This window comes from Adiantum capillus-veneris, chromosome 9 (assembly GCF_014529385.1).
Source record: "Adiantum capillus-veneris isolate H3 chromosome 9, ASM1452938v2, whole genome shotgun sequence".
In the NCBI taxonomy this organism is placed as follows: domain Eukaryota; kingdom Viridiplantae; phylum Streptophyta; class Polypodiopsida; order Polypodiales; family Pteridaceae; genus Adiantum; species Adiantum capillus-veneris.
Window position 1 is genome coordinate 7,179,243 of NC_140939.1, and position 72,089 is coordinate 7,251,331.

General features: G+C 40.9%; 1 pseudogene; it reads left to right on the top strand.

Annotated features, from left to right (window-relative positions):
- The first annotated feature begins 19,246 nt into the window (after positions 1-19,246).
- On the top strand, positions 19,247-32,344 carry LOC147450090 (L-gulonolactone oxidase 3-like; annotated as a pseudogene).
- Positions 32,345-72,089: the final 39,745 nt, after the last annotated feature.

Here is a 72,089-nt window from a genome sequence, read left to right on the forward strand (position 1 = left end):
GCGGAATCGTGCAAACTTGGATCTTCATTGGAAAGGAAAGCTCCTTGGCTTCAAGAACCGCAAAGACAAGGGGACCATAGCCATTGTGCAACATGTTTTCTCAATGTCAACCATGCACTTGCAACAACCACCTCGATTTCCAACACATTGTAAGTACATGTTTTGAGAATACAAAGCTAGGTGTGAAATCACAGTGTAATGTTATTATGGATTCATACTTAACATTTGTCATGCATTTATAGTCATATTTCCATCCACATTGGTGGAGGAGCAGCCACTACATAGTCTCTCCGGCACATTCAATGCTATACATGCGGATATTGGAGCAATAATGTTCCCGCATCTTTGCCCAACCAAACTGGTTCAAAGAAGGATTTTCTTCTATTCTCACTCCTATATTGTCCCTACTTCTACACAAACATTTGGAACGCTTGAACCCATCAAAGTAACTTCCTTATTAAGTATGGAGTGGCCGGTCCTAGATTTGTGGTCGGTAGCATCTTTCAAGCAAAAGATGATAATGGATGTCCAAAACTCTTTGAAATACTCTAAAGCTTCTAGGTCTGTGGGCTTGAGCTGGTGTTTGCCTATTCATTGTTTTGTGCACATTTTTAAAGAGTTTGGATTTGTGGAGACTACCACAATGCTTGTATGTAAAGATGCGCATTACGAGGAATTAGGAAGGCTTTTAGAAGAGGACTGGGGTTTTGTGGAGGGCATGCACAACGGGGACCGGTACCGTTGTAAGGTTGGAGCTTCAGGTATTGGAATGCGCTATTTGAAATCCCGCACCTCCTTGTACATACGATTTCACTATGATCGTTGGATGTGCAAGCTTGGAGTGTGGACTCCCTTACAGAGTGTAGACGGCGCTATTGCAAGCTTTGACATTGCAGTGAAGATGCCCAACGATGCTTTGGAGGCAGTCCAAGTGAACAAGCATTGGACTCTTAGTAATGTTCGAGAACATTTGGTTATTATGGGTTTTGAGGCCCTTCAACAAGCACAATTTCGTTTACAAGGTCACAAGGTGAGAATCCTTCCACCACATTTTCAATACATCATGGTTTGTCGATCATTAGATGCTTATTGTAATGAATGTCCGCAGATTGGGAAGAGAATGGAAGACAAATTGAAGGTCGAGGAGGACTGGGGGATAGATGGAACTATGATATCGATCCTATAACTTTGTAACTCTTGCAATTTTCATATTGATCCCCGCTGTAATCAACATGATTTGCTTCGGCAAATCATGCCTTTGAATATAATTTTTTGCATTGGGATGAGAAATCATTTTTTGGTGAAAGTGCCTTTTTTTTTAATGTCTTAAAAAAAGGGTACATTATAAAAGGGGGGCCACCTAACTCATTCACTATTTTCACTTTTGCAACTCCTGAGCTCCTCCACTCTCTATCCACACCCGAGGCTAAACATGGATGCTGCCATAGCCTCTGCATCTGTACCCACATCCACCCCTTTGTCACGCTTCATCCTCTTCCTCGAGGACACCAAATACAAAGGGAAGTTGGACCTCCACACCTTTTTTACTCGTCTCCCTGACCTTGACGCCACAGTTGCCCTTCACATGGATGCATTTGAGGAGATTTCTGCGTTCATGGAGGAGCACATCATAAAATATTCTGTATCTATCCCCCCACATGCAGGGATCTGGGTGCCTTGCGATCTTTTGCGCTATATACACAAAGGTGATCACCCATTCTCCAAGCGGTTGCAACGATTCCAAGAAATTGCAACCAATGCAAGCCATTACTTGGACGAGCAAGCCCCTGGGGTGTCAGCGCTCAAGAAGCGCAAGTTGGGGGTGGAGTACCTTTCTCGGCTCGCAACATTTATCTTCTTGGTGAGCGAGGAACCTGATTTGGAGGAGCTCCGCTTACCACACCTTCAAGTTGGGTCCTTTATCAAGGACACCAAGGAGCAGCAGGTTATCCCCATGAACCCTGCAGCGGAAGGAAAAGCACACCAGCTCGAGTACCCTAGGGGTCTTGAGGAAGTGGTTGAGAAATCCATAGTTGCGGCTGGCCCTAGTGACACTCCAGTGCCACTACCACTGACGGATGTGGCTATCCCAGAGGTAGAAATTAGCCGCTTCTCCTCAGTGTTAGTGGATGGGGAGGAGTTTGTGTTCCTGCATGATTTGGAAAAAGCATTTGGCCTGCGTATGGATGAATGCTTGAGCGTGCTATGCAACAGCAGCAAATGTCCCTTAGACAATACGCCAGATGCCCTAGAAAGCAAGCTCTTGCCAGATGGGGACTCTGTTGCTGACACTATTGCAGTTGTATGTGCGGAGGTCCTGGCAGCAGAGCAGTTGCACGTGGTTGATGAAGATTTCCAAGCCACGCAAGCCAAGGTTGAGGCTGCTAGGATGCCTATGCGATTATGCAACCTCCCATCTGATGATCCAAAGCTTGTATCTGTGGTGCATGGGAGCATTGACTTGGATGCAAAGGGCAACAGGGAGGAGGACGACAAGGAGTAGGAGGTAAACTGTATCCTAATTTTCATGTTACTATTTTATCCTTCGTTGTCTTTTTTCTCAACCTTCATCGGTTTATGACAGGATGTTGTGGAGGTTGATGATTTTGCTGCAAGGACGGGTGGCAAGCGGACGGGCTTTGGACCTCAAGCTTCCCTTGTGCATTACCTCGGACAACTCCCCCCTAGCGATGTGGCCATTATCCATAATGAATTTACTCCCCAAGCCCATTTTATGACTTGGTCGTTAAAAGCTTTGAGCAAGTTTTTGTGTTTGAGTACCATTGCTCAAACTGCGCATCAAGTGTTCCTAGTGCGTAGATCCCTTGTATGCACAGCGTTTGGCACTGGCTTTCGTGGTAAAGTGCTTGCCCAGATAGGGATACATGCTTCCATTGGCTCAACTGACCCAAATGCCATAGCGCAATCCCTCTTGACTGGGGAGTTGCCTTACGCGCAAAATAGGCGCCAGGAAATGGTCAAAAAAATTCTGAACTCCTCAGATACATGATGTAAAATCACCGTGCTAGAAGGAATAAAAAATATTTGAAATTGTCTCTCTATATTGCAAATTCTTTTCAATCTGATTTGTCAATCTTGAAAATTGTTTCAATTGGTGATATGAATTGTTTTTTGACTTTGTTATTTCAAGGTATGTAATTGCAGTCAATTTGAGTATGATTGTGATTTTTAAGTACCCTAGGGGGTTAGATTAGCCTATAAGGGGCAAAAAATGCCTGGCCACAAGGGCGCGCAAATGGCCCATCCAAGTTTTGATAGGGTGGAAGGTAAAGGAGGTTCAAAGTGAAAGTTTTTTCTTGAGGATGTAGAGCTTGAAGTGCTAAAGGAGTAGGTCCAGATGGCTCATCAAACCAAGCCACGGTGTGCAAGGTACGATGCTTTGAAGTTGAATGTGTTTGCAAATATGAGATGGATAGGACAAGTGATGCCAAGTGGGTAGAGTGGGTTTCAGCATATGAATGTGTAGAGCTTGTATTAGCATGTCAGTCTTTTCAAATTTTCATTTGGATTCCCGGATGCTAAGCTATTGGTGCCAGTTGAGCTGGTTTGGAAAGCATGCCATCAAAGGTTTTTTGAAGCTTAATGAGGTTTACAAAGGTAGTATGCACTGTGTGGGGATGTTAGAAAGTTATTGATTGTCAATCAGGCATTGAGTTGGTCAAATACTGAAGTTTGAAAATGATGCAGTTGTCGATCAAGTGGCAACAGACGATTTTTCCAATTTTTGAGATGCATCGTTCGGGGCCGTCAAGATGTCAAAAGGCAGGCAAAATGGAGGGGATGATAGCCCGATGTGCAATCTTGGAGTAGAATTTTATGGCCCGGTGGTTGGGGTCTCAAGCAATGAGGAGCATGCAATTCAAACCAAGGGAAAAAATGTTTTTTGAGATTCTTTTTAAGTGACCTTATGAGGCTCATAGAGGGGATATCACCCAAAATTGTCACCTGGCACCCGTAAGATCCCACATGTGCTCAAAGGGTCTGGAGGCATAGTGTGAGTCCCTTAAGGCATCACAAGGAGGCTCTTTGGAGCTCTTGCGTAGAGAGCTATGGCCTCCGGTACACATGGGCCTGCTCTGGCGGCCTTTTGGAGCCCATGGGTAGTGAGCCAATGGTTTTGCGTAGGTGGTGGCTCGTGATGGTGGCAGATAGTGGTGGTGGGCATTCAAATGCTGATGCAATGGCATTTCCCAGCTAGGGGCTTATTCACACGACTTCAGGCCAAATACTTTTGAGAAGAGATTTGGGAGCATCGATGGCGCCGTCAGTGCCCCACCTTGGAGTTTGAGTACATGTACCTTGGCGATCAAGCCGTGGGCCAATATTGGCATATCTTCACGTGCAAGCAAGGATAAAAGCCCCCAAGGAAAGCTAAAAATAGAAGGTTGTGCCCACACAACCTATGGGGCCAATTTTTTATTATTTAGGGGAGGCTTCTTTGAGAGGAGACAGAGGCCACAAAGGGAGGCTCAAGCGGGATCTCTCAAGGACAACTCTTGGGCAATCTTTGGCACTCGGAGGAACCGTTTGGCGCCAAGGAGGGTGCCATTAGGAGGGATTCTTGCCACTCTCTCAGCAAGGAGAGCCGTACGGAGGAAAAGCCATTCATTGTTAGGGTTTTTTTTGTGCTCGTTGTGCTTGTGTCAATGGAGCCGATGCTACCAGGTTGTCATGGTGTTGTAGAAGGTGTTTTTTGTCGAAATTGAAGCAAACATATCAGAATTTGTTATCGTTTCTTCCTCCTCCTTCTCTTTTTTCTATTCCAATCATCTAGTGTTGGTGTTTGAGATGTGTGCCTCCCTAGGCCGTTGTGTGTGTGAGAGAGAAAGAGAGAGTGGTGTGTGTTGTGGCATGGTTGTAAATAGGTAAAATTTGGTGTGGCATGTTGTTAAATTATATGAGTTTAAAAGGTGAACTCTAGTGTATAGGGGTGTAGTGATTATCTTGGGCTATGGAGAGGCATATTGTTTGTGTGTTGGGTGTGTTCTCCTTTCCCCCTATCCAACAATACCACAAACTACGTTGAGAAGTAGACAACACTCCATGTCTAAAGCTCTACCCTGCTCCTTCACCCCATTACCTAAAGTGAAATCTCTCTCTCTCTCTCTCTCACACACACACACACACACACACACACACACACACACACACACACATGCACACACACAAGTGCACTGGGCAGCCATCTGCACAATGTTGGAAAGACTTGAAATGAAAATGGCTTAAGAATGGCATCACAACTTTAAAGGAAATGTAAAACTCAATGCACATTTATGTTGCATGACTACCAGCATACACAAGCTATAGTTGGGTCGCATTCTCTCTCTCTCTCTCTCTCTCTCTCTCTCTCTCTCTATCAAGCACACACACACACACACACACACAAAAATGTGGGCGCACACACAAGCAACTTCTACAACTTAGCCTACAAGATTCAACTGAGAACGTTGACCGTTGAGTTCACCAAGGTGTATTTACACGATGGACTTCGATTAGGAGATGCAACATCAAAATTGCAGACCAAGGTGAAGTTCGTTTAGTGCTACAAGAGATGACGCGTTGAGGCCCTCTCCTTCCTCCAAAATTTCAAGCTCCATTATGTGTAGTATAGATAGTAGAAGAAGATTAAGTCTTAAGTTTTTCATATGCACGTTTTTCAAGTTTCTAAGCACAAAGCATTGTGTATCTGAGTGGATATCTGATTGCTTGAAAAAAAAGTAGGTTTTATGCACTCCCACATACAAAATTTTGAAATTCACCTTTATATTCTAGTTTTGAAGATGAGAAAACCTACAAAGTTTAGGAGAAAGAACATTGAAACATAGTAAAGTTGCCGCAAATTTTCTCATACGTCGGTTTCTAAACTTAGGTTTACTGTAATCCTACTTATAGATTTTGAGGTTTAGCATTGTATTGTATGTTGCCGCAAATTTTCTCATATGTCGGTTTTTAAACTTAGGTTTGGTGTGATTCTACCTATAAATTTTGAGATTTAGCATTGTATTGTATGTTGCGGAAAATTTTCTCATATGTTGGTTGTTAAACTTAGGTTTAGTGGAATCCTACCTATAAGTTTTGAGATTTAGCATTGTATTGTATGCGAATGCTTGAAGAAAATTTAGGTTTATTGTAATCCTTCCTATTAATTTAGAGAATTTAGCTATAAATTCTAAATTGAAGGTGAGAAAAAAAACCCAAGTTTAGCGCAATCTCAGTTACAAATTTTGAGATTCACATCTAAATCCTAACTTGAAAGTGAGAACGCCACAAATCCTAGAGGAATTTAGTGTAAAAACCTTCAAATATCATCAAGATTTTTCTCCAACTCTTGCCTTTGCCAGCTTGAATTCTCTCATGCCACTTTGGATTTGCACATGCCACCTTGGGTTCACTTGCCCTCTACCTTGGGTTTGCTCCTCTCCAGCATTGGCCTTTCATTCGTTTTCCTCCGCCCCTTGCCTTGGATTCAATTCAATGCCCTTGTTGATGCCCTTGATTATCATGATTATGGAACCAACCTCTCTCTCTCTCTCTCTCTCTCTCTCTCTCTCTCTCTCACACACACACACACACACACACACACACACACACACACACACACACACACAATTATAGGCACTGCACTCCTGAAGATGAGGTTCCTAGAGAAGAGGATGGAGACACACACACACACACACACACACACACAATCCCATTGTCCCTGCTATTGTTAGGGCCCAAAGAGCGCATCAAATTTTGCCTCTCTCTCTCTCTCTCTCTCTCTCTCTCACACACACACACACACACACACACACGCAAAATCACTCAAAAGCAGGCAACTTATTTTCTCTCTCTCTCTCTCTCTCTCTCACACACACACACACACACACACACACACATTCACGCATAGGACACCTCACACACACATTCATAAATCACTAGTGGGTCATAGCGGTATAGAGGCCTCATCAATTCTCTCTCTCTCTCTCTCTCTCTCTCTCTCTCTCCAACCTCAAAAGAATTTGCCAACCTCAAGAGTCGAAACCTGTGTGATTGGTCGAGTTCATTTAGTATTTTTCTCCCTTTAACCACAAGTCAACGGGATTGAAGTATATATCTGACGTGCAAAAACCTTTTTTTTTCAAAGGTCAAAAATTGGAGAGAAATGATGGTTGATGTCAATGATGTGGCAACATGCATTCAAGTAATTTTTGGCTTTCTAGAAGAAGCCTTAGTGTTGAGTTGGGTTACGCATACTTCCAATGTTTTCAGTGCCAATGATGGAAACTTATCATAAATGTTATGATGGAGTTTGTCAAATGGGTACCTTCATTTTAGAGCTTTACATGGATTTTCAAGGCTTTACCTTGTTTATTCTTGGTTTTTTTTTTGTCCTTGCTCGTTTAATATTCTTTTCAACATGAACACACAATCTATATTTGTTCTATTTTCTTAGGATGGGACTGCATTGCTTTTATTTTGTGTGTCTTTCTATTTTTGAATGTTTTAAAGAGTAAAGAGCCTTTTTCACAAGGACAAGCGATTGTGACTCTCTCTCTCTCTCTCTCTCTCTCTCATGTTTTCAACAAGCCATCATCAGATTTGACCTAGTACTCGTTTGTGTTCTTTAAGTAAAAATATAATTATTGTACATCTTTTGTGTTTATCCCTTTTTTAGAAATGGTTTTGATTTAGCCACCTTTTGTGTTTCTTTCTCTTTTTGAATTATGCTTGTTCATTACTTGATTGTGTCTTTTATAAAGTCAAAATACAAATACTAATTTATATATTTTGTGTGTATTTTCTTCATATCTTGATTTCCTTTTGGGAAAGCCATAGTGAAATCTCACCTTGTTTCTTCCAAAGTGAAGGTCATCTTTAGTGCAGAGGTGAAAAGGCCAGCTTTCTTTTTTTAAACTTCAAAAGATTCAAAACTATAGAAGATTTTACTTAAAAGGTTAAAGATTGGAGAGAAAAGATGGTTGATTTCAATAATGTGATAGCAAGTGATTCTTCCTTCTAAGATGAAGGTAAGCTTAGCTTTAGTGCAGAGGTGCAAAAGTCAATTTTTTTTTTTAATTTCAAAAGATTCAAAACTTTAAAACCTTCAAAGCTCAAAGCTTCCAATGCATGACACATAGAGCCCCTCTCCTTCCTCCAAAATTTTAAGCCTCACTATATATAGTATAGATATAGATATAGAATAGATGTGCATTATATATAGTATAGATATAGAATAGATGTGTGTGTGTGTGTATGCATGCACGTTGGCCACATGTGTATACTCCTCCTTTTTTCTTTCCTTCCCTTTTCTTTTTCAAGGGGTATCTAAATGAGATGCCCTCTTATTAGGGGATATCTAAGAAGATATCCTCTAATTAAAACCAAGTTCAAAATCTTGCCAACCTATCTAATTAGCCGGAATCCACACAGATTTCCTTAGGTCTACGAAGCCAAAAGCACCCAGAGCGTGCAGCCCCCCTGGTCCCCCCCTTTCCATCGCCCGCCAACCCTACTCCTAGACCCGAGCGAAAGGTCTGTGCCGAGGCGATGCAGACCAAACCTCTCTCTCTGTCCCTCTCGTCGCTTGACGCAAACAAGCTCCCGCCTCACTCGTCTCCCCATTGGCCTTAATGGAATGCAGAAAAACTCACTCTCGCATCCCCCTCGTGATTGCCATCATCTTGCCTGGAAGCCCTCGGGCCTTCGATTCTTGCGCCTTGCTGCCTGTCTGCAATCCTGTGCTGCGGCTCCTTCTGTCGCTCTGCGCAATACATCATTGAGTCCTCAGATGACCAACAAGCTAAACACAACAAAAATATTTCTTTGAAAAAATCTATCCATCCCTCTCTCTCTCTTTTCCTCTCACTCCCCACGTGGCACTCCTCTCTTTTTTCCCCCTCAAAGGCTTGGGAGGATCTCATCAGATTGGGGACACCTATTAGGTCTACTTCAAAACCCCATTTCAAAATTGGGGACACCTATTAGGTCTACTTCTCTAATTTTTGGCTTTCTAAAAGAAGCTTTAGAGGACAAAAGAGTTAGGTGAATATTTGATATTTTATTTTTTCATGAGTGATTAGACCTACCTTTTTTTTATTTTTTTATAGAGCTTGTCAACTTTTAGATCTTTTAAATGACTTGCACGTTCTCATTTTATTCTTTTAAAATGTCAAAGTAAACCTTTGCCTGGTTTGTTCTCTCTCTCTCTCTCTCTCTCTCTCTCTCACACACACACACACACACACACACACACACTAGCATGAACACATCTCTTTTTGTGTATGTTTTTGCCTTCTAAGTTAAGAGGGGGATGAGAGTTATGGAAGTAAGTTTTAATAAATTCCCACAATCACATGGAATTTTTGTTGTGTTATAATGTTATATGGAATTATCAATTTTACATACATAATCATAAATGGTTCCCTCTGTGCACACTGCACATTAGCATCTTAAAACGAAATAACATCAAAATTTAAAAAATAAAACAATAAAGTAAAGAAATACATTGATAAACTAAAATAAAAAGATATTTTAATGTTATCATAAAATAGATAAATTTAATAAGCATAGGAAATAATTAAATAATTAAATGAATCGAATCTTGATAAAGTCCTTAAATGAAGGGGCTCTTTGCAAATTAAAATACTAAAAAAAGTTCATTGAGTCAATATAAATTCCTTAAATGAAGGGATTCTTTGCAAATCAAAATATTTTAGAAATAGTTCATTGAGCCATTACTTCACATCAAACTCCTATGAATGAATGCACTCTTTAATTAATTTTTCTCTAAAGTCTCTTTCATACATGAAAGAAGTGAATGCAGCTTTTGAAAAACAGCATTTAAAAGGACATCATATCTTTCTGGTCAAGAGTTTTAAGGTACCTTTGATTGACACATGTCTAACAACTAGAGATGAATGATCTTCACCCATATGGAATCATTATGGATACTAAGGCCTTTAGCACGCGAAAAAGCCTTTGTGAAGAATGGAATTAGCCATTTGTCGTACCAAGGTTAGAAAAAACCTAGGGTTCTGTGTATTTTAATCGGCTGAAATCCTTAAATCCCTGTTAGATTTTGAGCTTGCCTTGAAGAAAACCGAGAAATTTTCACAGGTTTTAGTGTAATTATCGACAAAAGCTGCAAATTTTGTCATAAAAACCAGGACTAATTCAAATTTTCCCTTATTCTCTTTGGTTAGGAAAAATTTATTTTTCTAGCTCTCATCTATACTTTTTATTAAAGAGCTAAGAAAATGTTGAGAGCTTAACGTGTCACATACTGGATTACTTTGAAAAAATAGAAATTTTTTCAAAACATTTAAAATGCAAAAGTGAAGAATAAGATTCTAAGAATTGAAAATCTTTACTCGTTATGAAAGAAAATGCTGAGAGCTCAACACTTCCACATGTCACACATTGGCTCGCTTAAAAAAATAGGAAAGATTTCAAAACACTTAAAATGTAAAAGTAAAGGGTAAGATTCTAAGAAATGAAAAGACTTTGACAATGGAAAGGCAAGACTGAAAAGGACCTTGCATTGCTGCAACCAAAGAAACATGGCTCTATTGTCATAGGATCGTCTTACTCTTTACACATTCTAATAAACACGAATATATTGCATTCTTTGGTTGCATTGCTGCAACCAAAGAAACATGGCTCTATTGTCATAGGATCGTCTTACTCTTTACACATTCTAATAAACACGAATATATGTAAGAGGCTACAAATCATTCGTTAACGGGAGCTTCTCATATACATTACTTTTCACGACCTGTTAGCCCTTGTCAACAAACTTAGGAGTTCTCTACTTCTATTTTGGGTGGGGTGGGAAGAGAGAGAGAGAGAGAGAGAGAGAGAGAGAGAGAGAGAGAGAGGGAGGGAGTCATCCTTTTGGTCTATCTTGGTCTAGCAATAATATCAAGCTTTATAAGGGTTTCCAACCCATTATATGGACTAAGGGAAGACTCGCCTTAAGAGTCAAGCTGCTTCCACCTCTACGGAGGTTGTCTATGTGTGTGTTGTAATTTCAAAGTTGTAGGTATATCTCCAAAAACAAAACCAAGCCTGATTATACATATCAAATAAGTTAGCATGGTGTGAAGATATGAAAGCTAAGAGAAGTCACTATAAACATAAAACTTTGCTGGAAAGTGGAGCTAGCTTGGTTGGTTGACTACTTGTCCTCCGTACACGATCATGGGTTCAAGTGTGACCAAGCGACCTCGGTAGTACTCACGGGTACCCTCTTGTATTACCACACACAAAAAAGTAAATTCTGCTCTCAAAAAAAACTTTGCTTGAAAATGAAGTGGGTGCTAGAATTGGTTTCAACAATGGAAACACAATTGGATTCAATTTTTTTGCTCTACTCTCTTCCTTGCTTCTATCCTGACTCCTTGTATATTTCTTGTGAGAAAAACATGGAATTAGTGCACATCATTCCCTTGGTCTACCTAGGATTTGCAGAAGTGCTACCAAGTCCAAAAGTACAAATTGGGTGGGTCAACTAGTTTTTTAAGATGAAGGCTCATAACTATTACATTGTGTAATCGTAAAACTTTTCATATCTAAGAGTAGAGTTGTGAAAATATTATGGTCCATAGTTTCCAATGTAGCATGTGAGGTCCCCACCATGTTACCATATCCATTTGGCAAAAGGAGGGTACCTGTTAGGTCACTGTACCCTAATCGATTCATAAAAGTATAGTCAGATAGACAAGATTTCTAATGGACAGACTCTCCTCACCAAGTCACTTGAGTTTGAGCCATTGAAAACGGTTCCTAGCCCTGTCTTGCAGGAAAACCATGAACTAACACAATAATCTAATGTTTCTAATTCTCACCTCCCAAAAGAGAGAAACCCCAAATGCCTTTTTTCCCATAATCTTCAGAGGCACGTACAAGTGGGACTTCTCAACCCTTAGCACAATGAGTTCCAAGTTTCGCTTCTTCTATCAATGAGGAGCAGAGAGTTTCTCAACTAATCGAGACCACCCATCCTTGACTGGCAACTTGAGCCCCAGTCCCTACTTTCCACCCGCACACTCACACTTTGTTTTGATTGTTTTCTATTTACTACAACATGATTGTTCATACACAAAGTTCCTTTTTATGGTTTCCATCACAAGTTTGTTAAGATAGTCCTTCAACCTTTATCAAATTGGCACCAAGACAATCTTTCCTAGAAGAAAAACAACATATGACTCCTCGCCATTAAAATATCCAAACCCCAAGAGTTCACTCCTCTTGGCGAGATTTTTCTATTTACTACAGCATGATTGTTCATACACAAAGTTACTTTTTATGGTTTCCATCACAAGTTTGTTAAGATAGTCCTTCAACCTTTATCAAATTGGCATCAAGACAATCTTTCCTAGAAGAAAAACAACATCTGACTCCTCGTCATTAAAATATCCAAACCCCAAGAGTTCACTCCTCTTGACGAGAGTTTATTTCTCCCGGTGTCTTTAGTTTTCCATACAACTAAATTGTCCTGCAACATGGGTACAAACCCGCAATGAGTAACTTGCAAGTATCATCTTGCATTTTGGGCACCAGCCCGCAAGATGTGTGCAACCATATATGCATTGCTTTAGCGTTCACTCCACTAAGATCTCCTCCCTGGATATCAAAGGGATTTTTGACTATATCAGTATAGGATTTTCGAGTTCTTCTAGTAGGCAAACATTTCTTTCCTATGACCAAACAGACTACTTTTCAACCAATCTTTCCCTACTAATACAACTTAAGAAAATCAATAAGTTCAATTGATGCGGTTTCAAATTGGGAATGACCCAATGTTTAGGTAGTTTTCCCCTTCCTGTTTACTTGTGATGCAAGTAACAAAAAGAAATTTCCTACCTGTTCTTGAGCAAGAACGTTACTTCATGGGATAAGTGGCATATTCTCATTCATCGGGGCCTTTTCTTTGCCTTTACTATCATTGGTTCAGGCTTCGTGATTGTGTGATCCACCATAGCAAGTTCTCTTGGGTTCCATTCCCACTACTAGACACTTAATTTGAGAAGTTGATAGCTAAATTATAAGAATCCAATGGAAGTAGGGTAAATAATTATAATTGTTTTCATTCCAAAACATATAGGGTTATTCCACACATCAAACCAAAAACATATGCTTGCTTAATCTTGCCATAATCTTATGATAAACATGTGTTATAACCGATACACTAATCACATAATTAATCACTTATATCTACTTGTTGCAAGAACAATCCATCATTTTAGTCAGACAAAATTCTTGAATATGATTAGCTAGTTCATGCAAGCATCTAAGTTACATTGATGAATAATTGTGCATGCAATCACCACAATTGACTATACAAGCATCTATGTTAAATTGATGAAGGATTGTGTATGCAATCACCGCAATTCATTATGCAATCGAGCAATGAGACCTTCATTACTTTGTAATATAGAGAAATGACCATAAAATAGGTATAATGGTTATTGATTTTCAATTGAGGATAGGTAAATAAGAGTATAGCATTTGATAATAGAGCAGCAACTGGGAAGGATTCCAATTGAATAATAATATGGTAGTAATTGGAAAGGATTCCAATTGAATAATAATATGGCATCAATTGGAAAGGATTTCAATTGAGAGAAGAAATTGATAATAACTTGATTAATTAAGAGATTTACATTACCCAAATGTGCTTTGGAGTTATTGATCTCTCAAAGCTTGTTGAAGCTTCCCCAACGAGTAGCCACAGCAGCAGCAGAGTCTCCCTATTTCCAATGTGTGTTCAAGTGTGTCTAAAATTGAGTGTGAATGTCCTTTATATAGATTTTGGAGGTTCCTTGTTTCCCAACTCATCCCCATACCTCCCTAGCTCGCCCCTCTTGCTAAAAGAATGAGTAGAGGTGTCACAAGCTCCTATTTAGCCATTAGAGGTTTCCTTCTTTACCCATTTGGGTGATACATCTCATGTAGTGCCCCCCATGCTCATAGTCAAATATTCTATAAGAGATGGGTCCATGGATATGGGTCATTTAGGAACATGCATGGTCATACATACACATGCACATACATGCCCATGCACATGCATACCTTAGACTTAGGAATTAATTTATTAACACTAGGATGAAAATTAATTGTCTAGGGTGAGGTTGGCTTATCAGAATTTAATTCTGAAAGTTGTTATTAAAAGACAAGCTTGAGGATGACAATCTAAGGCGTCGGATACACACACCTGCTACATTTAGCAGTTTTTGGAGCAAGTGACTATTTTTATGGAAATTCGGGACGGGGTAGATTTTGATGAGACGATCACATCTAGGTGGGTGTAAGCACCTCAAAACTTTTTGTTTTCGGACAAAAATGACAAAAAAGTAAAAATTTTATTTTTGAAAATATTACAACAATATATTTATCATTAGCTCATCAGAGGTGGAATCAAACTTAGTAACTTTTTGTTTATGACTAGAATGGTCAAATATGTATTCCTTTACATGGGAGTCCCCTCTCCAAGGGTGGCAGAGACCTTACATAGCAGGAGTGTTTCAAGTTCCAAAGACATGAGTTTAACAGCAAGAATATGATTGACCCTTCCATTATGTCTCTAATTAGATGTCTCACTTGCTTGCATCTCTATATAAGTTTGTTTCACAAGTATGGTGACAGTGTATGTCATTACTTAATCACAACAATGTATCAACACGTTAGTATGATAAGGTGCACACTATTTTTTTATGTACACTTACGCACCATTGACACCGAAAAATGTGATAGAAATGAAATAAAAATAAGGTCACTCAATTTTATATTTTTGCAAGAGTTTTGGACATTATGCTAATCTGAAGAACATGAGGCAAAATTGAGGCTATGACCTAAAGTCATCCATGTCATTGATCTCCCTCTTCCTCTCTTCTGAAATTACAAAAGTATGTTTCTCTTTGAGAGAGAAGACTATACTCAACCATTTACATGCTTGAGCCTATTCCCTTACCCATAGTCTATACCATACTAGTTATGTGGCATAGCTTCCACTCCCTTAAATGTGATACCGGGCATTGAAGTAGCATAAAGGAGCCTCTCTTTGTATGCACATTATGTCCCTTGAAATTTTGAAAGTATGAGCATTATACCCCTACTTGAGTGCTCAAATTTTGATCACATCAGACTTACTTTTCTCACATTTTAGCCCGGACCATGACCTACATTGCTTTCTCTCCTAGAAACTTCATGGATTCAATTTGTCAGATTATCCATAATTTTCAAGCATGCTACATATTATATTTGGTCCCATAGGTCAATCTAACCTTTAAAAATAATGAATCTGTGTGTGTGTGTGTGTGTGTGTGTGTGTGTGTGTGTGTGTGTGTGTGTGTGGTGATGTTATTGTCATTGGGGATATGAATGCTTGCACAAAAACATTGCAACATGATACTCAATCTGATATGCCATATGTTTTAAGGGAGGTGGAGGAAATTCACTTCTATGATTCACTTAACATAAAGAGTTTTACACTTGGCCAATGGATCCTAGAATCATACCATCGAAGGCTTATGTATTGGGCTTACATATAGAAAAAAAAACTAAGCATGATAAACTCATCCAAAGGGAAGAGAAGTTATCACTATGTATGGATTTCAAATGGGCACCATTGTATGTTGAAATGGCTGAGCAAAAGTTATGGATGACAAAGATTCAATACGATGCACCATTGGAAACTAAGTAATAAGTTTTCAAGAAAATTATTTGTTCTTGTGCCATAAAGCATCAGCAAACGTGGATCATGCAAAAGGTGGTTTAATAAAGAATGTCAAGATGCTTGAAATTCCTTGATAAACTAGAAGCAACTATGGACAAATACAATGATCAATATACATACAAGGCACTAATTCAAAAGAAGAGAATAACATGGGAAGACAAGCATCAATTTTGTTTAGCATCCTTGTCCTATTCTATCTGCAACCTCAACACCTAATCTTTAGTAAACACAAGGTTTCTTGATTGTATTATTCTACCTGGTACCTGGCTTACTGAAGGTCTACTTTGAGATGGCTCAAATTACTTGTTTGGACAGAACTCTAAACTTCCATCATTTGACCAATAGCATTGACAATTGTGTTCCACCATGCTTGGATGGTATTCACCATTGGATTTTTTTGAATCATTTGCAACCAAAATGCATGCTGCAGAGGAGTACTCACCACTAGGGCCTTATGTACAGGTCTCGATGTATTCTTTGCCTTTGTCCATGGTAGTCTCTAGAGGTGCTCCTAAGTAGTTCAATAGCTTTATATGTTGTAGTCCTCTCACTTTGACCGGCTTCCGGCATCATCATGAAGAGGAGTACTTACCACTAGGGCCTTATGTACATGAGTACTTACCACTAGGGCCTAATGTACAAGTCTCAACGTATTCTTTCCCTTTGTCCATGGTAGCCTCTAGAGGTGCTCCTAGTAGTTCAATAGCTTTATATGTTGTAGTCCTCTCACTTTGCCCGGCTTTCGGCTATGTACTCTTCAAAGTAGTCAAGGTTGTGATTGTCTGGCTTTTGATTGTTCCAACAAATTGAGCATGGTTTTGTGTTTCTTAAATGATCTCTCTGATGTTCCCACTTCCAATTTTTTTGCTATCTTTTTCAATCCAAATGTCACTAGATCCAATTCGTTCTGTATTTCTTAGTTGTTCGCTCTGATGTTCTCACTTTTGGTTGTTCTGCTATCCTTTTCAATCTAGATGTCACCAAATCCAACTCACTTATTTGGCCTTCTTGGGTTCTTTTATGAGTTCCCTAAGTGGAAGCAGTTCCATCCCCTCTAGCTTTTGTCCAAGCAATCATTGCATTCACATGCAATGGAATGCAAGTAGCCCAATACAGGAATTTCCATGTGTACCATGCTTTTGAAGAGGTTCTGAGTCTTGAGCTTTTTAGTCTATTGCATGAGACTATTATACAAGATGGAATTGAGACTAATTTCAGTCTTAGATTTTTTGAGTTGTGCCACTAGCATAGTGAAGAGCTTTTCTGAGACATACATTTTCAGGGTTTTGTGTGTTCGTGAGGTGAGTTGGACACCAGGCTGCTTTGCTATGGTTGAAAAAGGTGAGATCCGGATGCATAAAAGACAATATTATGGTACAAAAGACACTTTAAAACCTTAAATTGTTACATCTTACCAAATTTGAAATCTAATTACAAGAACTTGACCACAATAGGCACTGTGTGCTCTTAAGTCTGCCAAGATCGTGAGCAAAGTATGAACGCCAAAGCTTTTTTGGCTTCAATTCCCTTCCCTTTCCCTTTTTGACCACCTTCACAAGTACACCTATAGCCTCCTTTGCTTTTATGTGTTCTAGAATATTGCACCCTAGTGAAATTGTTATCAGTCAAAGTGTTTCTTTGAATCCATGGTGTTCTTGAAGCTTAGTAATTTGAAAGCTCAAAGGTTTCCAAGTTCTTTTAGACTAGAATTTTTTTACTAATAGCCTGATCAATCCTTAGCCCAATTTCCAATTCACCTCCTATGCTAACTTTTTATGTAAGACTTGTTTTGTTGTATAGTAGACGAGGTTTGGTGTCACAAACTCTAGTCTAGCCAATAACCTGATCTAGTAGGGGAGCTAGCACAACACCACAAAATGCCTCTTTTCTCCGTAGACTGTCTCTAGACTCCCTCCCCTTGATTGCGCTCTGCTTTTGCAAGCCCCACTCTCAAGAGCGCTCTGCTTTTCTTCACTCACTATCTTTTTCAACAGGCCATCAACTTCTTTTTTTGGGAAAATTACCAAAATACCCCTCTAAATTGTGGAAATTCCCAAAATACCCTTGTATCTATTTTGGTTGGATTGTTCAAGATTTTTATTTTTTATTCCTTTTAACAATTGAGATCCATTTTTGAGTGCTTAGCATGTAATTTTTCACAAAATACCTCGCAAAAAAGGCAACTATGTCTAAAATTAATGAAGCATTTCATCTCCAAAGCCTACATAACCAACTCAAATTCTAGTTTTATCATGTTATAATGATAGACAATCAGTCTTCTTATGAAAAGCTACAATTTTTCCCATCTTTGAAGAAATTTAATCTCACAACCAAGGGTATTTTGGGAATTTTGGAACATTTGAAGGGCAATTTGGGAATTTATGACAAAATATTGGGGGTATTATGGGAATTTTTGCAAATTAGAGGGGTATTTTTCTATATTTGCCTTCTTTTTTTATAAGCTCTTTGAATTCTCTAAAAATAACTTTCCTTCATTATTTTAGCATAATAGCGGCCATTCACATTGAGTGACTTGCTTAGGCAAACATTAATGGTCTTCACATTGCATGTATAGGTGAAAACATTGCATAAATACCAAGTCCCTTCGGATCTGGTAGCTTAAAGCTCCCCTAAGCCATGTCGTCAAAGTCTCAAGCATATACTCCAATCAATGCATTCTAAATGATGATCTTCTGAAGAGATTTCCCATCAACCTTTTGTGATTACAAAATAACTCCACATCTATCTCATAAGTTGATCAAGCAGTACAAATAATTCATCTTGCCATGCTTAAAACAATCCTTCAATCCGAGTATGAAGCTCCTCAAGAACCTTAAGTGCATTGCATTCGGCTTCAATATCAACCAAATTACTTTACCATACACAACTTGTAGTTAATTTTGGTACCAGAAATTGTTTTCTTGCTGTCATATTGGTATCACTTGCAACCACCACATTAAAAAGAAACATTTCTTTACAAAAAAAAGTAGGAAACCATTTATCCTAGTGAACATGGAGGATCACGACAACATAGGATTATTTTTCAAACTGATTGTTTTACTACAAACTTATAAGCTGGTTGATGATCCAATGGTGATATTGGCATTCCTTGTCCTCCACTTTTGTGGTTCTTATTGGCCTCATCATTATCATTCAGAAATGTATTGAATTCATTAGCTCAACATGGTCGTGCTTTTAAGAAAAAGAGTAGGTGCAATACGTGAGCTAAAGTTGTTGTTGTTACCTAGATTGGTCTACCATTAATTTCAATTGCACATGTGGTAGAGTTGAATGTATCAAAGGTTAATCCCTACATCGAAGGTGATTTTGGTGGCCTCAAGCATCACCTCCATACCTGCTAGATAATCCCTGCATCCAACGTGATTCTGGTGGCCTCAAGCACCACCTCCATACCCCACATACTTCCTTATGTTGTGATGTGGCATTGATCATTGTTGTTTGACTAGTTGTAGCAATTCTTCAAGCTCCATGGATTTATCATCTATGATGGCTTTATCATCTATGACAACTTGCATAGCCTATGACATAAGCTGCCCTTTCCTCCCCATCTCGGAACCCTGCAAAAGACTCTATGTAGAGAACGAGAACTCATTAGATGATAAAGGCAAGTCAAAAAAAGAACACTTGGTAGTATCAAGTTGTGTAGCAAACACTGAAGAGGGTGAAGGAGATGGTGATGCACACACAGTAAGCGATGTGGATGAAGGTGATGCAAGCAATGGCAAAGGAGCTCTACAGGCCAAGGTGCAAGTTGCACAAGATGTTGCGGAACTAAAGTTGGGTCGCACATGTGCATCATAGTTATCCTAATTCTAGACATGAATGCACCACTCATCTTGCACCTCGAGGTTCTGTCCACCATCGGTTTTGATGTGGCACACATGAATTGGTATGTTCTTGTCATGAGTAACGACAAGACTCCCAAAGAGATTTGATCATTAATAACCCGCCAATTATCATTATGGGACTCATTATCCTTTGCTTCCTCACTTATCAAATCCTAAATTTGAACAATCCCTAATAGTGCTATCTAGTTTTGATCCTCCGCTACTCCCAGTCCCTCGGGTCAACTCTAAAGGTTCACCTTTTGATGTTGAATTGGTGATGGTGGGTTGTGTTGTTTTTGAGGTTCATCTAATTGCAATAATATAGCTTAATTTTCCCATTATTTTTTGGCACCATCACTATAAAAAATAGTCACACACTACTTGCTACCTTTGTTATGAATCGCGCCTTCACTATATGTTAACAATCTCCTTCTGGGATTCATTCTGTAGTACTGTTGTAGCCTAACTAGTCTTGCATTTGGCTTAAGTGGTATCTGTGCTTTGGATCAAAGAATTTTAGGTCCATGAGCTTCCAATAAAACACATCTCTCTATTTCTAAAATACGTGCTTGGCTTTTTCCTTAATCTTCAACTTCATATGCTTGTTAATTTTGACCGAGATTCCACTCCTCTATTTCTTGGTTGTCTGGAAATAACCAGTTTGGTCCACCTCTTTGTTTCTTTGCCAACAACTCATCTTCCTTGTCAGTCCAAGTCCTTGCTATGTATTCATTGAATGTATTCCCTAACTTAAGAAAGTCGTGGTTCCATATCTACCCGCTCAGCACCTGAGTCAGGGTTCTCTGCATTCATCTACCCGTGATCCGCTTGCAATCGAAAATCCTCCTTATCTTGGGCTGACTATCTTGGTGTTCTTCCATCTAGAATTATTGTCCTCTCACTTGAATTGGACTCAATAAAATGTTCAAGGTATTTCTTTCTTTGCCTCTCATCCCAATCTATATCCATTAGTACTACATTCAGGTTGATCTCTGCAATGGGAAAGATAATCATAGATGTGAGCAGGCACTCGACCTTCTTTGTTCCATATTTTTTGCAAAGTTCTTCTCATCTCATTGACTTTTTCTAGCTCCCGGTGTTATCATTCTTGACTTGAATCCTCCAACTGGGCACTTGAATGGTTAGTATTTGATAAGCATAGCCGTAAATAGCTCCAACAATTTTGAGCCAAGGTCTACCCAATAATATGTCCCATTGCACCTTATATGTCCATTATTAGAAAGTTGGTTTCAAACTTTTCTTTGACTACTCTGATCTACAAGTCTTCTACCAAACCAGTGGCATGGACCACTAATCATCCATTTGTATCCTAAATAGTGTTGGTTTCATTTCCACAATACCCATTTTATTGCCTAACATGCTCGCCCAAAATATTCACTCTCACCCCACCATCTAGGATTACTCTTGACGAAGGTTCCCATTGCTTTATGAGCTTGTATAGTCAACTTGGATGGTTAGCACCTCATCATCTTTGATGGAATATAAGTCCATTGCCATTGCTTTTTTGCATGCTTTCTCTTATTTTTGATGAACTTTACAGCTTCTGGTAAGGTGCATCTGATATCATCTAATTCAATTGTGAGATTTTGAATCTACTCACACACCTTGACATAAATTTCATCCTACTCATTACTAGAACCAATATCTAAATTGGAAGATCTTTTCTCCATTTAACTATCCTTGTAGTTCCACTCAACTGGTCTCCTTTGTCTGGTGGCTGGTTGACACTTGGGTGAGGATTCAAATTGCTCTCTAGCATTTTCCATCCTCAGGTCAGTGTTCTTAGCTCCAGCCAAGTCTGTTCTAACTTACCACACTTCCTCAACCAAACTCTTTATTGTTGCTATTACCAACTCATGCAGTCCAGTACCATCCTCTTCTATACCAAACACTATTATGGGCATATTTACTTGAGCTACCAAGGGTTGTGGGGGCAACATTTCGATGGTTTTGGCATCAAAGCATTCAGGCTACTCTTGCATCTTCTTAGCCAGATTTTTAGTAATCTTGGTTGCTAGATTCCTTTGCTCCTTACATTCATCGACCACCTTTTCTGCCTAGAAAAAGCGTTTGGATAATTTTGGCCTCCAATTGTCTACCTCCTCTAGCATCTTCTTAGCCAGATCCTCTATGATCTTGGTTTCCAAAGTTGTCTGCTTTTCCATTTGACTACCTCCTTGGCCTTTCCCTCGGCCTTCCAGATGGCCCCAGCGGCTTCTCCCATCTTTGAGCCTCTTTCGTTTGCTTCATTTCTTCAACCGGCTCATCATCGACTCATCTAGTAAATCCTCAATGAAAACTCCAGCACTCTTGGTGATTACGTGCATCAAAATTGGGTGTAAATCCTCAATGACAACTCCAGCACTCTTGGTGATCATGTGCATCAAAATTGGGTCTACCATTTTTTCTATAGTTGCTTCAAATTTAGCATTTTTTGGACATTGAGCTGCAAATTGTCCATACTTGTCACATGTGTAGCAACTGAAATTACGCCTTGTAAAGTCAACTCTACGTCATCCTTGACCATGTGAAATTCTGATATTATCTACCTCTCCTTGGCATATTTCTCGTACTAGCCTCATTCTCCACAACCCTTAGCATACCTTCATGTTTTGTTGGTTCTATGTTTGTCAGTGCTATCATTGATACACCCTTTCCTTCTTTAAAATGATGTATTCTAATCTTATAATTATTCCATAGATGCCAAAATTCTTTGTAATAAGTGCACTAGAAACATCCATCTGACCTTTGTTCTTTTGACTTACACTTTGTACACCAGGTTTTGACATTTTCCACTGACGGTTTGGTCTTTGACAGCTCCAAAATTGGCTTTCACATTAGTACTATCTTCTTTTTTCAAGAGCCCTTTTTCTTAGTCTTTGCCTCAACCTTTTTAGACAAACTTTGAGCTAGAACTGAAACTTGACTCCTTAGTCAATAATTCATTGTCAATCGACTTTCTTATTCCTTTATGGCCTTTCAAAGATCTTTGGACCAGATCATTAAACTTCTTAGTTGGTGCTAGTACCTCTTTCTCCCTAAGCATCTTACTTTTCAATCCACTTAGAAACCAAACACGCATCCCCTATTCTAAAGGTGGTTTATTCAGTTGTCTCTAGTGAACGTAGCTTCTTACTGATAATCTGCCTTGCTTAATCTTTTCTAGTTCACAAAGAATCACCCCCATGATTCTCACTGTATTCAAGAAGAATTTCTTTCTTTAGCTTGCTATAGGTCTCAGTTTTGCATGTTGGGTAATGGTAATACCATTTCCTCACCACATCCTTCAAAGAGTTTGGAAAGTACTCAGCCTAGTCATCTTTTAGATCTGCATACTATTTGAAATCATGTATGTGTACATCTAGATCATCCTTCCTTCCACCCTTAAATGTTGGAAAGGCGATCTTTAGATCATTGTATTTCTCCCCATGTCTAGAACTGTGGTGATCTAGCTCCCGTTCTTTGCATCTGGGTTTTTTCTTATGATAAGACTTCTCTCCCTACTTTGTGCCTGTAATGGTCAGTATCAACATCCCATCTACCATTATCTTGATCAATTATTTTAGCTACAATGTTCAATTCATTACTCTGATATGCTTTTTGATGTTTCATTGCTTTTTTGCTTCTCCTGCTACCATAAATGGCATCAGTCTAACCCTTTGCTCTGTCATTTTGCTCTAACTTCTAAGAACTATGCAAATGAATGCCTACTCCTAGATTGAGATGAATGTTCAGAGTCACCAAGCCCCTCAGTACCTCTCCCCCATGGCTGACATATGTCTCGTCATTATGGGATTCAATTCCATACTTGGATTATGCATTGGTATGATTCTTTTCCTCTATAAGACCTTGGAAACAACCACATGATCTTCTCCACACGACCATACCATATATAGGCCCTTGGCCCCCCTAGCTATATATAGACCCTCATAGTGCATGTGTGTTTTGGCCCTTGACCTGACATTACTCCCCCCTTTGAGAAGTGTTTTCATCTTTAAAAACAAAAGTGGCATGATATGTTCTTAAGAATGCTAATGTTTTCCAAAGTAGCACTTCTCATGGGTCCATCTATCCATTTGACTCATATACGGTTTAGTAGGAGGTTCAATGAAACCAAGAAGAACATTTTGATTGTCTACATTATTGACCTTTGCAAACATTTGAGTAAATGGCTTATATCAAAAATTGGATGAATACCATAGTATGTAGACTCAATTTACAACTCACTTGATTACTTTAAATGTGCTTCACAACTAGGAGGTAGCTAAATGGATGACCAGTTTTCAAACTTTATGAAGGTGCTCAAACATGTAAGAATACCTTTTCGCAATTTTCCATGAAATTGACAGATTGATCAGCGCAGATAAAGTGCTTGACTTGATTTCATTCCTCATTAGTAGTAGTCAACCCCACCATAACTGGTGATGAAGATTAAAAACTTGACATAAAATTGAAAGGACTAAACTTAGTTGTGACATGCTTAATGGAATTATAAGCAAACTCCAAAATAGAGAGAATAATCTTTCCAATTGGATTGCTTCTCATTAATGTATGCTCTTAGCATATCCTCTAGCACAAGACTAGTGACTTGCAGGTTTCCCATCCTTCTTTGGATGAGTGGTAGTACTGATATTGAGTTGTTTCTCCCCAATCATTTATAGATAGTCCACCAAAATTGACTGGTCGACATGGGTCACAATTACTCCCAATATTGTTGAGTAATCTATATGATTGATACAGATTATGAGCAACCAACTTGGTTAAGTAATCTATATAATTGATACAAATTATGCACAATCATCTTTTTTGAGTAATCTATATAATTGATACAAATTATGAAAACCATCTTGTTTAATTTTAGAGATTAAATATTGAACTAAGTTAAGTCAATTTACCTACAAGCACCTATATTGAGCCATCAGCTCGTATATGATTTGTAGACCCACAATAAATCTCATAGAGATACCACACATATGGTGAAAAATGCTTCATAAGCTATCAATTTCCTAAATTTGCATGCGTTTCAAATCTACCTTTGCTAAATACTAGGACCTATAATGCCTGGCGTCCATACATCATTAGGAGAAATATGAACCTTGCATGGGCCTTGTAAGGAATCCTAATTTTTAGGGATTAAGGCTAATGTTGTGTGGGGTTTAGGGGGCAAGGGCATTGAAGAAGGTAGTTTTGAGTAGGCTTTTCTAGCCTTTTTTTTAGACAAATGTAGGATGTGGACCTAAAGGGTTGCTTTCTCTCTCTCTAGCTTTTTTTAAAGTGAAGGAAGCATATGGGTGTGTCCACATCAGCAATTCCGTGGGTCAAAAAGAGTCAAAATTTTTTAAAACTCCCTCCCAACATATATACATATCCAAAAATCATTTTTTGATCCATTTTTTAACCCACAAGCTTAGAAAGTCCATTTTTTCAAAAATCTTTTCCCCCAAAAAGTAATAAACATTTTGTTCTCTCCTCCTCCTCCCTCCTCTCTCCCTCTCCCTCTCCTCTCCCTCTATGCCCCTACCTTCCTCCTCCTCCCCAATCTCTCCCTCCCCTCCCTCTCTCCTTCTCTCCTCCCATCCTGCTCGGCCTCTCTACCCTTCCCCCTCTATCTTTTCATCATTTGCTTCCCTCACGCAACAGCTTCCATGGTGCTCACGGACATCACAAATGGTTTGCTTCCACCACCACGTACTCCGCACACCAAAAGCATACATATTCGCTTACCCACGGCATTTGCACCGAAGACCACTAGTGAAGGTGATCAAAGGTCATCACAGGAGCGTCGCACCACTTGTGAGACCAATGTTGACATTTGGGTGGATGGCCATTTGTACCCTTACGATCCTATAAGCCGCTTCCATCCACCGTTTAATAGCCTTTCCACATTTCTTCAATTTCTTGGGAGGGGAGAAGCAGGCTTGTTAGGCTATTGCAAGCGGCTGTGTATGGGTGCAGGTGCTTCTTTGCATATGTGGATGCACGAATGTCAAGCTCTTCACCTCAAGACGACGGCATTACAAGAGAGTGTTGCCTCTTCGGAGAGGGTAGTTAAAAGTCTTGAACAACAAATGCAAGAAAAGGAGTCCCACATCCAGAAGCTTACCAACACCATCACATACTTGAAAGAAACACCCCTTGGTGCAAGGGAACGCAAACGCCCGTATTCATCCATTGAAACTCTTGCACATTCCGGAGGAGCACGCAAACGACGAGTTACAGCCACAAGGTGATTTGGTCTTTACTTGCATGCTGCATTCTTACTTCACACTATTTTCTAACATTTATGTTTATTTGTTACTAGAAACTTCATCCAGGAGGCATGCGGTGGAACAAGCCAAGATAATCGAGTCAACCTTCTCACTAGTTGTCTCAATACCGAGGACGTTATTTCTATCTTACAATCACCTGGAGGTAAGCACATTAAGGATGCAGTCACCAAGGACCTTATGCGTAAATTAAGAAATGTGGTTAATGATGATGACGTTCAACAAGCTTGTGATGAGGCTGGAATCAACACCAAAGCCTATCAGGCTATTTTTCAACTCCTAAAGGATGCCCTCAAAGAACATGGCATTGTGGAAAACCTATTTCCCGTTCCTCACAAGGTCAAGCTCGCAAAGAAGGCCACAAACGAAGATGTGTTCTCCCGCATTGGGACATACCTACACATTGAGGACACAATGCCAACTTCCCTTTATGCTTTGTGCGCAACAAAGACAAGGGGAAAAGGTAAGAAACAATCCATACGACCTTCGAATAAGGGCTTCCCTTACACAATGTGGAACAATATTTTCGTGGATCTTAGAAGGCTTCAAGAAGCCATGCTTAGATTTTACGAGTTACCTGAAGAAGGTGACACACTTTACTTTTTTCTTTGGTATTATTCTTTTCATAGAAGCTGAAGTTTAAGGTCTTAGCACTATTTATTTTGTAGTGCTTGACACAAAAGTCGCTTTTGTGCTGAAACTCGATGAGTGTCAAATAGTGAAAGGCCGAAGGTTAGAGAGGCTAAGTGTCACTCTAATGAACGAGGCCCTTTTGCAAACCAAGCGAAGGGATTCAGTCGAGCCATATCCCACCCTATCTTTTAGCGTGCAATCAGAGAAAGACATTTGGTGGTTGGGTGCTATTGAGGTGCCCAAAGAGACCAATGGAGTACTTTCGTGGATTTTTGAGAGAACTCCATGGATCACAGAAGTAATACACTCCCAAATTGCAGGTCAGAAGTTGGAGATTGAGGGCTTTGGTAGTTATGATGTGGAGTGGCACTTAGGTGGGGATTTGAAGACCATAAAGTGTTTTCTTGGCTGCAAACAAGGGGCTTCTTCTCTCATGACTTGTCCATTTTGCACTCAAGGGTACAAACCTAATGGACAAAAATCACATAAGAGCACTGCAAAGTCCAGTTACATGCTTCCATGGCAAGGGCATGGAGAACAAGGGTTAGATTGTCATGATGTCGGAGATGAAGGTAGAGAATGGGAAGCGTCTATTCTGAGATGTCCCATGCTCAATGCCCCAGACCGTGATCAAAAGGACCACACTTGGAATCCAATCTTTCGATTTCCTCTATCGAATGTACATTTTTGTACATTACACGCATTCATGCGTATTTTTGATAGGCTATTGATGCTCCACATTGACTATGCTTTCACAATGAAACCGTTGGAAAAGTCCCAGGAAGCGATCGAAAGAGTGGAGGTACTCTTGAATTCCATTGGCTGTCACGGTGGAAATGTGTCTATAGTTGCTGCAAAGAACACAGGGGAGGCCCATGAAATTGCTCAACAAGTGTCAATGAGTGGACAAAAAGCTAGACACTTTTTGAAGAAAGTTTCCCAAGGAAAGCCAAGTCGATATGATGCTCAAAGCAGCTCCAACCAGCAGGCAGGTAACCTTTGGGAGCTTTGGAAGGAGTTATGCAAAGCTACTACTGAAAATGATTCAAATGGCAAGCTTGCAAACAAGCGCAAGCAAGTTTGGGCCCATTTTGATAAAATGGTCAAGCTTATGAGCCTTAACAGCACAACAGAAGAACAACGGCAATCATTTCAAGAAGCTTTGGCAGATTTTACCAAGGTCTTCACCCTTTCTTGGGGTGAAAATAACATCACACATTACATGGTAAGTCATTCATGGTGTATTCATTACAAGGGATTGTTTTTATTTACTAATGTGGATCGTTTGCTCATGTGAACAGCATATCTTGTTTGCGCATGGTGCATTTTTTATGCACAAGTATGGATCGCTTGAAATTTTTAGCACTCAAAGCATGGAGAAGTCCCATTATCGAGCAAGGGGAGTGTACTTCAAAAATACTCGACATGGTGGTGGAATGGTGCAATCCAATTATTTGGAGGAGATGTTCAACTGGTTTTTTCGCACAACATTTGCTCGTAAGCTCACAATGGAGCGTGCGCGACAATCCAAGATTGCTATATTGAAGTGCGCAAATGGAGTCGTCAAGAGCATAGCAACAAGTGGCAAATGTCGCAAGGTCCCACCAAGCATGCTGCATGGCGGCGATGCAGAGTGCGACAAGGATCAAAGTGGATACTACGCGAGTCACTAAACGTGAACGCAGGGTCCAACTCTTAGCGACATGTTTATTTAAAAAATAATACTTCTTTTAAAAAAATTAGTGTGAACAGGGCCCTTTTTAAATGGGCCCTTATAAATATTGCATGCTCTCATAAATCACTCATTTCTTAAGAACAGGTGAGCTCTTACCAACGAAATGGCGCGCACCAAACAAACCGCGAAAGAGCATCCGTGTGCCAACAAAAACACCCTCCAAGGATGTGAGAAGCCGTCATGGCTTAAAGGCACAAGAAAACGGCCACGAACACCTGGCCGTTCCAGGAACTCTTCTGGTAGTGGGCATGGTGGTAGGGCACGAGAGTCATCAAGGACTGTTGAATCTCCACCTCCTCAAGATATAACACCTAGAAAGAGAATGAAGCAACGTGCCCAGCGCTGGCGAGAAGCAGAGGGCCTGCAAACATCAGAGTCCGATAGGGAGCAGCCGTCGCGCCCCCAATCACAAGCAGGACCATCCAGGACTCGGGTGGTCAATACAGACACCGAATCAGAGAGTGAGCCACCATGGCTGCGAGAAAAAATACCGCGCACACACCGGGTGGCCGTTGGGGGGAAGACATTGCCTCAAGGCAAGGGAGCTCTCCCCACACGACAAGATCGGCAACCAAGGGAAGAGGAAGAATCAGAACAGGCTGCAGAACCACCCCCTAAGCATGTAAACAGACGCAAGTCTAAGTTTTTCAAGAAGCCTTCACGCCGCCCGCCAGCAAATGTGCAAGTGCCCCCAAGACAACCGCAGCGGCGCCGAAAAATAGCAAGGGCATTTGCAGAAATCCGCCACTACCAGAAGACGACGGAGCTCTTGATTCGACGCGCCCCCTTTGCTCGCACTGTGAAGGAAGTGCTTCAAAGCTATGGAAATCAGTATAGAATGCAAGCAATAGCGCTAGAGGCTATTCAAGAAGCTGCAGAGGCCCACATCATTTCAGTGTTGGAAGATACCAACCTATGTGCCATTCATGCAAAGCGAGTGACAATACAGCCAAAAGATATGCAGCTTGCACGACGATTGCGACGAGACTTCGAGCATTAGCCGAAGTTACCCCTCTTTTTGTATTGCACACCCTTATCTTTGTAATGATTTGACTTTCCAATGACAATATGATCAACAGTTGTGTCTACTCTGTCTATTAGCTTTGTAATTTCAAGTTCTGTATGTAATTGTAGTCAATTTCAGTAAATTTGTGCATTTTAAGTACCCTTCTGGGTAGATAAGCCTACAAGGGGCAAAAAAAGGCCTGGCCACAAGGGCGCGCAAATGGCCCATCCAAAACTGATGGATGGGCCATTTGCGCGCCCTTGTGGCCAGGCCTTTTTCTGCCCCTTGTAGGCTTATCTACCCCCAAGGGTACTTAAAATAACCAAATTTACTAAAACCTATTGGTTTTGCATCAATATTTTATATGGATCCTTATGGACACCTTTTTTTGGTCATTTCAAGCTTTGAATTCCTTATAGGATATCAAAACAAATAACATATTGTGAAACCAAGTGTCCAATGTAATTTGACTTTTTGGTGCAAGGGTGTAGTAGGTAGAGCTAAAGCAAGTGATAGTTTGCTGGAAACTTCATTTCATAATTGATTTGAGCTTTTCTAGTGTCCTTGAGTGTGAACATATACTGGAATTGCCATAAAAAGGTTGCATTTAAATGAATGATGCAAAACCAATCCATTGCAATAAATTTGTGCTTTTTAAGTACCCTAGGGGGTAGATTGGCCTATAAGGGGCAAAAAACTGCCTGGCCACAAGGGCACGCAAATGGCCCAAACACCGGCACCAGATGACTGGAATAGAGCAAAGAGAAGAGGGGGGAAAGGGGAAGAAACGACAAAAAATTCTGATATGGTTTGCTTCAATTCCAACAAAAAACACCTTCTACAACACCATGAAAACCTGCCAACATCGGCTTCGTCAGCACAAGCACAATGAGCACAAAAACAACCCTAGAAATCATTAGCTTTGCCTCCTTATAGCTCTCCTCACTAAGAGCATGGCAAAAATCCCTCCTGCAAGAACCCTCGTTGGCACCAAATGGCTCCTCCGAGCGCTCACCAAAGCTTGCCCAAGACTTATCCTTGAGAGCTCTTGCTTGAGCCTCCCTCTATGGTCTCTGTCTCCTCTCAAACAAGCCCCCCCAAATCAGCAAAAACCAGCCCCATAGGGCGTGTGGGCACAACCTTCTATTTTTAGCTTCCCTCGTACAATTTCACCTTGCTTGCACGTGAAAGCATGCCAATTACGGCCCACAGCTTGATCCCCAAGGTACATGTGATCAAACTCCAAGGTGGGGCACCAACGGCGCCGTCAATGCTCCCAAATCTCCTCTCAAAAGTATTTGGCCTGGAGCGGTGTGAATAGGCCCCCAGTTGGGCAATGCCACATCATCAGCATATGAACTTCCACCACCATTGTTGACCATCGTCACGAGCCACGGCCTACGCAAAACCGCCAGCTCACCGTCCACGGGCGCCAAAAGGCCTCCAGAGCAGTGCTGTGTGTATCGGATGCCATAGCTCCAAGGAGCCTCCTTGTGATTCCTTAAGGGACTCACACCTCTCCAGACCCTTTGAGTGCATGTGGGATCTTGCGAGCTCCATGTGGCAGCCCTAGGTGATATCCCCTCTATGAGCCTCATAAGGTCACTTTAAAAAAATATGAAAAAAACATTTTTCCCCCTTGGTTTCAACTACTTGCTCCTCATTACTTAAGACTCCAACCACCGGACCATCAAATTCTCCTCCAAGCTTGCACACTAGGCTATGATCCCCTTCATTTTCCTTGCCTTTTTACATCTGATGGCCCCAAACGAAGAATCCCAAAAATTGGAAAAATCGTCTACTGCCACCTAACCGGCAACTGCCATCATTTTCAAACTTTAGTATCTGGCCGACTCGATGTTTGGTTGACAAGCCATATATTTCTACCAGCCCCATAAAGTGCATACTACCTTTGTAAACCTAATCAAACTTCAAAAAACCTCTAATGGCACGCTTTTCAAAGCGGCTCAAGTGGCACCAAACCTGGCCCCCTTTGAAACTTGAACTGACAATAACTTAGCATTCGAGACTCCAAATGACGATCTAAAAAGACCGCCATGCTCCATAATTCAATCTCTACACATATATATGCTAAAAACCGCTCTAACATATGGCATCACTTGTTCCATTTGTCTCAGATCTGCAAACACCTTCAACTTCAGAGCACCATACCTTGCACGCTGTGGCTCTGTTTGACAAGCCTTTTGAACCTGTTCCTTTAGCACTTCAAGCTCTACATCCTTAAGCAAAAAGTTTCACTTTGAACTTCCTTCACCTTCCACCCTGTAAGGCCCTTTTTGGAGACCGTTTGGTCTAGGAAACCACATAAAGAGTACATCTCCACTGCCACTTTCCTGCCCAGGTCTTCCATAACTGGTCTAGCAGTTTGCCATGCGCTTGTTGGCATACATATCATTGTTTGTGACCTCTTATAGGGTCGACACACTTTGTATGCACCATCATCTTCACAACCATTATACTCATTTTGCAGCACAATGTCGCCCATGCTCACCCTCCACTTGACTCTATACTTTGCGACTTCCTCTTTTGTGAAGCCTACAACACTTATGGAAAATGGCCCATTAATTTCCCTTGCACAACATGTCAAATTGTTTATCCTATCTCCAAAACAAAGATTGACAAGGAGATGACAAGAATGAAGCTAAAGATCAAGGTGATCTTGAAGCAACCAAGGGCACATGCCTCGGTGGCAGCCAAGGGCTTCTTATTGGTACTAGGAACTACATCCATCAGCTGATTTCCAACAAGAAGTGAATGACCATCTTCCTTGACAGTAGAGTGGGCACTCGATAGTACCTTCATGGTGTTGCCTCATATGGGCTTGCTCTTTGTACTGTGCCATTATTGGAGGGTGTGAGCATTGCTGGCTTGATTATCATGGGGACTCATGGAAGCTCCTTTGAAGGAAGAGGTGGAGTGGTCCATGATTATGGCATTGGCTTGAGACTGGTTGTGCATGTGATATAATCAAAGGGCTATGCCAAGATTCTTGATCTTATAGAGGTAGATGAAGAGCTTACTGATGCTAAAGTGCCATTGAGAGTTTTGGAATTAATGCCACGATACAACCATTAACCATTCTGAGTGCAAATCATTATTTTGGTATGTCTTTTGGGTGACATTCCATATTAATAGCTTTTAGCTTTTGAAGTGCTTTATACTACATGTAGATCTTGCACACAAAAATCATAACATTTAGCCCTTTTGCCCATGTTGTGAAATTTGTAAATGTTGTGTGTAGTACATTTCAATTCTTGGTTTCTTTATGTCCTTTCCAAGTTGGTTTCATTGTGCCTACTAGGTCACATTGTTATTGGAATAAATGTTCAAACGATCCATCACCTATCTTAGTGGATCGTCTGAACATTGACAAATCTAATATCAAGATTTGGAGAGAGAGAGAGAGAGAGAGAGAGAGAGAGAGAGAGAGAGAGAGAGAGAGAGAGATTGTCATCTTTCTAGGAGTGATTACAAGGACTACAATCCACCTTCTCCACTTGTGTGCATACATATAATCACACACCTATAAAGGGAGGCCATGCTTTTCTTAGTTGTAGTAACACGTGGGTCATACACTAGTGTGTGTGTCCCAATGGCCATGCTTTTCTTAGTCGCAATAATATGCGGGTCACACACTAGTGTGTGTGTGTGTGTACATTTATATGGCTTTGGGTATGAGCTTGAAAATAAAAGGCTCCATAGCATAGTAGTATATCTAATACTAGAAAAGGTTCCTAAAATTTGTGATGTACTTTGTTAGTCCTCTCATATGACCTCTATAATTTATGATTAGCTTTCAACTTTTTCTACAAAGTTTCTTCTATAAAATAGTAGATTTTGAGAAGAGTTAAATTTTTATTGAAAGTTTTTTGAAATCTAACCTTGTATGAGCCCTTATCACCAATTCACTGCACATCATTTTTTCTCCCTTTTCAAAAACATCATTTTTTCTCCCTTTTCAAAAACAGTAACTATGAGTTTCTAAGAGGAAGTGGAAGGTTTCAAAGCATAGAGTATGGACATGGGTTAGCCTCTTTTGGGATTTTTGAAGAGGAACATGAATGTTGTAAGCCCTCATGCCCAACCGCATGCCCTTCTACCAACTTTAGCTTCGTTCCACACCCATTGTAAGTCATATTTTGCCCCACACACACACACACACACACACATGGGGGAGGGGAGTCACTACAATAAAAAATTACATATCACATGGATTTGATAGTACTATTTCTTTTTACATTTTCACATACAAAATGGTGTTAAAAAAGTGATCCTGATTTTTGTTGTTACAGATTTAATAGGAGAAGGGTTGCTTTTATTAGTGAAAATCTCACAAGTAAGGAGTTTTATAAATAGTCTTTCAGCACATATAGGTTTTATGTACAGTAATCCCCTCCCCTCCCCTCCGAACACACACACACACACACACACACACACACACACACACATGTGTGTGTGTGTGTGTGTGCGCGCACGCACATGTGCACGCACGCATATGTGTGTATGTATATATCTATTTATATATATATGGCCTTGGTTATGAGCTTGAAAATAAGAGGCTCCATCGTGTAGTAGTCCACAAACAAAACGTATTTTGGTTTCAAGGGATGTAGTGTTTGTGGAAGATTCCGTTCAGCCCTTGCTGTCATGTATAATACTACTAAAGGTTCCTACAATTTGTGATGCTCTCTGTTAGTGTTAGTCTTCTCATATGACCTCTATAATCTTTGATTAGCTTTCAACTTCTTCTACAAAATAGTAGACTTTGAAAAGAGCTAAATTTTTATTAAAATTTTTCTAAATTCCAACCTTGTATGAGCCGTTATGACCCATTTTTTCTCCCTTTTCAAAAACAATCACTTTGAATTTCTAAGAGGACTAGTACATGACCCACGTGTTGTTGCGGCAAAGAAAGACATGGCCTTTATTCTTATGAAACTAGTTGTTGTTTCACAACACAAAAAAATCAATGTTAGATTTATGTTCCTACCATGTAATATCAATTATACAATGGATGCTACATCAAACGTATAAAGTTTTTATCATATACAATAAAATATTTTTTTATCTACTTAATGATAACACCAACATGAAAATGGGATTAAGGTGGAATTATGCACCATTGCATGCACTCATATATGCTATAGGATAACCTTTGATGAAGATAATAGAAGGCCCCCTCCCTGCCTCCCTCCCTCCCTCTCTCTCTCTCTCTCTCTCTCTCTCCACACATCTTGACTTAAAGATGACTTGTGGGCTAGATCTTTGAGGTCACTTGTAACAGATCTTAATTTCAAAATTCATCAGATGATATGCAAGTTTTATTAGGGATTTCCAATGAAGCTCTCTCTTGACTCTCTCTCTCTCTCTCTCTCACTCACACACACACACACACACACACACACAATGAAGCTCTCTCTCTCTCTCTCTCTCTCTCTCTCTCTCTCTCACACACACACACACACACACACACACACTCTCACACACACACACACGCACACGCATACACACACACACACACAATACACCACACAAAAGTTTTGCTCAACTTGTGCATATTATTCCTCGTGTTGAACCAATTTTATCATATGTCCTCTCTCTCTCTCTCTCTCCTCCCCCCCCCCCCCCCCCCCAAAACTTAAGCTCATGGTTTATCAAGTGGATCTTTGAAATATTTTGGAATTGTTCCAACTATGTTGGTATATGTTTTTTTCTTCTCCTCTCTCTCTCCCCCCCCCCCCCCCCCCCCCCCCCCCCCCCCCCCCCCCCACACACACACACACACACACACTCTTAGTGCAATTGAGTTCAAGAATATGGATACAAATTCAAGAGCACTTGTGATTGTTCTTCCAATGTCACTTTGTCTATGTGTGTGTGTGTGTGCGCATGCGTGCATGCGTGTGTCAAGCACGCACACTCAAATCATCGAAAGACTTGTAGCGTAGATCCTGAGACCTCACACTATTTTTCCTAGTACTCTTTTTCAATCCCCCACCCCCACCTCTCTCTCTCTCTCTCTCTCTCACACACACACACACACACACACACACACACACACACACCTTGCTGATTACATTGAAGAGATAGAGGCTTCTCACCTCCAATATGCTTCTATACATATTGGCTGATAGTCGTATCATCTTGTACACAAGTATGGACTTTCTCTACTCTCATACACACGTAATCAAGTCCTCCAAGGTAGAAGAGTGCATGCAAGAACGTTGCTGATAAGAAGGACTAGCACTCTCCACCCGCATCGGTGGCTTGCCATCTTTTTGGTGGGGAGAGAACGACGACTATGCCTTGACACTAGTCAGGCTCAACCAAGCCATTCACACACACCCCTTACTAATTACAATGAAGAGATAGAGGCTTCTCTCCTTCAATATGCTTCTATACATATTGGTTGGTAGTCGTATTGTCTTGTACACAAGTATGGACTTTCTCGCTCTCATACACATGTAATCAAGTCCTCCAAGGTAGAAGAGTGCATGCAAGAACGTTGCTGACAAGAAGGACTAGCACTCTCCACTCTCATCGATGGCTTTCCCTCTTTTGGGTGGGGAGAGAACGACGACTACACCTCAACACTAGTCAGGCTCAACCAATCCATTCACCCCAACATGATTGAGAAGGTTGACAATTGCACCAACCAAGGCATCTTGGTCTTCAAGACTAAAGAAGTATGTACAGCCCTTCTACAACAAACACGACTCCTCAAGAGCACCAAAGTATGGATAAGTGAGGCCTTGGACCCCACCCAACTCAAAGTCAAGAAGCAAGAACTCTAAAAGGCTCGAAAAGCATGAATATCCGGTAAATGGGGCATCTATCAAGGTGGCAAGGCCATTATTGAGGAATATTAATCTCCAAAAACTCCCAAGCCACCTTCCCCTTCTTGCTCCCTTACTTGTGACATATGTCACGATCTTTTTGTATCCACATTAGTCGTGATTCTCCATGTACTCCTCTAGTAAGAGGTCCAGCTATGATTGTTTTCTTGGTCTCATAGGTCATATTTGACGTTCAAGGACGATAATGAAATTTCTCTCTCTCTCTCTCTCTCTCTCTCTCTCTCTCACACACACACACACACACACACACACACACACACACACTCTCTCTCTCTCACACACACACACACACACACACACACACACACACACACACACACACACACACACACACACACACACACACAGTGCAAGCACACCTTACTCATGCTAGTGGGAATCTCTCTCTCTTTCTCTCTCTCTATCTCTCTCTCTCTCTAAGCAAGCAATTTGAAATTGTACTAGGGTGGAGAGAATAGAGCCCCCCCCCCATAGTCCCTCTAAAGGCACAATTTCGGGGCCTTTACTTGCCTAACGTGGGGCCCATATGTTTTTGATTTTCTTGATGTGCATCAAACATGCATAACGACGCCAAGTTTGGTGACTCTATCTATTTCTTAGAGGGTACTCCAACCACCCTCCATAGTCTTGATACTCCTTCTAAACTGGCTACTTCAAGTAAGATTCCCGATTGGCATGATCTTCTCTGCGTGAACCAAAATATCCAGTTAAGACTCCAACTCGTGGGCAATTGTGTTGAGTGATGAAGGGATTTCCAAATTAAATGCCCTTTCTAGGGACTATGGGGAGTCCTTGATAGTGTTCTCTCTCTCTCTCTCTCTCTCTCTCTCTCTCTCTCTCTCTCTCTCTCTCTCTCTCTCTCTCTCTCTCTCTCTACAATGAGGTGCTCACTGATGTAGTTGCAACCAAAACATGGCAAAAAACATTTTCCCTAGCCAAAGAAAATTAGGGCACACTTAAAACTCTTCAAGTTTTTAGGTCATAAGTTGAAGTATGACAGCATTTATTTTTAATCTTGTAAATTTTTTTCGGTTTTCTTCGAGTTAGACTTGGAATCTATCCAAGAATTTGCACACACTGACCACAACTCTCTATGTCTCTTTATCTCTTTGTCCAATAGAAGCCACAAAAACTGACGTCTGCAACTCCCTTCTCTCTCTCTCTCTCTCTCTCTCTCTCTCTCTCTCTCTCTCTCTCTCTCTCTCTCCCTCTCTCTCTGTGTGTGTCAGCGGGTCGCCACGATGGACGTCTACAGCATAGCTTTCTGGCACTAACATAATGTCAATACTCAGAGAAAGTGACTCGAATGGGGCATGGAGACTCTATGAGATCGTCAATCTCATGAAGTGAACCTTAACAAGCAAACACAGTAGCTCAACAAGCAAACCAACACCCAAAGATAAGGGAAATCTACCTATGTCCTTTCTCACAGCTCTAGGTCATCACACCATTTCGGCATTCGAACGGACTTGAAATGCAACGAAACTTTAGGAGGAGGTCTAGGACACCTAGGGACACTATCCTAGCAAATCTAGACGCAATCTGACAAGGTACCAAAATCATGATCCATCATGAAAAAGGTCCTAAAAATTGCAATAGAACTATCCAGAAAGGTCGCCCTATGGTCTAGGAACACTCTCCTATGGTCAAAATGACAATAAACAATGATTTAAGCACTCAAATTTGCCTTTACAGCTCACAGACATGTAGTCGTGAACCACACCAAAACTGACAATTCTTACACTTGAATTAAAGAGCAAAGAAAGAGGAACACAATGCAAGTTTCAGAATTGAAAACATATTACCCATTCATTAGTTGCGTCGATTACAAAGTTGGAGCAGCTCGTAGCTTGAGCGTACGTTTTTTGAGCTCCCACTTCCTCTCAAGATAATCCCTCCTTTTACATTAAGGTTATTGACCTTTATACCTAGGGCATACTAAATGGCTAGTGGCCAGTTCACATGGACCTTTACAAATATCATACAGCATTACAACTCAGGGAATTGATCCATTACTCTGGAATCAGGATTTACACAGAGTATCACTACACTAGCTTGGACAAAATAATAGACTACAAATGTGGTGTCCGGCTACGTGTCCGACCAGTTGGTCGCCTGTTTGATTTATCCTCAAACATTCCGCCCTTCCTAATTCGTGTCGTCCCTTGACACGACCTTTAGGGTTGTCTTCAACTTTGTCTTCAAGGTTGGTCTTCAACTAGGGAAGTGCTTTGTCGTTGATGACACTCCCCCCTTCCTTGAGTGATTGTTGAGGTAAATTTTGTTCTTGTTGCGCCTTCTCCTCTTTGTTGCCAGTCTTCGCCGCTGTGAAGAGGGATGTTGATGTGTTTAAGCTTGTAGAACGGATTCCTTTGTGGTTTGTTTTCCATGTCCACTGCAATTTGAGTTGTCTGCAATAGGTCACCAATGTTGAAGCACTATGTGAGCTACTTTTGATTGTTGTGGATAGCTCGCTTACTAAATTTTTCATTGCTTGTCGTTGTAGGCCATTTTCTTGACATTGTTTGATGGAGCTTTGTTGTCGCCCTTGAAGATAAAATATGCTTTTGATAAGCATGTGGAGACCTGCAGTTTTTGCTCCAAATCGTTGGCTATTGATTTGGGTAGCCATTTCTTTATTGCTCATGTAGAAGGAATTTATACAAGAAGTTGATGATGAGGGTTTCTAGATTAGGGTCTTAAAACCTGGATGACCAAAGGGAAAAAAACCGGTGGGAAAAAAGTGCCTTTGGTATAGTTCTTATTGGAGTTGAGCATTTGGACTTGAAGTACCTGTCATGCAAGGTGAGTGCTTGGGAGAAACAAATAAATAGTGTCTAATGCAAGTGCTAATTATGGGACACTCTATATGCATATGAAAATCTATCGAAAAGAGCATGCAGTGTAAGAGATGGAGTTGATGGGTGCTTCAAGGAACAAATGTAGCACATGTGACATCAAAGGATGTCTCAATAGCTTCGATGTTTCCAAGAAGGGTTTTTGATGTAGAAGCTTTTGCACTCATACCTCACTGTGTTGAGTGCGTAAGTGTCTTTTGGACTTCCTCATTCACTTACCACTATACTACAATGACTTCGACTCTTATACTCACCTGTACTAGCATGAGCGACACAACATAATTATACTCAACTCTTCCAGCTTGAGCAGTACCTAGGATAACTAAGATGCTTAGACCACAGAGAATATTACATGAAGGTTTGGGACTAACGCCTTGCTCATTTAGCGGCTTAGCAGCCCGACTCTAACTTTTATGCCATGTATTTTTAATGGCAACTTGGACTTACCTATTCAAGGCTAGCAACCCAATTCCATAAGTTTTGGAAATTTAGGCCTCTTCCATTGTGTTGGTCTTTGGATTCCACCATTTTGTCGAGTAGGTTGGCATATTTTGGCTCCTCTTGATTTGCTTGTTGTATGTTGAAACTGCCTTGTGAAGCAAGTCCTTCGGCTCTAGTAGGGATTGCTGTAGCCTTTGCTTTATCTCTCATGAGAATCAATTGTTGAGATTTGTGGGTTCTTTGTGATTGAGTTTCCACGAGCAATTTTGGAACCCATCTTATTTTTGGTCCTTGTGTGATCATCTTTGGCATTTTATCTTCTTCTATAATTTGATGGACACTAGGCTTTGGTAGCCAGATCTGATGATTTCCTTTGTAGAAGCCTTGCTTTTGTAATTGATGACAAGGGATCCATCTGGTGGTTGTAGCACCCTTGGTTGCAATTGGCTTATGTTGGATGTTGGTTGTCTTTGCTTGCTTTGGGGTAGAAGCTTGTGCTACATGATTTTTCTTGGTTGTTCCAGACTGAGCTACAATTTTTGGTAACCATATTTGATTGTTACCTTCATAAAATCCTTGTGCTTCGAGTAGCTTAATCGGAATCATCCGTTGATTCACCTGTTTGTGTTGGGTATCTTCGTTGAAGTCTGATTTCGGTACCCAAACTTTTTGCGTTGCCCGCTTGGAAGGTCTTTTTGTTTGCCTTTTGTTGGTGTTCTTTCGCTTGCATGAGTATTTTGTATTCTGTTGATAGCACGCCTTGTTCCTTGTAGAAATCGTTGGTTGAGGTGGGTAGGTGTAGGCTGTTACTTTAGGATTTTTGGCCCAAACATTAGCGTTTCCTTGGAAGTAGCCCTGAGCAGTGATTGACTCATTTGATGCTACCCACCCTGTCACCTTTTGCTGTTGTTGTTGAACTTGTGCTTCATGTATCCAAATTGGGTCTTTGACTTTAATGTGATCTTTGGATACCAACACTTGGTTGACATTCTTTGGCTTCTTTTGGATGCTTTTTTGTGATGGAAACTTTGGTTGATAGACTTTTTGCTTTGGTTCCCATTGCATTGTTGGTGATGTGGCTCTTGATGTAGAGGCTTCACGCAAAATTTGATGGAAGCTCGTTGAAGGTAAAGTCATCTTGCGATGTTGATATACTTCAATGTTTACCTTAGCTTTACCTTTTTCTGCGATGCTTGGTTGCTCCTTTTTTGCATTGACTTGATGTGCTTTTGGGATTTTTGATGGTGTTGTTGCTAAAGATTTTCCTTGTGGTTGAAAGAAGATGTTCCTCCAGCTTTCTGTCAAGACTAGACTCTCCTTGATATGATGGGATTCAATTATGTGGAAAGCATCTTTATACTCCCCGGTACTCAATTTGAGTACAGCTTCTGCCATGCCAAAGCTAGGACTCGGCATTTTTGAACTTGTGTATACTATCTCCTCTAGCTCAGTGATTGGCGGCTTTCCCATCATGATCCACGTTCCATAAGTCATTAGATTTTTTGTCGCTTTTGGATCTATCACAGTTGGAAATGTGATTTTGAGTCCTGTTTCTTTGTGTATGCTGAATTTGATCGCTGTAGGAGACAATCAATCTTCTTCTCTGTCCTTGTTCTTGTCTTGATCTTGCGCTTGTTGAAGATTTTCCGTTGAACTTGGAATCTTTTCTCCTTCATTTGCTTTTATTTGCACTTTTTCTAGAGTCTGCTTCTTTGAAATAGCTTTTGTTGATTTTTCAAGTATGTCAATGATGACATATTCTCGTTGTTGCTCTGCTTCCTTCATGTGCACTTTGGCATCATGCTCCATGACGTAGCTATCTGTTTCACCTTTTCTGCTTTCACACTCACAAATCTTGTTAGCTTCCTTCAACACCTTTATTGTAAATACGGGAGTTATAACATACCCTTCCTCATCACAGAATTTAGTCGGGGTTACCTCATTCATACACACATCAAGAGGTCGTCAGTTTTGATCCCATCCAAAGGGTTCAAATAACTCCTCTGGAAATGGCTCTGGTGCATATGCCTCATCTTCTACTGAATGCTCTAGGATGCAATTCTGCTTTCTAAGACTTCCACTCTCAGGAGATCCGTACATCCAAATATGCGCTTTGCTTTCCAAATCAATTGTGGAGTTTAAGTCTTCTCCCGGGGTTCGCACTACATCTTTATAACTATGATCCTTGACACTAATTTTTGTTGTGACCTCTTTTTGTCTCAAGTAGATATAGTCATAGCCCCAATTTTGTACCATTTTGAGCTGACGCATGAATGGTCTGCCCAATATGATGTCAAAGTTGCTGCTCTTGTCAAAATTCATTATGGCAAAGGTGTGCTCATACTCGATGCCACACGAGGATACAATGATTTTTTCTAATATTCCAATCGGTTTCTCCGTGTATCCATCCGCTATTTGCAGTTTCATTTGAGTTTTCCTAAGAGCAGGCTTTCCCCATTTTTTCCATACCTCTTTGGTTGCAATGGCAATTCTTGCCCCACTATCTAATATAGCAACCGTCTTTACTCCTTTGTACTCAAGTGGTAAGGTGGTGTTTCCTTCATCTCCTCCACAGTAGTCACCCACCTTATTTACCGGTACTGGCTTTGTCTGTCGCTTGTTCGGCGAGGTGTCATCCATGTTTTTGTCCGCAAGTTGGTCATGAGAAGGGATTTTCAACCCCATCTTTTCCAGGTGTTTGCCCATTTGGCCCCATAGATGCGGTCTAATTTTTAGTAGCTCTGAGAGATAAAGTGTGCATTGTATAGGAGAAGACATCAATTCATGCAAGATCTTGGTATCCATCTTTTTTGGTGTGGCTTTCCACTGAGAAGGTATCATTTTAACCTCGGATTTTGTCTCGTGTTCTCCTATGAAAGATGGCAAAGTCTTTAGAGAGCGTGGTTTAGTCTCTTCAGATACGACAGACCCGACATCCCCGTATAGAGATCGTATATCTCCTGGGAAAAATTCGTGATCCATGTTTAGGAATAGGTGCTGACTGTAAGGTAGCACTACCATCTTTTTGGTTTCTGATTGATTCCCACAAGGATTGTGGCCACGGTTCTTCTACCTCCGGAATAGGCATCACTACTAGTGAGCCCACCCCATCTGTGGTATTGGCTACTTCCGTTGTATCTAAAGGTGCCTCAAATTTCAGCTCTTCCTGGTCTTTGTTTACAATATCCTGGCTCTCCAATTCTTGGACTTTATCGCGGATTAGCACCTCTGTTTTTGGAGCATTTGGAACATGTGGTTCCATAAGAGCTTGGGCCTTCTGGATGAGCTCCTTGCACATTTGCAACCTCTCTTTTTCATACCCTGGATGAGGGTACGTTAGCCATCTATCCTCTTGGGTTTGGTTGGGTTTTAGCCTAGCTTCATAAGCTTTCACGATTGCATCCAAAGGTTCAACCACTTTGTCGACCAAGACTGAACCTCCCGAGTTAGTCTTTGACTCTTTAGGTCCCTTTGTGTTTTTGTTCCTTTCTTGCTCTTGTCTAAGTTGCTCTCTTGTTTGATTCAGTTCAGTTTCCAAAGCTGCTTTCTCCTTCAGCCTCTTCAATTTCATTTTGTCCCATCTGCCTTTCCATGATCTTTTTCCAAAGCTTCTCACCGGTTTGTTCTCAAATTCTGTTTGAACAGGCAATGTGGCTTTTTCAACTGGTTTGTTTTTGGCAGCTTCTTGAGCTTGAGCTCGAGTCATCACGTTTAAAGGAATGGCGAGTTCTACCTCGGATCCGCTTGAATAAGGCATCACGCCTACAACATTCATTGTTGCTTTCCCTTTGTATTTTAGCACAGTATTGGCGTAGATGGTCTATACCACAACCGTCATAGAACACAAATAATTCTATTTGTGGACCCTTCTTTGGACAACTTCGTGCCCCATGATCACCTCCACACTCATAGCATGGACCTTCTTGTTTCATAACTGACCCATCATTCAAAAGTGGTGGTTGTTGCCCTAGCACACCTTGTGGCTTTGACTGAGTGTTACACCATGGAGTGGGGTGATCCCCTCCGCAAGTATTGCATATCCTCAATTGAGGTTTTTGTACAATCAGGTTCTTTATGTAGCCTTGGTTTATTCTTCTAATCACTCCCTCAACCACTTGATCAATGATTGGTTCCCAAGGAGTTTGAACATCTCTCTTTTTTGTTGACTCGCTCTTCGGAGATGAGGCACTACTAGTCGTGTTATCTGTATCTTCAGTCACCTCTCCGTAGGCCTTGCAATTGTCAACTAGATATAGAGCTTCTCTAGTGACTTGCTCAAATGTTGTCCATCCTTTCAAATGTAAGTCCTTTTTAAGAGTTTCATTCCTCAATCCCTCTATAAGGAGAACTGATAACCTCTCATCTTGCGGCGGTATCTCTCTCATAGGACATCTGTCTATGTACTGCTTGAAGCAAAGCAAAGCTTCCTTCACTCTCTCGTTCACTTTTTGTTTGAAAGCGTAGATTTGGGACACTGTGTTATGTTTGATTCCCCTTTTTGAGAACTCCCCTACAAACTCTTGTAAGAGTTGTGCTAGGTTGGGAAAATCATCCCTATGCAATGGTTGGAACCAAGTCAAAGCTGTTTTTTCCAATGTCAACCCAAATCCCTCATATTGAGTATGGAAATCTGCAATTTGTTCAGCTCTCAAAACTTGTTTGAAGAGTGAGACATGAGCATATGGATCCCCTGACCCACTGTACTTTGTCTTGACACATTGAGCCACTTGGTATGGTCTTAAACGTTGTGGTTTAGTCACTAATCTAACCAACTCGTGGTCTCTTGGAAAGTCAGATCTCACTCTCTCCTCTAGTCTTGGAGAGAATCCTGGTGGAATCCTCTCTGATATGTACTTTGGCATCATTTTTGACTGAAAGTAAGTAGAGATTAGGGTACCCTTGTATGTATATCTCTCAAGGTCAATGGGATCAACAAGTTTGTACTCACGTCCATACTTATCTACCATCAAAACTTGTACTCCATGGGCATCTGTATATGTGAATGCATAGAGGTTCTTGTGGGTGGTCAACTCTCTAGCATTGAGCTCTACACACCTGTAGAAGATGTATGGATCCCCGTTTGTGAATCTATATAATCCCTCATGAGTGTAATCTGTAAGCACTCTCCTGGATTCATTGCCTTTGATGAATCTCACATTCGGTTTGTTGATCAGAGGATGCCTCTCCTCTAGGTATTCTCTGAATCCCATTGTTGTCAGCATTGCAACGTTTCTTGCGTTTTTCATGTCTCCGAGTGGAATAGAGAACCCTGGTGGTGAATGATTTATCATGATTAAGGATTGCTCAAAAGTCTCAAGATAGTCCTTGACAAGCCCAACTTGGCTAAGTGCAACTTATCCCTTGCTGCCCCTGATAAGGTCTCTCAAAAGTCAAGAATTTGTGACTTTTTTGGTTTTTGGAAACTAGTCTTGGGGTACCCTAAAAGTTTGGAATAAGGAAACCTAGTAAAATTCAGCTCTAAAACCGCAAGCTTTCTTCCTAGCTATACCTGACTCAATTTGGACTTGTCTATCAAAAGTTAGAGCAATTTTTGTGAACTGCACTTGAAATAGCACTCAAAACAATCTCACGACCATAACACAAGAACTTTGGCTTGTATCTTGGTCTTCAGAAGGTATTTTTAGCTCAAACTTGAGATTTGGGATGTCCTCAAGTATGTCTACAAGATCATCAACTCAGATGCCCCCACTATGCTGAGAGGTACATGGATCGCGATCCATGTTCCGTGTCAAATTTTTTTCTCCAAATTTTGACTGTGTGTAGACAAGGTCATAAGCAGGCTATATACCAATTTTCATCAAATTCTGAGGTGGAGATACATGGATCGCGATCCATGTTCAACCACATCTAGACTTGTCCTCTTAGGAGTTTGTTCCTGACTATGTCCACAAGCTAAATCTCAAATCTTTTTGGATTTGGACTTGTTTTGACAGGTCAAATACCCAATACAAGGTCTACACTGCGGTTTTCTGTCTGTCACCTGTTTTGTTCCTTTTGACCCAAATTTGCTCAATTTTTTCCAAAACTGGACTTGGGGATATGTTTCCTTGTGTATGCACTACTGATCTGGAAAGTTTCAACTCAAGCTATCACTATGGGTACATGGCTCGCGATCCATGTTTGGAGCCCAAATTGACTTTTTTTGGTACCATCAAATTCAGTATGATTAGGAGGTCCTATGGTATCAAAAGTTTAGAAAATGGACCTCTACATTGAAAATTAGGTCAGTTCTGGCACTTGCTCAGAGTACTTAGCAGTTCATGACTTTTGACTTGGTTTTTGGTATCCAAATTCACTTTTGAAAAGACCAATAGATTCCTTGTGATGTCCTCTAACTATGGTGCAAATATGGTATCAGTCTGTGACAAAGGAACATGGATCGCGATCCATGTACCTATGTGTCAGAAGGTATTGAAACTTGGCACACAGCTTCTCCTTGGTCTCCTGATCCCTGCTATATGGTTTTTGTATGATTTGGACCACTTTAGGTCAAGCAAAAGTCAATCCCTAGGTCTAATTTAGGGTTTTCCTCTTGAAGTGTTTTTGGCTCTTTTCACCCACTTTTTGAACTTTTTTGACAAAATTTCCTTGACAATGGTCTCTGCTATAGGCTGAAAAAGTTTCTGTCCAAAAATTTCTCAAGGGTACATGGATCGCGATCCATGTTCCACCACTTTTGGATTTGAATTTTTGGTGTGCTGATAGCTAATGATGTTTGTAGCTTGTTCCACAAAAATTTCTGGATTTGGATCAATTTTACCCAACCAAAATTGACTTCTAGTCTGTTGTGGATGTTTTGACAATGAGCCGTTTTTGGCTCTTTAGACCACTTTTTACAACTTTTTTGCATATGGTTCCTTTGGGAAAAGTGTTTGTCCATGTCTCAGCTACCTACTGCTCAAATCTCAACCAAAAAAATTTCCAAAAGATTTCATGAGGTACATGGATCGCGGTCCATGTTTGACCACATTTTGACATGAAACTTGGTCAGCTTGTAGTCCATGTTATGGTGATACTCTTCCCCAAATCTTTTTGAACTTGGAAAAATTTTTCCCAGTCAAAAGTGAGTTTTTCTGTCTGCCCTGCGGTTTTTGACTAGTTTCTGTATTTGGCTATTTTGACCAACTTTTTCCAATTTTTTGACATGGTCCCTTTTGGCAAAGTTGTTCCAAATAATATCAGGGATGCACTTGTCAAATATCAACCCAGAATGTCAAAAAGATACATGGATCACAATCCATGTTTGGCAGCATTTTTTTATGAATTTTGTTCCGTTGGTTCTTCATGCCCTGTAGAAGCCAAATCTCACCCCTTTTTGAATTTGGATCCCAAAATCTCAAGATTTGCCCAATTTTGTGTCTGCAATGCCTGTTTTGCTGTTTTTGCCCTAACAGCCAATTCTGATGTGATTTTTGAGTTTTTCTTTCAAGCAAACGTGATCAGAGCAGTTTCCCACTGATGCTCATTGAAACTGGTCACTTTTCACCAAAAATGGTTTTTTGGGTACATGGATCATGATCCATGTTTCTCCACAGATTCTTGCCTAACTTTCCAAATTGATTCGAGAAAGTATCTGATGTCTTTGATCCACAAATTTTTGAATTTGGATCATTTTTAAGGTCTCTACCATCAAATTTTCAAAATTTCAGAGTTATGGTCATTTCGGCCAAAATATGGTTTTCGCCCTTTTTTCCCTCAATCTTTTAGCCCAAATTTGATGGTGGGAGTTTCTACTTATCCTACTCCTAAGTACTCAAATGAAACATAAAACAAAAACTAACAGAACGATACAAGATAAAGTCGTAACGAAAAGCAGTACAGCACTCTGAAAGTAATGAGATAATTGAAGAATGAAATGCTTTTGGCTATCTCACTCACAACCCTCTTTACTTCTCAAGAATAGATCTAGCAAGTCCTCGACTTCTAAACTCTATCAAGCACTAAAGCCCGTGTCTAACTGCTCCACTGCTAAGGTGTAAATGGAATGGAAGGAAAATCTTAGAAAAAGAACGCTCTAAATACGCACTAGGTCACTCACCATCTAAGGATCATATCCCCGGCAACGGCGCCAATGTAAGCGGGTCGCCGCGACGGACGTCTGCAGCATAGCTTTGTGGCTCTAACATAATGCCAATACTCAAGGAAAGTGACTCGGATGGGGCACGGAGACTCCATGAGATTGTCAATCTCACGAAGTGAACCTTAACAAGCAAACACACTAGCTCAACAAGAAAACCAACACCCAAAGATCAGGTAAATCTACCTATGTTCGTTCTCATAGCTCTAGGTCATCACACCATTTCGGCACTCGAACGGACTTCAAATGCAACGAAACTTTAGGAGGAGGTCTAGGACACCTAGGGACACTATCCTAGCAAATCTAGATGCAATATGACAAGGTAACAAAATCACGATCCATCAAGAAAAAGGTCCTAAAAACTGCAACAGAACTATCCAGAAAGGTCACCCTATGGTCTAGGAACACTCTCCTATGGTCAAAACGACAATAAACAATGATTTAAGCACTCAAATTTGCATTTACAGCTCACAGACACGTAGTCACGAACCACAGCAAAACTGACAATGCTTACAGTTGAATTAAAGAGCAAAGAAAGAGGAACACAATGCAAGTTTCGGAATTGAAAACAGATTACCCATTCATTAGTTGCGTCGATTACAAATTTGGAGCAGCTCGTAGCTTGAGTGTACGTTTTTTGAGCTCCCACTTCCTCTCAAGATAAGCCCTCCTTTCACATTAAGGTTATTGACTTTGTACCTAGGGCATTCTAAATGGCCAGTGGCCGGTTCATATGGACCTTTACAAATATCATTACAACATTACAACTCAGGGAATTGATCCATTACTCTGGAATCAGGATTTACACAAAGTATCACTACACTAGCTTGGACAAAATAATAGACTACAAATGTGGTGTCTGGCTACGTTTCTAACTAGTTGGGTGCCCATTTGATTGATCCTCAAACACTCTCTCTCTCTCTCTCTCTCTATCTCTATCTCTTTGTCCAATAGGAGCCACAAAAATTGACGTCTGCAATTCCCTCCCTCCCTCCCTCCCTCTCTCTCTCTCTCTCTCTCTCTCTCTCTCTCTCTCATGCATGTATGCCCTCTTTTTTTTACTATTGAGGATGTATGCGGTGGGCTTGAAAAGTTGACCACTTGCAAAGTGGAAGATCTTCAAGATATCAAGCCGGAGATGATCAAATGGACGGGAGATTACCCATGAATGGCTGTGTGATATGTTCAACCTTGCACTTGACCATGGTATGCCTTATGATTGGAGTACTAATTGGGTTAAGCCTTTGCAGAAAGGAGGGGATGCAAACAATGTAAACAAATACCGGACTATAATAATCGGGTCTCTTATGGCAAAGTTGTTTGGGTGCATAATGGAGATGAAATTGAGTGATTGGGCTGAAGAGAATGACAAGCGTGCAAAGGGACAAGCGGGTTTTCGTCGATGCCATAGCACCATTGATCATCTTGTCACTCTTTGTGTTCTCATGGAGGAAAGTCGGTTGAAAGGCAAGCGATTGTATTGTTGTTTTGTGGACTTTAAGAAAGCCTTTGATATGATTCCACGTAACAATTTGTGGAGAAGGATGGAAGAACTCCAAGTGCCAAGTGAGTTTATGCTTGCGGTTTCTCGAATCTATGAGAAGGTGATTTGTCAATTGCACATGGGAAGAGAAATTTCAAAAATTTTTGTAAGCACTATTGGGGTTAAACAAGGATGTCCGTTGTCACCAAGTCTCTTTGGTCTATGCATCGATCAATTGGAACAAATGGTACTTGACTTTATGCAAGAAAAAGGCATTGAAGAGGTCACTATTTGCAATGCAGTAATCATGCTTTTGTTGTATGCGGATGATGTAGTGCTTCTAGCACACACTTTAGAAGATGCACAAAAGCTTATGGTTGTCCTTGAGAACTTTTGCTTGCATAGTGGGCTGATTGTGAATGAATCCAAGACAAAGGTTATGCTTGTGAAAACCAACCATAAGGAGAAGCCATGCATTGTGTACGACAATGAGACACTTAAAGTGGTTGAGAGATTTAAGTACCTTGGCCTTGAGGTTCCGTCCAATCACAAGTGGCATGAATGTGCTATGTGTTGTTTGGAAGGGGGAAAGAGAGCATTTTATGCATTTGAGAACATGTGTAATGCGGGCAACATCAAGTGTTGGGTTCTCAAGAAGTATATTTTTGATGCATTAGTGACACCGGTTCTTCTTTATGGAGTTGAAGTGTGGGGCGGGAGCAACTCAAAGTCTACTTGGAAAGAGTTTAAGAATGTCCAAAAACGTTTTCTTACAAACTTTCTCCAAGTGAAGACACAAACACTATATATGCTCCTACTTCTTGAGTCGGGATGTCTTCCAATTGAGGTTATGGGCATGGAAAGGGTTGTGGAGTACATGATAAAGATGCGTCAAAACCCCTCACATCGACTTCCTACGATTGCATGGGAAGCGAGAAAAAAAGTTCAAAAGACGCACAAAAGCAAGATCTTGAGCACGGGATGGATGCAAGACATAAAGAAGTGGTTTGGGAGATGGGATGCATTACACTTTCTACATGATGCTTCAATTGACTCCCAAGTGAATGAAGCTTTTCTACAACGCCAATGTATTACGGCTTGGGAGAAATCCGGTGGGTCACGCTTCATACATTACACCACCCATATTGCCCCCAACTACAAAACCATGTTCTTCGTTGAAAGAGGAAAACGTACTCACACTTACATGCTTGAGCCTATCCCCTTGTCGACGATACGCACTATCGCAGCCATTCGTCTTAGCTCCCATTTCCTTCGATGCGAGATAGGGCATTGGGGCAATGGAGAAGAGTCCAATCGACTGTGCACATTATGCTCACTACAAGTTCGAGAGTCTGATTACCACACACTACTAGAGTGCTCAGATTTTGGTCACATCCGAACTTGCTCCTCTCACATTCTCAACCATAACTTAGACCTACACACTTTCCTCTCCCAGACAAAGTGTGGGCTCTTCATTGCGACTCTCATCACCACAATTTTGGAGCATCAAGAGTCACTCATTAGCCATACACATACTAAATCACATGTAACTTTGGTCCCATAGGTCATATTTGACCTCCGAGGACGATTATAAAATCTGTGTGTGTGTGTGTGTGTGTGTGTGTGTGTGTGTGTGTGTGTGTGTGTGACAAAGTTGGCTACATGGGAAGCTAGAACGTGAAACACGATGGAGGGAGTGCAATGTGCTAGGATGCAGGCGATGTTAATATCTGAACATCAAGCAAATGCACCAAATTTTCCTGAAGTAGGCTACATGATCACATGCATCATCCATTTTTTGTAGCCTCCTCTAATGGATGATGCATGGAGGGATATGTTGGTTTTGAAATTTTTAGTATCTTTAATAAACTTACCTTTGTACCGAGTTCTTGAGGGCTCAAGAGTCTCTCTCTCTCTACAATGGTGAAAGCCATGCTTGAGTTTTTTCCCCAAAAACTTGGCAAATCTACAGATGAGAAATTTTAGAGGTAAATCAACTAAATTTGAAGGCTTCCAAAAAATCTTTCTCTAAATTTTGTAGGCTTTTTGACCTTCAGAAAAACAAATTAAAGGTAAATCTAAAAAATTATAGATTACACTAAACCTAGTTTTTTTCGAGGACAAGGCGACAGGCGTCTCTCTCTCTCTCTCTCTCTCTCTCTCTCTCTCACACACACACACACACACACACACACACACACACACACACACACACACACACACACATATCACTTTCATCTTTGGCTTAATGTTATGAGAATGGATACTTGCTAATATTTAACACTACGTGGATGGTAGGTATAAGTTAAAAAGGTTTTAAGTAGGACATGGATAACAACTGATAGGTTTGTTGACACATGTAATATGTATTCAAGCATAACAAATATGTTTTGTTTATATGGATGCAAATGAGGACTCTATCTTTACTTAGATCTTTTTGGCTAAGCTCATGTCCATCACTATCGAACCTGGCCACTTTCACTTTAGTATAAATTGTTATTGACTATACTATGTACAAAACACTAGAATGATACCTCATTATCACTATGATGTACAAAAATGCTAATCATTTTCCTTTGTCTAAAACCATCTATCTTTTGAATTGTTATATTTTTTTGTGTATAAGTATAAGTCTTTAAAATAAAACACATCCTAAACACAAAGTTCTCCCAGAAAGAAAGCTGGGAAACCAGGACACTGGATTTGGAGATTTTTGTCTATAGACTTTGATGGACCCACCATCTATAATTCCTTGTTACGTTGATGGGTGTTAGGGGGTCTTTCTTTGTCTATAGATCCGATTCTCTTCTCATAGCTATTGTAATATTTGAATTTTCTAGTTTTAGGTTGCAGGTCAATCCCAAATTTCTTATCCTTGTGTAATTATTTTGATTATTATGATTTTAGGAATTACTCTTGGATTACTTATAAACAAACTACTCTTGGATGGACACTTTGTATGAGGACTATCCATAGAAACTAGTTAAAGCATGGAAAACTTCTACGACTGACTATGAACGACATCCATATTATTCTCTAGTGGCTAACAAAGCCTTAAAAATCCGACTTGAGTATAATCCTCTCTGTTAACATTATCACTTATAGCTCTAATGAGACTCATGGATTTTTTGATATGGTACAGCTCTTTGGCTTCAGACTTGATTATTCTATTCTCATCAATTTGATGAGGCAGTAGGCCTATACTCAATGGGCCTATCGCCGACTCATTGAGTATGGTGCATGAGTTGGGGTGTGTGCGTGTGTACATGCACACACACGCACACACACACTATGGTACTATAGGTATTCTGGTTACTATTTCTCACCCCCCCCCCAAACACACACACACATTGATCTTGCCCGGAAAATTGATGGGATACTTTTTACTGCTCAATAACATGCCATATAATGTCTATGGGACCCGGCCCTTGAATAGTAAAGCTTATAAGTTTTTTCTGGAGTGTCGAGCGTGATTAAAGTCTCTGTTCTCATTACGCTGAGAAGGCGGCCTCTTCTCTTTGGCTATGGATCTCCCCTCTCAAGGGTATCTGCGTGCCATTTGATGATATCACACAATGGAGGGCCACTCGGCTCACTCATTACTCAAGCTCAAAGGACTGGCAGTCCACCCTATCTAAACAAGGTGAGGGTGCACCTTGCCCCTCACTTAGCCAGTGATTATTTTGTTATGTTTTAAAAAAAAAAGGAATTACTGCTTGCTTCACAGATTGAGCTATGGATCTCACCACTCAAACATCTCATGTTTTTTTCTGGCCTTAATGCCTCGCAGCCGGTTATGATTGAAATTCTGAGGAGTAAGCAGTACCCTGTCATTTTGTTAACACAATAGGGAATGAGGTTTTCAATAACCATTGGGGGGGTTTTTTCTGCTTGCAGCCGTGACTGGTTTTTTTCAATAGTCGATAAACTGTGGTTCTTGTACACTATGCATACCACTCTTGAACATTAGGATATGATGGTAATTAGCATGGGATTTGGTTGCTAAATTAGTTGGAATCCACTGTTTGATTACATTTGAGGGGTTTCTTCCTACTGCTTTTCTGGAAGGAAACTTTGTGAAACATAGGCTTTATACTACTATGTAATTCTGGGCTTTTTTCAAAGCCGCTGTAGGTTTTTTTCGACTACAATCAATACCTATTTTTGGCAATAAATTGATTTTTTTCAATAAAAAGAGGTTAATCTTGGCCTTTGTAGCATCTAAGGCGCTGGGTACCTTGTAATACTGTTCGTACTCACAGTATGAGAAAAGTGGACATCATTTACACTTGGCAATATGGCTGGGCATAACCCACCGTTTTTGGGGGGGGCTGCTAATGGTTGATGAAATAGTTCACTCTTCTACTCTTTCTGAAGGTAAGTATATGGCAGTTTTTGGCTTAGCATGTGTATGGAAAGGAACCGAGCAAGGGCTCTATAAAAATTGTACTTCGTTTAAGGATGGATTCCTACTACTATTTCAGCAACTGGTATTATTATATGGCATGTTGTCTACCGCTTTTTGTCACTTGGAAAAACCTGCCGTATGGAGGAAATGCTAAACTGTTGTATTTTCGGACCCATGTACTAGGTTATGTTGCTTTCATGGGTAGGAATATGATCCATGACATTCTTTGAATGACCTGATCATTATAATTGATTGCAACAATGCTTTACAGCATTTGCGTTCACAATTTGTCCTGTTTTGGACGGGCTAGGCCTCTACCACTTGGCAAGCTATTAGTTGATGACTAATAAGATTAAATTGCATTGGACTCCATTTGTGAACAGTATTAGAGCATCAGTTCTATACTTAGAAGGAAATATCTTTGCTTAATTACCAATAGAACCTCACTAATATGACAAATAAATAAACTCATGTAGTTTGGTTTCTTGGGGGATTATACCACTCAGATTAGAAAAGGAAATCTGTCACTTAGATTGGAAGTAATAATTAAACCTATAAACACAAAGGTTTTACTATGGACCTAGCTTGTTTAAAGTAAAAACGTTTTGTAAGATGGACATAGATAACAACTGTTATGGTCCATTGATACTTGTAAAACACATCCAAGGCTTACTGAATTGTTGTCTTGTTTGGATGGATGCAGGTAAGGACTCTATCTTATCTTGGAAGGTTTCTTTACTTTGGCAAGCTACCCTACTTTGGATGGAACACTCATTGATGACTTGGGAAGTTCTTTTACTTTCTGCATACTGAAAGGGGATCTCTTTCCTACAAACATTGTACTTAAATAATTGTAATATTGAGTTGTTTTTGTACATATCTATTCCTTGATTCCATTGCCAGCTGTCTTTTGAGTGTAAAAATTCAATTATGTCTTATTATTTAAGATTTAGCAGCTACACACACATCCTATACATAAGGTTTTTCTTTTTAAGAGAAACCAGGATGCTGGCTTTGGAAATTCTCTTCAAAATTGAGTTCTAAGGTGGACCCACAGTCTGTAATCCCTTGACCGGTTGACAGATGTTAGGTGGTCCCTTTTAGACTCTTTTTCTGGTTCGCTGCTCAAGGCTACTATACTCTTTGACTTTGCCTGTTGAAGGTTTGCAGGCCCGAGAATATTACAATTACTATTTTTATCATAATAATCAATATCTAATTCTCCTAAATGATTTTCTCATGTTAAACTGATCATTTAATATGGGGAAGTGCCAAGGGAGAAAAAGCTAGAATATTGGCTAAGCTAGCAGACCAGCCACAATAGGGATCCAAAGGAGGGAAAATAGGGATCCAAAGGGCGGGCCATCTGCAAAAGAGCTATGTGCAACAATGGGCTCAAAAGACCCTAAGGTTCAGCCCATTAAGACTTCCAAAATGCTAAGGTTCCAAAATTCAAAGGTTGTGTCCAAAGGTCAAACATTAGGGGAATTGGATGCTTTAAGTGTGTCCCAAAAAGTCTTTGTCAAGTCCTACATAGGAGGGGGCGAGCCCAAGAAGTAGGGGATAAGAGAGAAACACCCACACACACTCACAAGCTTCATTTGTACACAAGGGAAAAGAGGGACACATGTCAGCTCCCTAGGCCAGATGCCCACAAGGTGTACTCAAATCCTATTGGATGGCCATGGAGATGGACCAATGAGAATTAGGCTAGAGTAAATCTAGTTTAATTAATTTAAAAACACTTAATAAAAGAACCAATAAGAATTAAGCTCTCTAGAAGACTATTGGACAGTCTCCCAAGGGGACCAATGAGCATTTAGCAGCCCAATGGCTTGCCTGATTCCTTTTGGCCAGGTGGCAAAGGGGTCCAATGAGAGTTTAGTTGGATTAAATAATTACCTAAAGCTCTCACAAAAGGGGAAAGGAGGACACATTTCAGAAGGCTATCACTTATGCTGCTTAATTTCCATTGGCTGAGGCTGGGGAGGTCCAATAGGGTTGTAGCATGAGTAATTAGCAAGGGGGGTCGACCAAGAGAGATAGGGGGCTGATTTTTGCAAGGCATTATCACACACACATTCACACAATCTCATGTGTGAAGCAAACAAGACTCTCTCTCCTTCTCAAGCTTTAATGGAAAGCTTACCACCTACTCCAAGCTTGTGAGAAGGGATGCCTACACCAACAACTCTTGGCTTTGTGATGCAAATCCAACCAAGAGCCAAGATTCAATGCATGCTCATCTCCTCTACCATGCTAATTACTAAGCTAATCTATGCTAATATGAGTGATTATGTGAGGAGATGTACAACTTTCTCGTAAGAATACTCCTTCTTCCTCTCAATCTACTCTCATACGCCGCTAGCTCTCACCATCGTTGAAGGTGTGTGAGGTCTTGGATCTGAGACCATGAGGGAATTGATGTTGTGTTTGATAAGTGTTTTGCTTAATGCATGAAGTTTCCATCTTCATTGCACTAGCTAGTACTGAAGGAACAAAAGAACTGTATTGTAAAATGTCTCTCTTGATGGGAGGAACCATAATGCAAAGCCTTTTGGAGGGCGGACCGGCTCCATGAAAATCCGGTACTCGTTGTCAATTGCATAATTTCTCTCTCTTTTGAAGTATTGTTCATGCTATCTAACTAGGTGTTATGATTTTTTTTTCTCTCTCCACCCAAGCACTCTTGTTATTCTCATTAGGAAGCTATTTTAATGAAATGCTCACTATGTTCATGCTATTTTTTGCTACACACAAGTTACTAGACCATTAAATGTTACATTGGTATCAGAGCACAAGGTTTTTCTTTTCTTGCTCAAGAAGGGAGGTCCTCAAGTTAGCTATAAATGGTTGGTACTATTAATTGCATGTGAATAAGTAGAATAGGGATTTTTCAGCCTTGCAATGCGCCTACCTTTGTGCAGTTAACGAGGCATCACCGTCAAGAGCTATGGTATTAATAGTGGAGTCCTACGGGGCTTGCCTACGGTTAAACCCCTATTGAGCTTTTAGAAGCTTGACAAGAGTCGGTGCTGTTTTCGTGTTGAACGACCCTCTCTTCTATTCCTTGCAATTAATGGTATTCGAGCCACGTGTACAGTAGCTTGACTGCTTTTTCTAAAGGGGTAAAGAGGAGTAGCAACTAGGGCTTGAAGTGCCAAAGTACACCTAAAAAGTTTACACCTAAAAGTTGTTAGAATGACTGACAATAGTAAAGAGAGTGAAATTAATGTTGATAGCTTTGATTTTGCTAATGAGCAAGCTACTAATGATGCCCCGATTCTTGTTAACTATCTTGTTTCTAGGCCTCAACAAGCAATGGGAAATCCATCCCTCCAAAGTGAAGTGCAATGGTAGCTTCATGCTCATGGGATTCTCCAAGCTCCCCACCATGACGAGAGAGCACCTAGGAAGCCTCCTTGCGAGACTTCCAAAAGAGGCCTCTCTCCGATTTGGGAAGAAGAAGAGGATCCCTATGAAGGGCTCAGAAATTTGCTCCTTGATGACGCATGTCCTTCTCAAAGGAGAACTCAAGAGCCTCCACCAAAGGAACGAGAAAGAAGTGAGTCTCCCGCCACCTTGGCGGAGATTGCTCCACGAAGATGGCGGCTAAACGCTCTCCATCACCTCCAAATTGGAGAAGACCATCGCATACTTCTCACACCATACTTCAAAGAGGGATGATAAAAGGCAAGAGAAGAAAAAGGCAAGAAAGAGGACACCCTCTTCTCCATCTTCTTCATCCTCTTCCTCTTATGAAAGTGATGGTTGTTAACCGTCACGCACATTCCTACCACCCAAGAGGTATTATTTATTTTGCAGAGTCAGGTACCGGGCTTGTTGATCCAATAGGAAAAGGGTAAGAGTGATCACCGATGAGAGGCGCACTCTAACTGGAACATTCAAGGGATTAGTTGGCTAAGCATGGGCGCCCAAGTGTGAATGGGGCAAGCTCATATAAAAGTCAACTAAACCTAACATTCACTCATTCTCTCATTTGTGCAATTGAAGAGTGCTCTTGCTCCATCTCCATCTTCTTATTCTTCATCTCCTTGTGTGTGTGTATGCGAGAGAGAGAGAGAGAGAGAGATAGAGAGCGAGAGAGAGAGAGCGAGAGAGAGAGAGAGAGAGAGAGAGAGAGAGAGAGAGAGAGAGAGAGAGAGAGAGCGATCGAGCATTGTGACGATGACACCGCGGCGGCAAAGCGATTGAGCGCGGAGTAGCGGCATCTCCCTCTTCTTTGCGGAGAGGAATCCTCCATGACAGCAAGCGTAGAGCTATGAGTGACACACCATCGCCATCTTTGAGCTTACTAGTTTAGGCTAGTTGTGTGCTTGGAGCCATTTGTGGCTCGCACACAGTGTATTGGTAAGTTCCTTGCATTGGCACGTGCGATAGACGTGCACATTTTTGGCACCGTTGCCAGGGAAATGCCATACACTAAGCTTGAATGGCACTCTGTGCTTCTTTGTGGTGGATTTTGAATTGTAGAAAAGGTAGAGAAGGAAGGTGTGTGTGTTGAGAAGAAGGAGTTTGTTTTTTTGCTGTGTATTTCTTTGTTAATAAGGTTTTGAAAGGTACCGTGTTTTGTTTTCTCTGTGATAAGGTGTTAGTATTAAGGTTGTAGATCCATAATGTTAGTTCTATGTAAAGTATAGTAAGCAGAAGTAGATCAATTAGAGCTAATGAAGTGTGTTAAGTGTGTAACATTAGGTGTATTAGTTGTAAGTAGGTAGGTAGAGTGTGTGTGTGCTTGCGCGCACAGCGCGGCCACAACGACCTTATTCCAAAAAATAAAATTAAAAAATTTAAAGGTAGGACCAAGATCGAGAATATTTCCCAGACCCAAGCCCAAGCTCACGCTCACGCTCAGGCTCAGGCCTCAGTCGCCCTTTAAAATTACGTATTCTAGCTTCACATGTAGCTAAAAATTGACTTTTTTGAGGACCAATGGAGCTTCAGGTGACCGAACGTTGTGCTGTAAAGCACACCGCGACCCTCTGATTGATACGCTCATTTTGAGCTATCATGCACTTTAATAAAAAAAACGATCATTAAAAAACTTAAAAAAAAGAGTGAAAACGGACGCCTAAAAAAGTAAGCGGTTAACCTTCGAGGTTATTCACCGACGTTTGTAGGGTGCCAAAGGCACATGCATCTGCGCTCTGATCGTGTGCTAGAGATGGAGCAACTAGAGAGAATTTTGACTTACGGTCATTATCCACCTACCTTAGGTTCTGGGCCCTTGGCGGGGATCCAAGCTAGTACAAAGCAAGACCCAAACATAGCGGCTCCATGGCATGCATGTCTTGGCTTGAGCTATCGGGATTAAGCATTGGGAAACCCTCCATGACATTGTAGTCAGAGGAAGAGTCCACGATCCGGGCCGAGCGTGCTGAGCCGCTTGAAGGAAACCTTTAGTAGGCCACTTGCTCCGAACATGGAGCTAATGATGTAAATGAGGGGGGTGGGGAAGTAAATTTGTCATTCATGACCAATGTAGACCCTATGCCCTTAGAGAGTGTGCACGTGAATACTCCATTCACTGCACCCCTTGACTCTTTAGAGCTATTTCCCTCCGAGGTTATATTACTCGATGGTAGAAGCCTTGCCGAAGTGCAAGAGGTTGAGCAATATATCATTGCGGCTAGGGAAAAGGAAATCTAGAGCTTACGCAAAGTGGAGCAACAAAGAGAGTTAAAAGCGAAAGCCGCTTATGCCAATATCCTTGCTAAGAGAGCAATCGAGTGCTCCTGACTTAGCAACCGCTAAGGGCCAATCCCTAGAAAGCAACATTGCATCTAGCTCAAGGACACCCCTAGCACCTCAATCCTAGATGGAGGCGTTCTTAAATGAGAACTGGGAGTACGAACTACAAATGGAAACTCTAACCGACCTATACACAGGTCACACCTATCACGTGGGTTGGTTAGATTTCCTACAATCCACAATGGGTGCTACTAGTGTGGAGGATCAACAACAAAGAGTTTGTGAGGTCGTCCATAGGGTGATTGAGTTAGAGAGACAGAACAAGGGGATCAACATGCCTTCAAAGGGTCTCATGAGATTCTTGGATGCAGGAAAGGCTAAAAAACCGACCTTATCGCAAATGGAGACTCCCTCGGTAAGTCCGATGGATCCTCCATATGTTGTTTTGCCAGGGGTCTTAGTGCAATCTGAGCCCACAAGTGATAGATTTACCTTTCCAAGTCTAGCTCATCTTTTCCTTGATGGCACCACGGCTACCATGCCTACCCCAATGATGGGCATGCCGAGAAACAAGCCATGGACCTCATTTGTTAGTAAAGCACCACTACATGGTAGCTCAATGCATGCAACAGTACCTACAAGTGTGTACCAATTGTATGGACCTATGGGTCATCGCACTCATGTAGTTCCTACGCCTCCCATTGTTTCAACTACCTATGCTCCACAACCACAACACCCAAGTTCTTATTTCCATGGGACTATATATACCGGGAAGCATTAGCATGTCACATCCGATGTCTGCTATGCCTAGGGCCACACATATGAACTTTGGACCGCCACATGGCACAAAACCGTAACAAACGTGGAATCCAAGGGCTTCCTATGCACCAAGCCCAATGCCAATACCTACTCCACATGTAGTCTTTGGAGCACCTCCACCCATAGTGCCTGCTCACTTAGGTGACTTGGCAACATTTGCTCAAGCTATCGGTCGATTATCGCTGAGAATATGCGTAACAAGCCTGATAGAGAACCTAGAAGTAAGGCAGTACAAGTAGCCAAGCTCACACAAAAATTTAGTGGAGACGAGGATGTGAGAAAGCATATCAAAGTGTTTGAGAAAATATGCGATTCTCTAGGAGAACACAATGACCTGTATAAGAGTAATGCTTTAAGCCTAACCTTGAGTGGGAAGGCTGGGGATTTTTATAGAACCCTAAGGGTGGAAGAAAAGACAATTTACCCTACTCTTAGGAGACTGTTCTTGAAAGAATACATACGAGAGGGAGTGCTTTGGGGTGTAGCCTCTCAGCTCCAGAAAGCCCAACAAGAGGAAGGAGAGTCGGTGAGAGACTTTATTAGTCGCTTGAAGCATTTGAATTCTCGTTGTAATCCAAATGAGCGCTTCAACAATAATCAATTGCTTGATAGATTCATTAGGGGATTACGACATGAGGATATCTACAATGGCTTAGTCATTAGAGGTATCACCACTTGGGAAGCAGTCACCACCAATGCGATCCAATTGGAGGAGAATTTAATGATTCAAGGAGAAAGAGTGTCTGTTGAGCCTAAATCTATTAGCTCGCAAGCATCGGGGCCTCAACCAATGACCCTAAAGCCTATTGATAAGGAGCCAAAGATATCTGAGCTGACTTTAACAGATCTCACCAAGGCTATTCAAGAGAGTCTTAGAGACAATCATGCTCCACAAACAATCATATGTATCCAACAAGGGAGCAACAATGGTGCTCAGTATGTTATGGACTGCATAGTACCAGTGAATGCCCTACTTTTAGAGTAAAATTTAATGGGAACTGCAATGCCTGTGGGAGGTATGGTGATCAAGCTAAGGATTGCATAGTATTTAAGCATGCGATGTCCAATAGACCAACCTTAGCATGGACAGACACACCTCGAGTGCCTGCATTGATGTCGGCCCCACCTCTTGAACAAACAGCACAACACATGGTCCCTAGGGCCCAAAATTTTGTTCAAAAAACACCCTTATCACCTCCAGTGCTAGGACCACAACCACCACATTCGAGAATCACTTCTGTGAATCAAGTGGGTTGTGAGTCATCTATTGCTTGTTTGGAAGGCTGTGAGAAAGATATAGATCCTAATATTGCCTATGGGATGGATGTGCTTGAAGAAAGTCCACAATACTACATGGAGGACTATTGGGGACAAGTCAAACCTGTCTATCAAGTAGCTGTTCTTACTGCAAGAGGCCAAAATATCAATTAAACTGCGAAGAGACCACCTCTTCAATGCTATGAGTGTGGAGGTCCGCATCGTGTGGCCGAGTGTCCTATTAGGCTACAAAATAATTCCACACTAATGCAAACCAATCAAGCAATCACGTCTACAATGCCAATACTCATGTGTAATCGATGTGGCATAGATCATTTGATTGCCTAATGTCCAAATAATCTAGATGCACCGAAGATCATGCCATTAGACTTGATTGAGGTTACCGAGGAGCCATCACAAAGTACACTTGTGGTACTGGTAAATGTACTCACACGATCGATGCTCCAAAAACAAAATTACATTCTTGAGAAAAGAGACACGACATCAATTGCCCAATCCCAAAAAAAAAGAAAAACGAAGGAAGAGATCGCAAAAAGCAGCGAAGTCAGACCCCGGTTCAAAGACCAATATAGGGACTGGTGACGACCCCGTATATATGAATGACGCTGAAGAGGATTCTGATTCAGGTGAAACCATGGAGACCAAAACGACCACTAAGATAGAAACCAACAAGGAAGATCTTCATGAGCCACAATGGCCAGGATCCAAGAAGAAGATAGGAGCTTATCCAAACCCTACAGAGGAAATCGAGCGAGTCAAGCTATTAAGGAGTTTGGTAGAAGATACCCAAAGGGATATAGAACCAGCACCTAGGCAGATCCAGATTAGAGACACCATGTTCCCTACGCAACAACAATCTCACCAAGTCCATAGACCCTTAGCCATACCTAGTGTCATCCAAGAAGAAAGTGTCTTAAAGTCATGGGAAAGTGGGCGTACTCACTTCTTGATGGAAAGAATGTTTATAGAGGGACTACCTGATCCTATCCAAGAAATGGAGATCCCATCTTTCCCACGTCAAGGGATTGAAGCCCAAAAGGTGTTGTTTAACATTGCCAAATTGATGGATTTCATATCTTCAGAAGTTAGAACCACCATCATGTCCAAACTATATAAAGACCCTGAGGTAGTCTCAGCTCTTCGAGACTTCCTCAATGGAGAACTGAAGTTTGGGCTACCACAATTTGCACAAATGGATGGATCTGGGGAGATGCCAACAGAGGAGGAACACTTAGATCCACAACCCAACCTAGATGAGAACCTTGTTATAGAAATACCTCTTAACAAGTTGGGACAATACTTTGAGGGTGATGAATCCAATTCGACCATACCAATCACTACGAAGGGATTAACTATGAAGGGAATCCTTGATGGTGGCGCTGGGGTTAGCATTGTGACTTAAAATTGCTGGGAAACTATGGAAAGACCTCACCTTGCGACCACAACCATAGTAGTGAATATGGCCAATGGGTCTATTGTTAAACCTATTAGGATGCCAAAAGATCTCCAGATCAAGGTCTTTGGACATAGAATAAGAGTTACCTTCATTGTTATGGATTTCTCCAAGCACACTATGGCATCGGAGATGATCTTAGGACGTCCTTTCATGAGGGAAGCAAAAATGGTGCATGACTGGTCTAAAAACCATGTCTACTTGCAGTTGCAAGATTCTGTCATTTGAGTGGATCTTGTAACTGGTCGAGCACATCCTCTAAGAAACAGGTTTATAATTGATCATAGATCTGACACCACAGTTCACTCGGCCCCATTGCGGTATTGTTACACGTGTAAAGCGGACACTGATGTTGGGGAAGATTATCATTATATGGATGTACTACCTAGGATGACTGAGTTGGACAATGTGGATTGGGTCCCCCTAGCAACTACCATAGACACTTGGGGAATCAAGGGGATGACCTGGGTAACACTTGAGGGGGATGAAATGACACCACTCGTACCCTTAAATATGCTAGAAGCAATGCATATAGCTTCTGACAAGACTCATCCTAATATAACGAAGAAAACATACAAGTGGATCCCTAAATCTTCTTTAGCGACCATGGCTGATGCTAAAAAACAGAAGCCTTGTAAGAAACGTCCCACTCGCTCCAAGAAAAGTTAGAAAATGTGGCGATGGATTCCTAAACTACTATTGGAAGCCCAAGGCTACTATCAAGGAAATGATCAAATCTGGGTGCCAAAACGTAGATTGTGTTCTTACTTGTCACCTGACCCATGTGAACCCAATCTTGTAGCTCCAAAAAGAATTGAAGATTGTGGAAAGAAAAAAATCACAGAATGCTACACACCCACTCCAGAGCTAGTTTGGGTACCGAAGAAAGAACGATTTGTTCCACCTAGCTTAGGAAGGGGGGAGTCCCATGAAGCTTCTAGCTCCTCATGTAATGCATCCATAGAGGTAAAAGCTTCTCCACAGCCTCCACCTACAATAGTGGACCTCCATAAAGTTACAAAGGAATCCACACCTCCCAGTGTTCAAGAATCACCTGACGAACCACTTCAAGTTCGATCTTGGGAGAGTACCTTACGTGACCCTTGCAACTCGATGAGGCACCTAAGGTAATAGAAAACTAATGGCAAAAATCCTCACCTATTACCAACTGGAACGATTGGTTTCAAAGGGTGATGAGCACATTTCAAATAGTATGACCTACCCAAGGAAGGGGGTAAGTCTTTATTCATGTCAGCCTATTGAATTATTTCCCTCTTACCCTTCTTTCCTTGACCTCTCAATCACCAATCTTAGGGAATGTATATATAAAGCCTTATACTCACAAAAAACAAAAATAATAAAGAGCAAGAGCAATTGGTGAACGAGTATGCACAATAAAAGTCAAAACATTGACCCAGACCTACACATTCACATTTGGTACATTGAAATAGAAACCTATGTTATCAAACACCTTTGATCCTCTTCACTCGAGTGATGGAGGGTAGGTAGGATTAGTACGATAGGAGTGTTTCTGTTTTAGAGTTTAGTGATTAGCAAAGTTCTTTCTTCCCACTAATGTGCCTCCTAGAGGTATTCTTTGTGTTTCCTAGTGTGTACAGGAACATGTTGCTATGGTTAGGATTTGGACCTTCATGGATTCTTTCTCTCATTCACACTTCAAACAAGCGCGACCATCAACACAAACAGGTGTTTCTTGTCCATTAGCATTGCCCCTTATCTTTTTGCGTCTATATTTGTTTGTTTAATTGTGATTGGTAGCATAATATTCAACGCATTTTCTTAGTATCAAACATTAAGTTCAATGTAAATTTTTGTCATAATCACTTGTCTAGGTTTAAAAATCAAGCAGTCCAACTAAGCTAGTTTGACCAAGCTAGGTGTTAGAGATCTTCTCTTGATACCATGGGGAATGCCTTCCTAATAATCTATGGTTACTTAGGTTCTTAATCCAATTTAGGTAGCATTTGTGAAATGTACTAGGGCTTTCTAGTGGGCTTAGTCCCTATTGACCTTTAGATTAAGTATTATAAAGGGACTTTACTAATGTGATGAGCTTGGGAAGGGTAACAGTGTTATATGGCCCCCCAAAGTTACAAAATTAAAATACTAAAAACGTATAAAAAAAAAGAAATCAAAGTGCCACAATGTAAAATCTTAAGCTGGAAGAGAAATCTCAGCTTGATTTGGTACTCCACTCACATCTATCGCCTATGGTACTAGAGCCCTAGAGGTTCCCAGTGTGGGCGCTTTTCCTTGAAAAGCAAAAAACCCAAGGCATACAAAATAAGCACACACATCAATATTAAATCACTGTGAAAATACTTTGGGGGGTCAAAGAAAAGGAAATAAGTTAGGTGATGATTTCATGAGCAATTCCTTTTATCGTAGCTTAACTACAAGGTCTTCTAGGTATAGCCTCTAGTCAGCCCTCAGACATGAAATACTTGGCTCTCACGATTAAACAACTTAATTGACCAGAGAAAATTGAGAAGCTTGCCCATGGTATTAATAATCAATCTTTAGTGCCTTTCGATCGTTAAATTAGCGACCCCGGACTTGTTTAATTTTTTACCTTTACAATTGTTCATGCGTTTGATTATATTGCAATTTAATGTTTATTACTGACAAATAGTTTAAAATTCTGTTACCAATCAAATTGTCTACCTACAACTGCATATGATTTTTAATTGTATATGAGAATGAAATTACTGTGCCAATGTTAATTTTGATTTTGCAGTGACTGAAGAAGGCTAAGGACATTCATCTCAAATGCTATTCCACCTCGATGAACGAGCTTCAACTCAATAGCTTCCGAGGACGGAATCTACATCAAGAAGGGGGGCATGTTAACCCTCACGCACATTCCTATCACCTAAGACGGACACCGTATTATTTATTTGGTAGAGTCGGGTACCAGGCTTGTCGGTCCAATAGGAAAAGGGTAAGAGTGATCGCTGATGAGAGGTGCACTCTAACTGGAACATTCAAGGGATTAGTTGGCTAAGCATGGGTTCCCAAGTGTGAATGGGACGAGCTCATATAAAAGTCAATTAAACCTAAAATTCACTCATTCGCTCATTTGTGCAATTGAAGAGTGCTCTTGCTCCATCTCCATCTTCTTCTTCTTCATCTCCTTGTGTGTGTGTGTGTGTATTCATGAGAATGAGAGAGAGAGAGAGAGAGAGAGAGAGAGAGAGAGAGAGAGAGAGAGAGAGAGAGCATTGCAACGATGGCACGGCGATGGCAAAGGGGTTGAGTGTGGTGTAGCGGCATCTCCCTCTTCTTCGCGGCGAGGAATCCTCCACGATAGCAAGAGTAGAGCGGTGAGTGACACACCATCGCCATCTTTGAGCTTACTAGTTTAGGCTAGTTACGTGCTTGGAGCCATTTGCGGCTCGCACACAGTGTATCGGCAAGTTCCTTGCATTGACACGTGTGATAGACGTGCACAATGGTGAAGACAACGAAGATCAAGGCAAGAAAAAGGCGAGAAAGAGGTCACCCTCTTCTCCATCTTCCTCAAATTCTTCATCTTCTGAAGAAAGTGATGGTGCAACCTATGAACCATAAAAAAAAAGAGGCCATAGGAAATCCTATGCCGCATGGAAGAGGTCATCCAAGATCAAGAAGTTCAAAGATGGAGGAAAGAGAATCTCTTTCCTTACCTACGATGGCACTTTTGGTGCTACGGACAAAGTCTTGGCCTTTATCCAACAATTCGATGTGGCGTTTGGAGATGTGGGCTTCAAAGAGTCCTCTAAGCTATGCACTTTCAAAAGTCCGCCAGGAAATGGTGGTTTAGCCTACGGGGCAACGGTGAAGCTCCACAAACATGGAAAGCTTTAAGAGCTTCCATTATGAAGCAATTTTTGGCCACCGATGCCAAAGACAAAGTACTCACCAAATGGCGAAGCTTAAAGCTCTCTACTTAAGAATCCATTCACAAATATGTAGACAAGTTTGGGACCTACAACTCAAAGCCACTGTCTTCAAAAAGTTGGATTTTGGAGAGCAAAAGCAAAAACAATTTGCGGGCTTAACTGAAGAAATGGCGGAGTATGTCAACTCCCAAAGGCCACGCACCATATTGGCGGTTATACACCATACTATGGTGGCCTCTCAAATCAATTTCTAAACAGGGGCTAAAAGAAATTCTAAGCCCACGGAAAACAAGGGCTCCAATGAGCCTAAGGGGAAGGACAATGTCCAAAAGTCTCCTAAGGGCAACTCCATCAAAGCTAAAGAGAAGGGATTTTATAAAGGCAAAAATAAAGTTTCTCCTGAAGAGCTTGAGCGTTATCGCAAGGATAACCGCTGTTTCAAGTGTGGTGAGCAAGGGCATGCGTACCATGCTTGTCCCTAAAAGAACACCCGCCATGACCTCCTAGAGCTACCTTGGTTCAAAATCCAAGAGGAGGAAACTCACCACAAAGGATCTCCTCTATGCCATGCTTGGGGAAAGGTAAGAGAACATGATTCTTTTATTCTCTTTGACCCTGGTTCTACTCACAATTGTATATCTATAGTGTTGGCCACCAAGCTAGGCATACAAGCTTATGAGATGGGAGATGTCTTACCCGCAGACGGTGCTTTCAAGGGGCAATAAGCTTCAGTCACTCCCTTAATCGGGAAACTAAGGCTCCATGTCCAAAGCTATGTGGACAAAGAGGACTTCTTTATCTCTCCTCTCAAGCATGAGGATGTAATCCTAGGGGAACCATGGTTTGATTGCATGGCTGCCAATGTTAAATTCCCTGAAAGGAGAATCTCCTTTAAGTTCAGGGAAAAAGATATGTATATAGATGCTAAGGAAATGGGTAACACTATACCCATTGTATATACACGAGCTTTCAACAAGTCAATAAAGAGCTCTATTTCTGTGTACATGATTTTTGTTAAAGATTCTCAAAATGAACCTAATGTTATAGAAAAGAAAATATACACAATCAAAAGGAATTAGACTTTTCCAATTTTCTCAAGGGGTTTCAGGATGTATTTATTGATGACATCCCTTGTGAGCTACCTCCTAAACAAGGTAACGATGACCATGCAATTGAACTTCTTCCAGGAAGTTCATCGCCTAACAAACCTCTTTATAGAGTTTCTCAAGCTCAACAAGAGGAGATTATGTGGCAAGTGCATGAGTTAGTTGAGAAGGGCATGGTTAGGCCTAGCTCATCTCCATTTTGTTCTCCTGTGCTACCAATGCAAAAGAAAGACGACACATATCGTATGTGTGTCGACTATAGACCACTACATAGGATCACTATCAAAAATAGGTTTCCCGTTCCATGGGTAGAAGACCTATTTGATAAGCTACAAGGGTCCACCTACTTCAGTAGGATTGACCTAAAATGTGGCTATCATCAAATAAGGATAGTTGATCAAGACATTGTAAAGACTGCATTTTGCACTATGTTTGGTCTTTACGAATACATCGTCATGCCTTTTGGCTTGACCAATGCACCAACCACATTCAACCGCTTGATGGAGAAGCTATTCAGGCCTCACTGAACCTTTACTGTAGTGTTCTTTGATGATATCATCATCTACTCTAATTCATTAGACGAACACAAGCAACACCTCCAGGTAATATTTCAAGTTCTAAGAGAGAATAAACTTTATGCTAATCAAAAGAAAAGTGAATTTTTCTTGCAAGAGATTCAATATTTAGGTCACATTCTCTCTCAAGATGGCATCCAAATGGATCCATCAAAGTTAGAGGTAATAAAAGGATGGCCTAAACCAAGGAATCTTCATGCATTAAGAAGCTTTATATGTATGTGCGCATACTATAAACGCTTCATAGAAAAGTTCTCACTAATAGCAGGACCATTACATGACCTAACAAAGAAAAACATTAGGTACACATGGTCTGCCAAGGAGAACAATGCTTTTGAAAAGCTTATCTCTCAACCTGTGCTTAGACTACCGAATCTCTCAAAGCCATTTGAGGTCCAATGTGATGCTTGTGGTGATTGCCTTGGAGTTGTTTTGCTTCAAGAAGGGCACGCTATAGGCTATGAAGTCGAAGGCTCGACCCTGTTGAGCAAGCTCTAGGCATATATGAAAAGGAATTCCTCGTAGTTCTACATGCCTTAGACTCATGGAAGCACTATTTATTGGGGACTCCTTTCATTCTGCAAACGGATCACCAAAGTCTTAAGTGCTTCATGACACATACCAAGCTCTCCGAAAACAAATGAGGTGGGAAAATTTCCTTTCGCAATTTCATTTTCATATTGCTCACATAATTTGCTGGCAAGCATAATCAAGTAGCCGATGCACTCTCAAGACGGCCGAGAGTGAACACGGTTTCCATAGAAACTCACAATGATAAATCTTCTATGATAGATAAGTGAACTATTGATCCCGAGTTTAGAGATATGATTTCAGCCCTTGCACTAGGTAAGAAAGAGGAACCATTTACTTTACAAGATGGTTATCTTCTCTACGGAAATAGACTATGTATTACTAGCTCACTATGTGAAAAAGCAATGTATGAATATCATGCTCCTCCATATGCAGGGCATAGAGGGATTTAGTCTACCCTAAAGGGGATTGAAACATATTTCTATTGGCCTACCACGAACGCAAACATACAAGAGTATGTTTCTAAATGTGTGGTATGCCAAAATATGAAGTTTGATAGAGGGAAGCAACCTGGATTGCTTCAACCTTTGCCAATCCCTAATTCACCATGGGAGAGCATATCCATGGATTTTATCTTTGAATTGCCTAAGTCTATCCATGGGAATACGGGAATATGGACGATAGTAGACAGGTTCAGTAAACAAGCTCATTTTATACCTGTCAAAAAGACTATCAAAGCCCATCAAATGGCAACCCTCTTCATTTCACAAATCTTCAAGTACCATGGCTTGCCAATGTCCATAGTGTCGAATAGAGATCCTAGAATGACCAAGAATTTCTAGAAGGGTCTCTTTGAGAATTCGGGAACAAGGCTAAACTTCTCTTCGGCCTATCACCTGCAAATGGATGGCCAAAGTGAAATAGCTAACCTAACAATTCTCGATCTACTAAAAGCCTATGTAACGGAAGTAGATCAAAGATCCCAATGGGAGAAGTACTTACCCTTAGTGGAGTATGCCTACAATAACACTGTACATACTTCCACGGAAAAAGCACCTTTTGAGGTAATTGAGGCAAGATCAAAAAGTCCCTTGCTACTTAAGGTACACGGGAAGATCTTCGCTGCACATGAGTATAGCCAAGACCTACAAGAATCTTTCCAAAAGATTAAGGATGGTAACTCTATCTCATAGCAAAGGCAAAAGCCTACTGCTGACAAGAACTGAAGAGCCTAATACTTTAAAGAAAATGATTCGGTCTTACTCAAATTTCCCAAGGCTCGATTAAGGCACACGACGGGCAAGAATCCTACGCGACACCAAAAGTACTATGCTAAGTTAGCAAAAAGGTACTATGGTCCCTTCCAGATTCTTAGGCCAATCAATGAGATGGCCTATCAACTCAAGTTGCCCAGTCATTGGCTCATACACATTGCTTTCCATGTGAGCCTATTAAAGCCTCACAAAGGAGAGCCACCTCAAGAACCAACTATTGAAGACCCACCGGAGATCGAGGACCAAGAAGAGGTCCTCCAGCCCGAGTCCATTCTTCGACGTGAAGACAAGATACTAAGAGGTGGTAAGACTATCCGACGATATCTTATTAAGTTTAAAAATTATCCTTTTGAAGATGCTAATGGATGCAAGGCATACAATTAAAGGATAACCTAAAGCTTGTCAATGCTTACAATGCTTCCCTAGAGTAAGCAAACGTACAAATGTTAAAAATGAACAAAGTTTTTGTCTTACAAGACTCTCTTTTTCATTATTGTGCACAAAAATGAAGTAGTATGCATGCTTAGATCAAGTTTGCGGAGACGATGTCTCCCGAACACCAAGTAGAGCTTGTCACTCTACTATGGAAGACTGATAGGACTAATGTGCAGACATGCTTGCGGCAGCTTAGGCTCTCAAGCACCAAATGGACTAGTCATTCATTCTGGAACTATGCCGTAGGGTAACATAGGGATCCTCTACCCGCTACGAAAAGGACTAGTGAATATGATTTATCTTCTCTACCCCATAGTCGAGGACAACTATGATTTCAAGAGAGAGTTAATGTCATAATAATCAATATCTAATTCTCTTAAATGATTTTATCATGTTAAGCTGATCATTTAATATGGGGAAGTGCCAGGGAAGAAAAAGCTAGAATATTGGTTAAGCTAGCAGACCGACCACAGTAGGGATCCAAAGGAGGGAAAATAGGGGTCCAAAGGGGGGGGCATCTTCAAAAGAGATATGTGAAACAATGGGCTCAAAAGACCCTAAGGTTCATCCCATTAAGACTTCCAAAATGCTAAGGCTCCAAAATTCAAAGGTTGTGTCCAAAGGTCAAACATTAGGGAAATTGGATGCTTTGAGTGTGTCCCAAAAAGTCTTTGTCAAGCCCTACATAGGAGGGGGCGAGCCCAAGAAGTAGGGGATGAGAGAGAAACACCCACACACACTCACAAGGTTCATTTGTACACAAGGGGAAAGAGGGACACATGTCAGCTCCCTAGGCCAGATGCCCACAAGGTGTACTCAAATCCTATTGGATGGCCATGGAGGTGGACCAATGAGAATTAGGCTAGAGTAAATCTAGTTTAATTAACTTAAAAACACTTAATAAAAGAACCAATAAGAATTAAGCTCTTTAGAAGACTATTGGACAGTCTCCCAAGGGGACCAATGATCATTCAGCAGCCCAATGGCTTGCCTGATTCCTATTGGCCAGGAGGCAAAGGGGTCCAATGAGAGTTTAGTTGGATTAAATAATTACCTAAAGCTCTCACAAAAGGGGAAAGGGGGACACATGTCAGAAGGCTATCACTTATGCTGCTTAATTTCCATTGGCTGAGGCTGGGGAGGTCCAATAGGGCTGTAGCATGAGTAATTAGCAAGGGGGTCGATCAAGAGAGAGAGGGGGATGATTTTTTCAAGGCATTATCACACAAACACTCACACAATCTCATTTGTGAAACAAAGAAGACTCTCGCTCCTTCTCAAGCTTTAATGGAAAGCTTACCACCGACTCCAAGCTTGTGAGAAGGGATGCCTACACCAATAACTCTTGGCTTTGTGATGCAAATCCAACCAAGAGCCAAGCTTCAATGCATGCTCATTTCCTCTACCATGCTAATTACTAAGCTAATCTATGCTAACATGAGTGATTATGTGAGGAGATGTACATCTTTCTCGTAAGAATACTCCTTCTTCCTCTCAATCTACTCTCATACGTTGCTAGCTCTCACCATCTTCGAAGGTGTGTGAGGTCTTGGATCTGAGACAATGAGGGAATTGATGTTGTGTTTGATA